Source organism: Onychostoma macrolepis, chromosome 02 (genome assembly GCF_012432095.1).
Source record: "Onychostoma macrolepis isolate SWU-2019 chromosome 02, ASM1243209v1, whole genome shotgun sequence".
Taxonomy (NCBI): domain Eukaryota; kingdom Metazoa; phylum Chordata; class Actinopteri; order Cypriniformes; family Cyprinidae; genus Onychostoma; species Onychostoma macrolepis.
In genome coordinates, this window is record NC_081156.1 from 17891363 (window position 1) to 17963451 (window position 72089).

Consider the following 72089-nt stretch of genomic DNA (forward strand, 5'->3'; position numbering starts at 1 on the left):
ATTAAATGTCAAATAATAATCTATGTCTGTAATATCCAATATGTCAAAATAAAAGAACAAAAATCATGCTTGAAGTTTTTAGATCCGTGAGAGAGCAGAGCATGCAAATACACCCTGGCTAGTGGTGAGGGTGCAGAAGCACAGGCCACAAACAAAACATTTGCATATATTTCTTATGATACACACTGCAGCTCATGTCTAAATGTTTGTTTTACTCTGTCCATACATTTTAATATGGTTCCAGGCCCTGGATTCTATCTTGTACTTGCCTCTTGTACTCTAAAATATATTGTACTTCTTTTGCAGTATTAATATTTTAACTGTATTGCTAAAAAAGTGTTTCTGACAAAAACTGGTTAGTTGGTATATTTCTTAAAGGTCAGTGAAAATAGTTCTAAAATAAGCCAAAGCAAACACACAGCAATGCATAGACCAAAGTCTGGTCAGGAGTATTTTATGTAAGTGGGGCGGTGAGACAGATTTTCCCTCTCTGCCCAAAGCGCCCTGTACCCTTGATCCACTCCATGTTTTCCAGTTACTCTCTGTAAGAGAAACCCTGGTCCGAGCGATCATGAGGCGATAGAAAAATCCAAAAGATTTAACTACCTGCTCCTCCTCGCTATAGGACAAAAATCTCCACTTTCACTGCAAGAGAGAAAACGCCAGCGCTCCAACTTTTGGAAAAGAAAAAAAATTGCTCCTTACTCCAGACAAATCCACTTCCTCTCAGCACCGCACACATTGAACAGTGACAAGCGGACTGATAAAAACAGTGAAACATCCCAGTGCTGCATCCGAAACTTAAGGCAGTTGCCTGGCTGTCCAGTCATTCACTTCCCAGGCAGTGTTTTGTGTATAAAGGCATCGCTTACGGAAAATGGTTTCAGACAGGCTTCCAAAGCACCTTGTAATAGTCAAAAACAAGTGAGCTGTAGAGAAACCCAAGGTAACATTTAGTAAGTACAGGACTTTTTCTAGGTATATGGCAGGTATAGATACACACACACATGCGCATTCACATAACACATAAATACACACTCAGGAATAAAGGTACAAAAGCTGTCACCTTTTTAAAAGGTACTAATATGTACACTGCACACACACACACACACACACACACACGTTTACTTATCTATCGAAATGGGGACATCCCATAGGCGTAATGGTTTTTATACTGTACTCACTGTATGTGCTATTGTCCTACACCAACCCTACACCTAAACCTACCCCTTACAGGAGACTGTCTGCATTTTTACAATTTCAAAAACCTTTGTTTACTTTATTTTTAAACCGGTTTTACAAATGAAGACGTCCCCAAAGCGAGGTTTTTGGAGATTTTGTCAGGTTTAGCTCACTTTTGGGTGCAAATTTGTCTCCAAAATATGGTTAAGTAGGTACACACACACACACACACTTGGAGTCTTATAACCAGTGAAATTATTTAATTCAATATATTCATTTTATGGTAACAATACTTTAATTCAATAAATTCATTTTATGGTAATAATGCTTTATTCTAAACCTTTGTCATCGGATCAAATCATTTCAAATCATAGATAAAGTTTAGTTTTGTCAACTTGTTTTTCTTAAATAGCTTGAAATATGTACGTTTTTGAACCCACGTCTCAAGAACACAGAATCATCTTGACGATATTTTAATTTGGTCCCTCTCTGCACGCTTTGGCCCCTCGATGGCCCCCCTAGAATCCTACAATCGCCGCGGCACCTTGGATACGCTGACTGACATCGGCACCTCCCCTCAGTGCAACGTTTCCCTGATGAGCGATGCTCCTGTAGCACACTAACAGAGACTTGTCCATTTTGTCAGCCACTTTCATTAGAGACAATAAGTTGCGCGTAACCACTGTTTTCCCAGAGTTTGTGGGGACTGAAGCTCCCGAGGCATGCTTCACGGATGGCCGACAGTGTTGTGGTCCCTTTGTGAGTCTCTCCACAGTGCTCTCCCCTGGCTGAGGTTCGCTGCAGCTGTGGCTTCTCAATAGGGCTTATTGTAGACGCGCGGAGTGTGAGCGAGCAGCGCAGTGATTGAGCGGAACGGAGGGAAAGACGCCTGTAGTGCAGGGATGCTCTTGAATATGTTTCCTTCACTCACTCGGGAAGAGCGCGTCTAGAGCGGCTGCGACGTTACGGAATCCTTCTGCATTTTCACAAGAACGTTCACAATTTATAAACACGCGAAGGACCAGGAGGAAAAGGTGAGTCTGATTTATGCAGTGCTTGCTGAGGTGCAATACCGTACGGACTGAGTGTAGGCTATTTGCGATGCACGTTTACACATTAGGAAGCTACAAAATCATATTATAGCAATCTAAAAGTTGAGAAATGGCAATACTATTGTGACATTATTTGTTATTATTTTTTCAGATTTTTCAGAAATTATCTAGGCTATTTAATATTACGTACTTGCGTTAAAGTATGGCATACGATACAAGGGAAAGAGAAATATGAAATAAAAGAAGAATAATACAATTTAATATAGCGTTAATAAATATATTCACGCGCTATGCACTTTCAAATATTATTGAACCGTGTGGTCAGCATTAAGATTTTTTAGCAGCCGCTCTGAAAGTTTTTCTCACTGCCTGTGATGTTTTAATATTCAGCGCTTTTCCCCTAGGAGCATCTGTGATGTTCAAAAGTTAAGGTCTGGCAGTCAGCATATTAATCGAGTCGCTACGAAGTACAATTTCTCAGTCCTAAGAGCAATACTTGGGACCTTGCCAGGGACTCGCATTTGTGATGCAAATATTGTCGTCTGTAGTGTGACTGTGAACGACTTTTTGATGTGAAAATACCTCAGTGAGAGTTAGAGGTTTTATTTTTTATTTTTGTGTGTAGTATTGTACCAAAACAAGTGCGGATATCACAAGTACGGAGGTGCAGATTTTCTTCACACCTCCGTATCGATATCAAATACCTCCCTGTCAGGACGCCACTGCAATGCCAACAACAGCACTGAGGCTCGTAGTAGAAACTTCGCTTGCAGTGTGAAGCCAGCGGCCGCTAGGTGGCGCTTTGAGTGAACTGTGAGGGCCAACTTGATGTGGCTTACGTCCAAAAATTAATTGTGGTTTTGGGTGTGTTTTTCATTTGTGAGAGTGATTTTCAGTATTGTAGAATATATTTAGTTGTTCTTGTGTTGTTGCCTAATTCTTACTATTCGTTATTTCCTGACTTTACATCTGGTTGGAGCCTATTTGCACTTTTGTAGCCATGCATAAACAGGGCTGTCGTCAGGGAGGGTCACCAAGAATGTTGTTCTGTAATATAGGGGTCCCAGTAAGATTTTATATGGTGAAGACTGTGGCTGTCTTGTTGTTTTTTGGGCCCCAAGGAAAGATATGAAAATAGGACCAACTGTTGTAAAAATAGTCATTTTAGATATGAGATTGATGTAGTTTTGCCAAGTCATGCTGTACACTGAAAAAACAACAAAAACAACAACAAAAAACAAAACAAGTAACACATTAAATTAAACATGAATTTTTGAAGTAGAAAGACTGAAACCGTATTCCTTGTAAAATGTAGGCTACTTCAGTAATCTTTGTTTTATTTACAACTTATATATAAAAAATATATAAAATATTCCATAAAAAATTACATATATGCCTATGTTGGAAATGTATAATATGCAAATTTTTCAAGGACCACCTCATGGGGTCGCCTACCCATAAACATTTTGTCCCAGGCCTTTCGAATTTAAGTGACAGCTTTGTGCATAAACAAATAACTTATTATAAAAATATTATATGAACAGGGTTTTTTTTGTGAAGCGTGTAATGAAACTAAAATAGTCTTTTAATATATTATAAATGTATTCTTTATTAGAATTTTTCATCTTGGATGCTCATAGGCAGTCATATCCAGCCCAGATCCTTGCGTAATCTTGTCGTAGTCACCCTCAAGAGTCTGCACAGCGAAGGGCAGCCATAATAAGAAGGCCATATGCTACCAGTCCGCACTGTGCTGTGTTTGATGTCCAGATGCCAGGAGCCTTGCTTTGCTCTGTGTTGGAGCATACTGTCCCTGGTGAGTGCCACAATCGCTCTTGCACTGTAGGGGGGCTATGACTAAAGAGTGTGCTGAGATGGGTTTTTGGAGCTGAATCGCTGGCTGTGGCTGTGGCTGTGGGCGCTTTCTCACAGGGCGGTCTGTGCTGAAGCCTCAGCTCCTCTCGTCAGATGGCATGGGGGGCTAATGAGACTTCATCATCCTGTCCCAGACCATTTGGGCGATCTGTGCTGAACACAAAGTCCGGGGCCTCAGCCAAGCCCGACAGCGAGCAGATTCGGGCGGGGAAAAAATGTTAGTGGGGGGCTGGAAAGAGAAGAAGAACAAATATAGTACACTGATAGCATGGCAGATAGTTACCATGTAATGTACAGTAAATCGGGTTTTATACATTATTTGATTACTCTAAAATAACTGGTGAAAAATCGAATGAAACCAAAAAGGGTTTGTGAAGGATCCCAATGCAAAACACACACAGATTTGAATGTTTAACAGTCAAATCACATTTTTTATATAGTGCCAATACAGATTGTTTCAAAACAGCTTCACATTAATAAACAGGACAATAACAGTGTTAATGTTGTAAAATTAATTAATTATGAAACAGATTTAGTTTTAGCTCTAAAGGAGCTCTACAGAAGATGACAGAGTACAACTGTCAGATTTCAGAAGTAAAAACCCCATTCATGATCTCCATAGGAAAACAGATTTTGAATCATAACCTTTGAAGACAGATCTTTGTGAGCTCCAAGGTTGTTAAAGCCGCATTCCATAACTTTTTTTTGGTTAATAATGATCCAAAATCAATTATAGAGCAAGTACATAAACGATCAGTGTTTAAAGCTATCTCCTTACCTTAGCCCAATTCACAACGGTAAGGTTGTAATAATGTTTTCTAATTTGAGTGGTTCAAGTCTTTCTTTCATTACGTCACGTTTCATTATGGAGTCCTGGCTAGTAGACTCTATGTGGATGTGTGTGCGTGGATGCTGCAGGTGGCGTATCATTTGTAGCCTCTTCTAGAATAATTACACTTGTCATTTTAGAACAAGTTCTAAGGAACATTTAATTGTTTTTAAGGTTAAAAGAACATTTACTTTTCAATGACATTCAAATGATACGACAATTAGAGATTAGACTGTACAGAAATTGAAATATACAGATAACCTTAATGCACACTAAATACACAGTCACGCAATGTTGATGTTGTTAACAACAACGATTTAAAAACAATTTATAAAAGTAACAATACTTTGCACGATTTGATGTGATCTGAGCTAACTTTGCGTTTTAATCACCATTGGTAGCATGATTTATTTATTTTAAACTTTTTTTTTTCTTTTTTTTTTTCAGTTGGTCAGAACAAAACTGGCAGACATGTTACTTGTTCAGATGACATTTTCTGGGGAAACTTCTTATTTTGGACATACTGCCAAGACGTAGTATCTGTAATTCCAAAGTACAGTGAATATCCACACTGGTGCATTGACTGACAGCCCAAAACATTCAGTTCATCCATGCTGAGGAGCTGTGCCGATGCGCAACTCATGTAAAGAAGATAATTCCACAAATAGCTGCAATTGCAGGTTTCAAACAGAGATGGTGACAAAGAGGCAAAACTTACGGACTGCTTTTGTGCAAACCATCTGTTTGAACTTTAACTTATTTTTAAATAATCATGTCCAACAGCAAAATTCATGGCAAAAAACTGCATTACCTATGATGCTGTACAGAAATGTCCACCAATCAGAGAGAGTTATTAAGGAAATTGTAGGGAACACCCACTGAATGAAGCACCATAAATGGCATAATTGAGTTGATTTGAGTTGTGTATTTATGCATATTTTGCAATAAACTTCAAATTTATTGTTTCTATAGATGTGATCAGCAACTTTAAATGAATAGTTTCTACATTCTTTTTAATTTGATTGTCATTCAAAGTGCTTCATAGGATTGTAGTTTTTCCCTCACGAAAGCTATTAAGCACATTTAAATTTATTTATTTTTAAATACTTTTTTGTGTCAAATAATAGTCTGTAATGTGATTCACCTCGTAGCTGGTTGGCGTGGTTAACAGACTCTATGGGAAAAATACAAACAGAAGAAACACTGCTGAAAAGTGGGCAGGCAGTAATACACTCTATAGTGCATTAGTTCATCAGTTATTAATTAAGTTCAATTCAGCTTTAAGCAACTCTACAGAAGGCAATAGTGTCATTATACAGCTCAAGTCAGTTCAATGTTGCTTCAATTCAGTTCACTAAATGTGTCATTGTTGCAAAAGGATCTAACTGAGACTGTGACATGCTGCCATTACAGTAATTTCTTAAACATCAGATGATATTTATTTGTGTGTTATGTTGTAACTTCCTATATTATTTTCCTTATAGTCTGGATCCTAAGCAATTTGGGCACATTTGAGAAATGCTATGTCATGCAATCTTGTCCTGAGATATTGCTTCAGACTCACCGCATTTAAAAAATCCCAGGGCTTGTTTCCTATGTCCTTGTTTGCCTGATTTAATGCAAGCTTGATAAATGATCCATATCACCTTCCAGCTCTCTTTATTAGCTTGCGCTACGCTATAAGCATTCCAGACTCAAAGCTCTTTTTATTTTGATTGTCATTCAAAGTGCTTCATAGGATTGTAGTTTTTCCTCACGAAAGCTATTAAGCACATTTAAATTTATTTATTTTTAAATACTTTTTGTGTCAAATAATAGTCTGTAATGTGATTCACCTCGTAGCTGGTTGGCGTGGTTAACAGACTCTATGGGAAAAATACAAACAGAAGAAACACTGCTGAAAAGTGGGCAGGCAGTAATACACTCTATAGTGCATTAGTTCATCAGTTATTAATTAAGTTCAATTCAGCTTTAAGCAACTCTACAGAAGGCAATAGTGTCATTATACAGCTCAAGTCAGTTCAATGTTGCTTCAATTCAGTTCACTAAATGTGTCATTGTTGCAAAAGGATCTAACTGAGACTGTGACATGCTGCCATTACAGTAATTTCTTAAACATCAGATGATATTTATTTGTGTGTTATGTTGTAACTTCCTATATTATTTTCCTTATAGTCTGGATCCTAAGCAATTTGGGCACATTTGAGAAATGCTATGTCATGCAATCTTGTCCTGAGATATTGCTTCAGACTCACCGCATTTAAAAAAATCCCAGGGCTTGTTTCCTATGTCCTTGTTTGCCTGATTTAATGCAAGCTTGATAAATGATCCATATCACCTTCCAGCTCTCTTTATTAGCTTGCGCTACGCTATAAGCATTCCAGACTCAAAGCTCTTTTTATTTTGCAGTGGTGTCATGTAGCACTTCAATGAAACTATTTCAGGTCAGAGATAATTGAGATGTGTAGTGGATTATTTTGCCATAACTGTGTTTTCTTGATACCCGTCAGCCATTTTTGAAAACTTTTGTTGAATCTACTCAGTCAAACGCGTAGAGATCTAATCAGTCTCTAAGCACTTGTAATTCCCCTATAAAGTGAAGCTTACGATAGAGATTACAGGCTTTAGATGAGACTTTTCCCCACTGAGGGGTCCTGGCACTGTGGTCTTCTGAAGCAAAGCGCAAGACATTCTGTTCTCCTCTAGCAGCGCTGGTGCTTTTGAGCTTGGAGGGAATACAAGGAGGGAATGGATTCCCTGAGGGATGCTTTGTGATTTACTCTTCTGTTCACCTTCAGAGCCTTAGCTTCGTGTATGCTATTATTTAGCACAGTTACAGCATCTGTCATATAGCTTTAATGTCTCAGATGTGTTTAACACCTTTTATTTAAACCCTATATTACCATCAACACTTTTTAAAAATGCTAATGCTTTAACACTTTCAAATAGCAGTATTGTTTGAAGCCCCTCTGAACCTGCATGAAATTTTATTATAAATCTAATGCACATGCTGTGATAATTGTGAGGTTTCAAATTGCCATGGACTCTAAACCCAATATGGGAGTTGTTCTGTCTGTAAAGCGTAGGTCAGATCTCATCTTTTCTCGGACAACGAGGGATTTCCGTGGAGATTTCGACATCCTCTTCAACATCAAAATAAGCTGTTGGGGCGTGAATCCTGCTGCTGTGGGTTTGAACTGCTGGAAGGACAGATTTCTCCAGAGAACGTATATGTGCTCTATCCAAATCCCTTTTGAACTATTTTTTCCAGACTTGTAAGTGTTTGACTTTAAAAGGATGTTAGAAACACCTAAAAGGCTCTCTCGGACCGAGAAGCTCCAGGGACCCCTTAGGAGAAATTTGTGCCTGGAATTTTGTCACTTCAACTTAGAGTGCACACTTTTAAATTGTAGTTCTCCATTGCAATTTGGAGCACGAGAGTTTTTTATACACTATAAAAATCCAGTGTCACTTACATAACACACTTTTACGGTGTGGTGAGGCATTGTAGTTCTTAGTAGCAGCTCTTAAGCTAGAGGTTGTAGGTTCAAACCCCAGATGGAGCAATTCACGAGCCACTGCCATTGTGCTCTTGAGCAAAGTGCTTAACCAACCAGTGTGAGTTTCAGACAGTACAAAAATGCCATAAATCAGATTGGATTGGAAAGTGACTGATAAATAACTACTACTAAAGAATAATTGTGATATACTCTATGATGATAAGCTGTGGGCCAATGACATGATACAATTTTTTTTTTTTCGTCTGAAACTATTAATTATTTTATTACAAAAACAAATTGTACAAATGCAGTTCATACGTACACACCTGATACACAACACCACTTCTATGAATTTCCAAATATATACATATGTGTGTGTGTGTGTGTATGTATGTATAATACAGCTGCCCTCATAACATAACAAAGAAAAAGGCTCATTAAAACAATGAGATTCTTGTAGCTTGGCATAAGCTTTTGTTATTATTTATTTAAAATGAAGAAAAATTCGTATCTGCTTATTAATATTTATTAAAATTTTTACGACAAGGCATGGATAATTTAAGGTATAAAATGGGATGTTAATTTATTACTTTTGTTTTTAAAAAAAGTCAACTTAATAATATATTGAAAGCTTTCATTTATTTATTATTATTATTATTTTATTTTTATTTATTTATTTTTTGTTGTTGTTGGGGGGGGGGGGGGGTCTCCTGAAAATGATTTAGATGTGTACACACGCATTCAAGAAATACAGAGATTTTTTTGTTTTTTATTGCATTTTACTTGATGGTTAGACCACAACATTATTAGTAATTAAAATTCTAAACATTTTTCAAAACCATATAAAACCAAAAATTAATACAAAGTACATGTGTTTTAAACTGGGTTTCTTTGGAAACTTTTACTTTACATTGACCCATATGCTGTCTTGCATAATGGACTACTCTTTCCTTTGTTGGAACTTAAGATGGTACATATTTGCTTTATTTCACCAAACCTTTGCATTGGAGCTCTACCCTTCTCCCTCTGTCTGTTTCCCCCTCCCTTCCCGCTTCCCTTCAGCCCTAAAGATTAATGTGCTCCACTTTCAGCAGCGCTGTCAAATACCCATCCAAAGGAAAGAGCCGCATGTCCGTTTTGCTCACCTGTAGCGCTCTACCTGCACCTGCATCTCAGACGGCAACCTCTGAAATGCCAAAAGTCATGTTGTCTTAATCTGGAGTTCAAATGTGAAGTGGTATAATAAAAATGACAGTAAATCAAGCCCGCATCTGTGCTGACAGACTCTCTTTTTGTTTATTTCTTTGACTCTTTTCGGTCTCTCTGATTTTCTTCAACCTCTCCCCCTGATGTCTGTTCTCACCACAGGTTTGAGAGCTTCAGCCACAATCATCGTTCATTCCTGTGGTCTTTCCCATCAATCACCGGTCAGACGCTCTGCTCTATTCCGATACCCACGCCAGGGCTGAGGGTGCTACGCAGTTTCCCAGGAGCCACCTCATAGCCTCAAGATCTTTGGTGCCTGTTCAATACGGAGGAGTGTATTTTTTTTATTTCCTTTGTTTTTTTTTTACTTTCATCCTCTAATCCAAATGATGCACATAGGCTCTGCAGTGTGGACTGGACTGACTGTAATGACTATGTTGCTGTTAGCCCAGTGGGACGTGGGCTGCTGGGGGATGACTCTGAACTCTATCCCGCTCCGCCCGGCTTCCCTCAGGCCCTTCAGAGCTAGTGTGGGTGCATCCCTTCAAAGACACAAGCGCAACTGGGTGTGGAACCAATTCTTCGTCCTGGAGGAGTACACAGGAGATGAACCTCTTTATGTTGGCAAGGTAAAGCGAAATTGCTCTACTATTTTATATGTATCAAGTGCACTGAGGTAATTTATTATGACAAATAGGGCTGAGCGAAAAAAAGGGAAACACATAAAGAAAAACATATAAATGTAGGAATTATCAAAAGGCTGAGAAATATACAGAAACATTGAGTTGAGTTCAACTCAATATTATAATGCTGTAATAGTTTTCTTCCTTTTGATGATGTTTGGTGATATATATATCTCACCCATACCAAATGACATGTACATTTTCTGTACTAAAACCTTGACTTGCTGTGCTTGTTGTCATGATGTGGTGTTAGATCCTGCTTATGATCCTATCACAAGTGTTCAGATGAGACACGCTGTAACTGATACTAAAACAACCAACCATTCAAAAGATTGTTTAATGTTTTTGAAAGACGTCTCTTATGCTCACCAAGGCTGCATTTATTTGATACAAAAATACAGTAAAAACAGCAATATTGTGAAATATTATCATAATGTAAAGTCTATTTTCTATTTTATTATATTTTAAGATGTAATTTATTCCTGTGATGGCAAAGCTGAATTTTCAGCAGCCATTTATGTAGTCTTCAGTGTCACATGATCCTTCAGAAATCATTCTAATATGCTGATTTGTTGCTCAAAAGAATTTATAATTATCAATCCTGACAACAGTTATGCTGCCTAAAATTTTTGTGGGAACCACAAGGCTTTAAAAAAAAAAAAAAAAAAAAGATTCTTTGATGAATAGAATATGATCAACATAATGCATCCTTTCTGAATAAAAGTATTAATTTCTTTAAGAAAAAACCTTACTATCCTTACACTTTTGAATGGTGGTGTCCATCTCATTTGACCACTTTTGATCAGATATAGTGTGGTCACATTTTCGATCACCTCTGAATGTAGGTAGGGTTGCAAAGGGGTGGAAAATTTCCGGAAACTTTCCAAAAATCCCAGGAAGATTCCAAAAAATCCCAGAAAGTTTCCAAAATTTACTGGAAATTTTCCAACTTTTTGCAACCCTAAGTTGAAGTGGCACAATCTTAAATATTTTCACTTGCATTTAGCGCTGTCCCGTTTCAAACAAATCACCTGAAATGAATCTTAATACCAGGTGTAAACGGGGTCTTAGATCTCATCCAGTGGTTGCCTGTTAACTGAGCTGACATGTTTATTCAGATAATGTACTTGGGGCGCCCAGAAGCCACTAGAGCTGTCCAGTCGCTCAGACTTATTTCTCTGGAGTGTCTGGCAAAGTCTTGTGCCTCAGCTGCACATGATGCCGTTTCTGTTAAACATGTGATGCTGATTAAACATGACTAGCTATTGTGCGTAGACTTGCCATACAGGGATCTTGCTAATAATTTTCACTTTAAAGAAGTCATATCATAAGGAATCCAATCATCCTTGATCTTTTGATATATGTGCTATGAAGATATGTGTACTCTAACAGAACTAAAACGCTTCTCTTCAGTCCATAAAAAATATTTATTGAAATTGGAAGAGTAGAAAAGCTGCAAAGGCGGCATGTTGAATGCATCGGCACATCAAAGTGAGCGAGAATACTTGCCATTAAAAATTGAAATATGATGTTATGAATATAAAGTTTAAACACTTTTGATTGTCACATTTACTGAACTGATGTTTTGAAATAGCAGCCAATTAGAACTTGTTCCTTTTTATTAATGCCAAGTGAAATCACAAAAAAAACCCTCACATGCACATCCCTAATGTTTCTGTCATGATGAATTTAGTGAAAATGTGTCAGTCAAGCTCTTAATGAAGTGCATGTGAAGAAGAGATGCTCTGCTTGCATATTTCCTACATGTGAATATTTGAAACAGTAATATAACATTACTCTCAGGCTATTTTAAAAGCTTTGTTTGATATTCATTTTCAGACACTTTAAATGAAAGCACTGGAGAATGGAGGTTGACGTATTCTGTCCAATCAGTCTGGGCTTTTAAAGTGTTTTAGCCATCAGTTCTCCTCTCATTAATGTCTGCGTGTAGATGAACATGCGTAGCTTGATGCATTGTTTGATCAAAATTGTTTGGCATGTGGATGATCATGTGTTTAATGAATATCACATGTAGCGTTTGATCAGACCTCTTTGATACAATGTGGATTTTATAGTCATCCTTTGAGCTACAGTAGATGAGCCACACAAAGAGAAGAAAAAAGTATTGTCACAATAGGAAGCATCTTTTCTTTTATGTATTGGCTCCAGTCTGCTAGCAATGTGATTGCTTCATACGCAAAGGCTTGTAAGTAGTTAGCTCGATGCTAAACGCAAAGACAGCCAAACACTTTCCCGTTTTAAAGATAATGAGCCAAATACTCCAGCATGCCACCTGCTCTACTATCCTTGGCTTTTACAATACATTATCTCTCAGCCACTACATCGCGCGCGCACACACACACACACACACACACACACCTTTCTCTACCATCACACACTCAAACCCTGACAGCCAGGTTGAACCTTATTAGATTTTGGCTCATCTCCAATTCACTCTAGCCGGAGGGATCCGGGCAAAAGAGAAGTGACTGAACACAAATGTTTCCCCCGCACTGAATGATGATCAGCGGAGTAATGTACAGTACGGGGTGGCCTATCTCTCTATCTTCCTATAGCAAAGAGAAGCCACAAATTAAATCTCTCAAAGTCTCTCAGATGTTTCTCCTGGATTGTAAAGAGATTTTTATTTTTCAGATTAATTTCAGAAAAAAACAACAACAACAACAACTTAATTTCATAGCTCTAAACTCCTGTTATGTCACCATCTAACAGCTTTGTGACTTCCTTTAATTCCTCTACATTTACGCATTTAGCAGACGCTTTTATCCAAAGCGATTTACATTGCATTCAAGTTACAGGTTTTTTTTTTTACATTTTATCAGCTCTTGCTTTCCCTGGGCATTGAACCCATGATCATGGCGTTGCTAGCACCATGCTCTGCTATTTGAGCTACAGGAAAGCTAATTCCTTTTTTTTTTAAAGAATTCTAGGAGAAACATCTGAGACAAAGTTAATTAGGCAGAACTGAGAACTCTATTAAGAACAACCTCTGAGCAATAACATTTTCCTCTTGGTTTCTCTTTTAAATTTCTTTATCTTCCGCGTCTCAAGTGCTGAATGTATTCAGTATGATGGTCATTGGCTGACTGCTTGTTCTTCTTTCTTGGCTTTTATGTGGACATCCATCCTTTGATCACTAGTGAGCATGAAAGATGGCCTTATTCATCAGGATAAGGGTAGCATAATACAGACATAAAAGACAGAGTCCTCACAAACAACTTACCATGAGATCTTATAGACCATTTTCATATTCTCTTTCTTTATATGCCTATGCCCCTTTTCTTGGTATCAACAGCAAAACAATAAAGATATGAGTAGTGGTTGACCGAGATGGATTTTTTCATTACTGATGCTGATATCCAGGGGGCAGAGAAGCTGATATGTTAATTTATATTTAGATATTTTGTTAATACATATTTTATTAATTGTAATTAAATTATGAGATGTACCCAAAGTTGAGCTGAAAAGCTGAATGAGCTCATATTTTAAAGAATTTTGAACTATTTTATATAACTTGAATGGGCAAAAATAATTAAAATCAATATTATTTTTGAAAATATACCCTACTAGACAAAATAATCAATTAGTTGCATCTCAAAAACTCATTTATTCAGCGAGGACTTGGCATTAAATTGACCAAAAGTAACGGTAAAGTAATTTCTAATATTACAAAAGATTTCTATTTCAAATAAATGCTCAAATAATCCTGCAAAAAGTATCACAGTTTCCACAAAAATGGTAAGCAGCACATCTTTTTTCAACATTGATAATAATAAGAAATGTTTCTTACCAAATCAGCATATCAGAATGATTTCTGAAGGATCATGTGACACTGAAGACAGGAGTAATGATGCTGAACAATCAGTCTTGTCATCACAGGAATAAATTACTTATTTTAAACAGTAACATTTTGCAATTTTAGAGGTGAGTAGAAGAGCAAGAGATGAAGTTTGGGAGCCAAAAGTTTATCTTCAATACACAGTTTCATGCATATTGCAAAAACATATCATGAGAATGTTACACACAAGGTAGATGTGCATACGGGTAGGCGTAAATTGTATGTGGATTATTCTGACCTTTTGAGACCCTGTCCTAACAGTGAGCAGAGACTAAACCCTGCCAGCAACAGTTGGCTTAATGATACCCTAGACTTCTAACAACCTCATTTTTATGTTCATGCCGAAAGTTAAAAGGAGAAACAAAAAGTTAAAAGTTAAAAAGAGGTGTGCTCTCATATACATGAGACAAACATATTTTCCAGGCAGAAATTTGAGACTCCAGGCTGATTGAAGAGGGACTTTGATGCTTCCAGAGAGTAAAAGAGAAGAACCTTTTGAAGCAATTTTCACATCACCGATCTCCATCATGCAGAATCTCGTCATTTACATCATTGTTTTTTTGGCTTCAAACACTCTATGCAGGAAACATAAGAAACCGTTAATTTCCGTCTCTAATCAACACTTGAAATAACATTTTCTGCTCTTGGTTTTTGCTTTATCGATTGTCTCTCACTTGCAATTCATGCTGGAAAATGCTTTTGTTACTCTGAACAAAGAGCAGAGAAGCGAACAGAGAGGCTTATTCTCAACCAAACATGCGGTCGAACATACCGAAGACCAATCTGCTCACCCGTTATTATCTGCAAAATTATACCAGAATGAATTTAATGAATATGTCTTTGCCATCTTGATATCGTACCATCAGCGACTGGGATTATTGCCCATGGTGACCTCTTTGCAGCCTGATGAATATGGATATGATAGGTCCAGCTTGAATAAAATGCTCAAACGAGAGGGATGTCAAAGAGAGCGCGATGAATAATGCATATCCGTGTCTCCGGGGTGAGTTCAGTAATATCAACAATTATTAGAAATGACCCCAGTGTCTCCACTGAAAGTACACATTCATTAAAGCACTTCCATGCGAGTTCACTTCGGAATAAGCGTAAACAAGTGTCCGATGTCGTTAATAGTTCCGTTGCACTAAGTTACCTGGACTTGTATCCCGCTACGCAATTAAAAATCTCGCCTCTAGTTCGGAATCACAGGAATGCATCTCTGATTATCCACCATACTGTATCAAGGCCTCTCAGCTGCTTGCTGTCCTCTCATTGCCGTATTTGAGCTTCATAAGATGTGCAGGGCCCGTCGGTTTGAATCCCTCAGCTGGGCGTTGAATGTCCGATCAGATTCTGCCTATATTCACTGAGTGTGCCAGAGAAAAAGGCTTTGAATTCAGCCTTAATTGGGGGGGATCCTTTGATGGTGCAGTCTGTGTAATAGCACAAGGGGGGGAGAGCATTCCCAGGCTGACTTCCGTCGCAGCCCATTTGCATTTCCTTTTTCCTAGCCTGCCAAAAACAACTCATAGCTCACCTTCTAAATGCGCACTTAATGAGAAGCAGACCAGGAGTGCCGCCGTAACCCCGCGGCGAGGATGAGAGATCCACACTTCTCTCCCCTTCTGGCCACCGGGAAGCTTTTCGTCAGCCAGGCCGAGCAGATTAAACGCGCCCTCTGTTGCGCCCGCCCTCCCACCACATCAATGATTTGCGCAAACTGAATTAAACAAAATGAAACAGAAGAGAAAGAGCTCTTTTCATGTTGCGGATCAACAAGCGTTCCCCAAATCCTCTTTGGAGTGATTTCTAACATATGCTGGGTAATTAAATGCAGCGCTGGAGAAGATGGGCCGCTTTTCATCTGCTTCCAGTCCGTACTGGTCCATGCCATGGCCATTTGTCATCAGTGCAGATGAAAGTCATTGGGTTGGCAGTCACGGCCCGGGCTCCAGTGCCAACCTTGTGAGTGTGCGTGTGCGTGTGTGCGCATATACGCTCGCTGAGTGCAGGTTTGCACCTGAACACCCACAAATGGAGATGGTGAAGAAAGTGAATCGTGTCTTTTCAGATAATTAAGGCTGAGGGCATTGAGGGTGTCTAGTCACAGAGGTGCTTTTTAATAGAATCCGGCTGAGTCTTTCTCATATGGAGAGTGATATGAGCTGACACCACTGAATCTAATGACAGGGAATAAGGAATCCTCCACAATAAGGCCGAGATGTGGCTCGCACTTCCTCGGCGAAAAGCAGCTCGGCAACACAATAAAATACCATTTGCATTTATATAGCACTCTGCAGGTGTTGATTCAGGTGAAATATTACAACAGGGGGAAGAATCCCACACCAAGAGAGCGTATTGAAAGGCACTGACAAATAGATCCAGTATGTAAAAAGCTATCAAGTACAAATGACTGCCTTTCCTCACAGATTCAGTCGTTTGCCTTTATTATTGAGCAGATTTTAGCCCGGCTCTTGATTACCCGGGGTGGTAAGATGGTTTTAAAAGCAAAGGAAAATGACATTGAAAGCGCTACATCACTTGAGCCTGGAACAGGGAAGACAATGGGTGTCCCGGCTCTGTCGTTAGCCATTAGAAGTCACAAACAAAAAGAATTGATGTACAAACGGCTCCAGAATGCCAAGCTGGGTTTCTTTCACCTTTAAACGGTGAGCCAAGGGTATCTCTAAGGCAATTGTCGTTTTAATGAGATCATGCGGGTCTATGCTTATGTGCTTACACAGCAATTAATGACAGCTGACAAACTTGTAACATGCCTCACTTCAGTCCTTTATGCTAGAGGTTTGTGTTATGAGCTTTTGGTGTGAACATAAATCAAAGTTTGGTTTAGTTGGTTGGCGTGAATGCTGTTTTCTTAATCTAAATTCGTTCCAATGATTTTTTGATTATTGATTGATGCAGACTATCATTTGCACCTGATTTTGTAGGGTCGGGGTAGGGACAAAAACAAATTATACTCACAATGTTAATATTTTATTTCAAACATAAGTGCAGATACTATTGATATTGCATAATATAAGAAATAATGCACATTTGACAGTGAAACACTGAAGTTTTTTTTTTTTTTTTAATTTGGAATGCAGGTCAATTTACTTATATATATGTAGAATAATATATATATAGCAACAGTAACATTTGTAAGAAATGTAAAAAAATAAAAAAACTATTTAATAATTAAATACTGCAATTATATTCCCTTACTTCAGTTATACATTTAATACAATATACATGACTGTTTCAATAATATAACAACATTAATTATGAATATAACATTATTATTATTCCCCCCCCCAAATTCCATGGTTATAGTTAGTGTTAGGTAAACAAATATTGGTGATTTATGTATTGAACAGCCTTCGAATTTGTTCATTCATGGCACAATGTTTCTCTTGTATTTCACGGAAATGCTAAGAATGTCAGCCTGGTTTCATCTAGACTTTTTTAAAATCACAGTTTAAATCACAAATACATTGAGACTTTTAACAAGGACATTTGCTCCAAACACTTCCAAATCTAAGCACTTCTCACTGGACATTTTAATAAACGGCACCACAGTTTAACAGTGATGTTGTGAGGTCGATCTGAAAATAAATATACTTGCTCTGAGCTTGCACTGCACTGTCTGTTGGCCCAAACTGATAAATGGTTCAGAAAGGTAGCGCTGTTTCGTTGTTTTTGAAGCGTGTGCCATTTTATTTTTCTCATACGCAACACAAATAGCAGTGCATAATCAAAGAAAGTCAGGCAACTTGCAAGCTCTAACAAAACTTGCAGAAAAGAGTCGCAAAATGAAACCATTTAGTCGCAGTATGGAGCCCTGTTAATGTATAATTTGCACATTCCTGTTCATGCTAATTATAGTATAAAACATCTCCCATCTCTGATTGTCTCAAGATAACAGCTCACATCGTTTGCGTGTCTTGCAATGCATTTATGGCAGACAAATGCAAGTGCTGTTTTCGGCACTTAAAGTTTTAGGGGTAAATCCAAGGTGAATAAAACAGAGGAGTGGCATCTTCCCTTCCTGAGATATAACCTAGCCTGCCTAGCACTCATGGTGGTATGTTGAAGACAATTTTTAGTATGATCTTTTTTCGTTCATAGACTACATGGAAATAAAGCCAGACTGGCATCAGACATTAAAAACTAAAAATGTATTCTTAATCTTTCCCAACAAAATGTTATGATACAAAATAGATAATGACATTTTAATGCGTCCAATCAGTTAGGCCTAAATCCCTTAGCTTTAGAATGGTGATGCTAATGAAGCACGAAAGCTAATTGCAATAATGCTAACCAGCAGCCATGTGGAAAACTCATAGATGATTCTTAAACAAACCAGATGCTGAGTCACTGTGCTAACCTTGATGTGGTGGGAGTTTCCCCTGTTCGTCAGCCTGCAACAGAGCGCAGTCATCCTCAAAGAGCAATGCTAATCATGCTATCACTGCAAAAATAGGTTACCCTCTCCTCCAGGAAATGACAGAAAGTATGAAGGTTGTTTGATCCAGTACTTGAAGCTAATACAACTAGAAACATGAACATGAAGTAGGCCTACTGTTGCCATTCAGAGTTATTTTATGATAATTTACCACAGGTCTTGCATAATATCTAACTGTGGTGTTTTTAAAAAGAGTGTAGAAGGTAGACACATTATATATATATATATATATATATATATATATATGTAGGCTAGGAAAAAGCTATGTTATTTCTTATGATAGGCCTAAGTAAGCATTGCTGTTTTGTGACTACTGGTAGCCTAAATGCAGTTAAAAGCTGTTTGCGAAATACAGTATACTTCCTTAATCAGTTTTTTTAGGTACGAGTCTATAACATGGCAAAGAGTAGCCTATGGTAAAACATATTAAATGTGCATTAGTCTCCATACAGTTCATACTGCTTATATATAATACCACTGAAAAGTTTAAGGTTGATAAGATTTTTTTTTTTAAAGTCTGCATTTATTTAATCAAAAAATACAGTAAAAATATTGAAATATTATTAGAATTTTTTAAACAGTGTTTCTATTTCATTGTGTTACAAAACATAATTTATTCTTGTTATGCATTTTCAGCAGCCATTACTCCAGTCTTCAGTGTCACATGATCCTTTAGAAATCACTCTGATATGATGATTTGGTGCTTAAGAAACATTTATTATCAGTGTGAAATGAAATGTTGCTGCTTAATATTTTGTATTATTATTTGTATATATTTGTAATTTCATAAAACTAGTAATATCTGCACAGCTATATGATGCAGCTTATTTTGCAGTGCTTAATTCACAGACAAGAGGCATGTTCATTGCTTTGATTGAGTAGATGTAGTTAATTAAGGGAGGCACCATCTGTAATATATCTTGCTGTGCAATTTTAGTCACAGCTTCTGAATCGCTATGAAGAAATTACACTAAATCAGAGAGAACGCCTCGCCAGTGCCGATCACTCAAGCAACGGCACTCATATCAATTGTGTTATTTATTACGAAGTTCATTTCAGTTTGAAAGTCACTCATTAGGTGGGATTGTGAGGAAAGTAATTGATGTGCGCTGGCAGGCAAGACACTTCTACGTTTGCCACATCCATAATCTTTCCGTATTTGGAGGGAGTGAGAGCGGGTAAGAGACAGAGCGTCATATTAAGGGCACCCCTGCAGGATCCAAGAAGGAGACAGATGAACATAAATTAGCTGTGTGTAAAACAGGCAGCGTTTGTAATCTCACAACGTAATTGGGCTCGCTGGTTTGCCAGAGACAGATGACAGGGATGTAATGACAGTCTTCATTTATCTTCTTTATTGTGGCGGAATGCGTTGGCAGCGTGAGACTGGTGCCGGTCCAGATGAAGGAAACCTTACGTTGTGCTATCACCCCCGTCAACAACAACCCACATTGCTGATTTACACACTCAGACATAGCATGACTCAGCCAGTTCGTTAGGGGCGGTAAGATTGCCAGCAGGTCTAACTAAAGGCTGAGAGAGAAAAGGTGAGCGCTCATCCCAAGACTTCACGGTCCTAACTGGCTTCCTCTAGTAGTTTCCTCCTCAGGCTCGGTTCCTCCTTCCTCTCGCTCCTGTTTTAGCCTGTTGTTCTTGTTCTCAGTAGCCCATTAACGTGCACCTTTTCGTCTCTCCTTCTCTCCACTTCTTATTTCTTTTTTATCTCTTTCTCTGAGCTGAAAAGAGCCAAAGGCCAAAAGATAGACGACTAAGTCTAGAGACAACCTCAGAGTTGCATTCCTGCATAGGAGAGTGATTCACATGTTTTCCTCGCATTCACATACGCACAAATGTACAATGAGCTGTGCTCAGAGAGCTGTCTGAGAACATGGATAATATTGATGTGAAATACTTGGCACAGACATTCCAATGTCATTTTGAGTTATAATCTTGTTTTCTTTCCTGTGTTGCAGTATTTCCTATTGAAACAACTTACTGAAGGGATTTGTGTTTTTTTTTTTTTTTTTAATCACCCAATCAAATCTCATAATAGAGAGATTTGATTGGACAAAAATCTGTGTAGTGCAGAATAGGTCATCAATTATTATTACATTTCTTTATATTTTTTGCTCAGATTTTCCAGAATTTCAAAGTTTGCATATGTGTTTGAAAGTCAGTTTTGTCAACTTGTTGGAGTACACTAACATATACACGGCTCCTTTTTTATTTTCTTATGCTCTTATTCTCACAAAAGGTGTATTTATTTGATTAAAAATACAGTAAAACAGTAATATTATGAAATATTATTGCTATTTAAAATAACCATTCTCTATATTTATAATTATTAAAAATGTAATTTATTCCTGTGATTGCAAAGCTGCATTTTCAGAATTCATTACTCCAGTGCTCAAGAATTATTATTATTATAGAATTATTTTTATTATTAATGTTGTGATGCTTAATATTGTGAAGGAAATATTTTTTTTCCAGGATTCACTGATGACTAGAAAACTCAAAAGAATGGCACTTGTTTAAAAATGGCATTATAAATGTTGTTAATTTGACAACTTTTTGAACTTTTGAGAATGGTAATAAGATGGTAATACGTTTGACAGCTTTATTCAGATGAAAAGATATAAATACACATACATATATATATATATATATATATATATATATATATATATATATCGTAATCATTTTAGATGAGTTTGCGAGCCGGAGCGGTATAGCTGAGCACACAGAATCTAATGATCTGCAGTCATCATCACGGTGAATTATGGTCAGAATAAACATTTGAAAAAATAAATGCAGAGCCGAGCCACACAACAGTCATCAGACCAGAGTTGGCCTTGGAGAATTGCCAGCACTGACATCCAAACACACATTTACTTTGATTAATTAGCCTCAAATGTCATTAGCACACTCGGTTCCTGCACTGAAACCATTGTAATTTTTGATTAACTGACATCATATGTGGAGCAGCGCTGTTTTATTGTCAAGTAAATGGCAACCTAAACCAGATGTGACTAGATGGGAGCTTTTTTTTTTTTCTTTTTGCAATCCTGTGGTGTGACAAATGAATTAAAAATACAATTCCATATAGAGAATGTGGTCATAAACTGCATGCGTAATATAAAATCATTAGAATAATGCTGTTTAAAATGGTTTTAGATGAATTATTGCATGTCACACCACAGGACTCTGCTTGCCATCTTCCCAAATTCAGTCGTAGGTTCACTTTGTCCCATGAAAGTAATACAGCTATGATGCACCAGCCAATCATTGTGAGTCTGTGAAAAACATCATCATAAAGACTTATGATATGACAGGACTGCTTAAATGAAGCAAACAAGTTGTCATTTCATACCGGCTAGATCCTGTACATGAAAGTATTGTTCCACAGTGAAAGACGGTCTCCTGAGAAATGTGGATTTGAAGACAAAAAATGTTAGATTTATATAAAGGAAAGAAAAGCAAAGGGAGGAAAGGCAGCTAAGGACTTGGCTTATAATCCCCCAGAGAGGGAAATAAAGTCTTTCAAGAAATAAACAAGTAAATAAAATCACTCACTGCTGGTGACGGAAATACCAAGTCAGTTGCCATAAAATGGTAATGGCATGAGAAAAGGGCTCATGATGAGGATTTCTGGACTGTGAATTAAATTGGCCAGTTTTTATGGTTTATTACAAATGTGCCTTTTTGGCACTATTTGAACACAATGGTTAATATAAAACAACAAACCATGTATAATTGTCAGGCTGCTCACAAAATAACTGTATCCCCTGCAAATCTGACTAAACATTCAGGACAGAACGACTGACCGTGAGATTTTTCCCACTGACGTTCATGGCTTTTTTTTCTTTTCTTTTTTTAGTTGGAAAAGTAACTCACAGCAACAGCACCTCAAGCCATATTCTGTATAAAAATGAAAGATGAATTTTTTTTTAATCCATCTGTGTTCTGAGATGTGTGAGGAAGAATAACTTGTAAATTTTGACATTTATTCAGTCCATTCCCTTTTGTTGACTTGCACAAATCTGCTGGAGATGGTTTATCCCCATTTATTATTTAAAACACTGCAGAAGTACTTTCTCATGAGTAAACACAATTACTGGGATTATTCATTACTATGCTAACTAGACAACTGTTACAATAATAATAGATATGAATGACTGTTTCCTCATTTCTTCTTTCCCTGTAGCTTCATTCCGATGTGGACAAAGGTGAGGGAAAAGTAAAATACGTCCTCAATGGTGAAGGTGCAACATCTATTTTCACCATCGATGAGAACACAGGCGACATACATGCCACAAAGCGCCTGGACCGGGAGGAACAGGCCTACTACACGCTGCGAGCTCAGGCCAGAGACCGGGCCACCAACCTGCCAGTAGAACCAGAGTCAGAATTTGTTATCAAAGTGCAAGATATCAATGACAATGAGCCCAAGTTCCTGGATGGCCCTTACAATGCTCAAGTACCCGAAATGTCTCCTGTTGGTAAGTGACTTTGATTTGTTCATACAAAACAATTAATCAAAGAGGGATGTTAGGAATATATAATATATCTGCACAATTTATAAACGATTCATTACACTCTAAAAAATGCTGGGTTAAATACATGGACGATATGGACGAACCCAGCGGTTGGGTTACTACCCAGAAGGTTGGGTTAAACATTTAACCCAACTGTTGGTTGAAAACAACCCAGCATGTGTTGTGTCCAATATTTACCCAGCACTGGGTTGTATTTAACCCAGCATTTTTTAGAGTATTGGTTGATTTTGGGCATTAAATTGTGCATGCTCATTTTCTTTAAGTGAGCTTTAAAAGCAAAGGCAATCTAAACATAAAATTAATGTTGAAAAAGTAAGTGCCTTAAAAAAAGGCACTACAAGCAAAAACCTTTTTTTTTTTTCTGGTCAATTTTGAGATTTTGTTTCATAGTAGTGGAAAGAAAACATTCAAAATACACTTTTAAGTGTTTATTTGATTGCACTTTGTCTATTTACTCCTGCATATTTAAATTACAATACATATTAAATTTTTTTTTTTTTTTTTTTTCTCATGCACTGAGCCAGAAATATCCACTTTAGTAGCACTTACATACACACAACTTTACAGGTTTATTCCTATCTGTATTCTGAAGGTTTTGACTGAGGGGTTTGTTCATATATCATATGCCTGGTTTTATACAACATTTTATTCCTTTATTCCTTTTTTTTTCTGGCTGTTGACAGAAACATTTTCGGTCCCACTTTATATTAGGTGGCCTTAACTACTATGTACTTACATTTAAATTAATCATTTGGTACAATGCACTTATTGTGTACATACATGCGTTTACATTGTGTTATTTTTAAATTACTGTAAATGGACAAAATAGTATAACATTCATCAGTAATTAGTTGAAAAGATCAAACAAATATCAGTTTATCATATCAGTCAGGTTATAAATATTGGTGCATCCATAACAGATGTTTTGACATTCAGTTTCATGATGATTATTGGTAATTGTGTCACATATTTGTTTAGATACTGAGGGTTTGCTGTGGATCAGCTAAGAACAGTGATATACATAATGAATGCCCTCGGTACGAGGCTCTTGTTTGTCAGTTCGACCATGCGGAGCGTAGTAGCTGACAATCATGTAAGCATTGACATGCTTTTTTATAAGAGCAATTAACATGCTGGCTGCCACTGTCTGTCCGACGGCGTGAACAAAGCCATTAGCCTCTGTGAATGCAAGCGACCCTTATCCTCAATGACTGCTTTATAGATCCATTTAAATTCATTAGCAGTCAACCGGTGATGAATGGATTTGATTAACGAGAAAATGATTAATTTAATTTGGTAATTAAGAAACAAGAGATTGTTTGCAAGTGTGAGGACCACAACCTAACCCAGACACCTCTCCCTCAAGCCAGACGTCAGCATGAGGCCGAATGGAAATTCACAACATATGCCTTATACTCCCATCCAATCATTTTCACACACTGCGGTTTCACTATGATGTGTATTTAAGGGCTGACCATATGCCGGTGTCCTTAACTGGCTATAAATGTACCCGCCTGTTGAATCTAAAGAGTCTGCAGAGGTACAAGGTTACCTATAAGAGATGAAATCACATCACACCATCAGATAAAGAGTAACACTCATTTGGCCTCGGTCCCTGCGGTGAGGTGTTGCCATGGTGCTGTGTTTTTGTACACTCAGCTGTGCCTCCAGATGCTTAGGTTACCAATATGACAACATCTGGGCCTGTCCCCAAATGTCTCCTTTACTTTTTTACAAGCAAACGCATTTAAGGATAATCTGCATTTCTGAGGAACACCGCAGTCAGGAGCGGTCTGTAAATTGCGCTCAAATGAAGGCCTGGCACTTTTCATTAGAAATTTTACAGTTTAAATCAAATCTGGGAAATATCAGTAAGCCAGTAAAGCAGAGCTAAACTTCCCTTCATGCTCCAGTTCTAAAGAATAAATGGTAAAGTACAGAATCTGCACTACCTTTTAGGTTTTTGAAAGAAATTATTACTTATATTTAGCTATGATGCATTGAAACAGACTTTTACAAGACTTTCACTTTTTTAAAAATAAAAATAATAATAATAACAACAAAATATAAACTGCTGTTTTTTCTATTCATCAAATAATCTTTAATGTATCACTTTTCCACAAAAATATCAAGCAGCACAACTGATATCAACTGTGATAATAAGAAATGTTCTTGAACACTAAATCATCAAAAGCATATTAAAATGATTTCTGAAGGATAATGTGACACTGAAGTCTTGAGTAACGGTACTGACAATTCTGCTTTGCACATTATATTTTAAAATATATTATAATATAAAACAGTTAATTGAAATTGTAATTATATTTTAGAATATCACTGTTTTACTGTGTTTTTGGTCAAATATTAAATAAACTTTGGTGAGCATAAGAGACTTCTTTCAAAAACAATAAAAATCTTACTGTCCCCAAAACTTTTTAACGATGGTATATGTGCTCCAGTTTCTATCACTGCGAAAAAAGCTATAAAAACAATAGAAAGTCAATATAAGATAAGGAAAAGCAAGTGCAGGCCACATACAGAATTGTGTTTAAAATGTGTGTTTGGCTTCCGATTAGATTTGTTTTGTCCTTCTGGGCTTTTTGCAAGGATGCATGGCTTAATGAGAACTGAGGCAACACCAGCTCTGTACTCTGTAATCAAGACAGGCACAAGAATACAAAATACTGCAGAAGCCAACACAAGATATGTTTCTATCATAGTTACGATGTTAATTTATGCGAAAAATGTCAAAAACAATCGTGAAAATAATTTACGGATAAAGCAGCGTTTCCATCCCATGTGTTCAAGAGAACATAATCGTACTTTCTGGGGAAATTGACGCACCATGGAAATGAAAGTTGTTGTCACTGGGGAAGCTACTGTGGCTCTTTTATTAAATGTAATTACTTACAAAACGCTCTAATGAACTTCATGTATGCTAGCGATCTGCGGCAGATGCCTCGTTTCTGCGACTGACAGCATGTCAGATTGTTCAGGGAGGCAAGAGAAGCCTCTTTTAATGCATATCACAGGAATAAATTGTATTTTATATACTATATTAAAAATTGACAATATTTATCTAAAGTTGTAGTAGTATTTCCATATTATTGTTTGTACCAAATTTTTGATCACATAAATACAGCCTTGGAGAGACTTCTTTAAAAAAAAAAAAAAAATCTGCTGGAACAGAACAATAGACGTCTACTTATGTGCATCCTAATGTTTCTTTATTGGTTTACTTGAGCCTGTTCATGTTTTCGTGATAGGCTACATCAGATTTCAGTTCTGTAATCAAGTGAGGCTCAATGCCAATACATGTCTGGTACCATTTGACCAAATTGCGTGGATAATTTGTTCCAGGCACATCTGTAGTTGAGGTTAAGGCGACTGACGCAGATGACCCCACATATGGAAACAGTGCCAGAGTCGTGTACAGCATCCTTGAAGGACAACCCTATTTCTCAGTGGAACCAAAGACAGGTACGCACAAATTACAAATGTTTATAACATTGCAGCAAAATATTTAAGCACTAAAATCTTATCCAGCAGCAAGATTTTGAGTCATTCTCTCCAATCAAGCTCTTTAGGTAAACAGTGTACAATATCTAATTCAGATTCATTTCTAAAAATGAAAAGCACCACACAATTTCTGTTGTCACTTGAGCGACAAGTCTTTTCAAAGCTATGACGTGGTAACCACCAATTCCTGTAATGGAAACATGCAAACGTCAAGAGACTGCTGTTTTGATTGACTCACTTAAAGAAAGAAAAAGTTGATGGGACTTGTGATGAAGTTGCTGGCGCACATTACCTCCTGATTACAGGGAATGAAATCCTTAATGTAATCAGCACTCTAGCTGTAACTGAGGTCATTTCCACATATGGACTCAATCAACAGGGTAAATTACAAACCTTGATTAAACTTTTTCTCCTTTTTCTTTTAAAATGTGCGACTAATTTTAGAGACGCCACCACAACATGTGGAGGAAAATGAAGCCAGATATAGCAAATAGCAGTGCTTATTGATTAGGATTTATCATAGCTTCCTGTGTGCAAAAGTGAAGTTGGTACTATTTAATCACTCTCGAATGTGCCAAGCAATGATAATTCCAAAACTAACAATGACTTGGAGAGGAAATTGATTTACAGTCATGCACTGGCTTCAGTGAATTTGACTCATCGATGAGAGATCCATTATGATATGGCCTAACAAATCTGGAAAAGGTCCTTGCTATTTAGATTACTAAATGGTAATCCTATTTTAATTGATGCACACTCCATCTCCCTATAATGCAGAGGGAAAGTGATCCATATTGTAATTTAGGTGCTTGTTCGCAGCTTTTACAGGCCAGGAGGATGTTATCATTACACAGTACATCTCATGCATCAACAACCCTCCATGTTTCTTACATTTTAATCAACACTACGTTTAGGAAAACAATTCAACTTTTTTTCTGTGCAGGCATTGTGAGGACGGCTCTGCCCAACATGGATAGAGAAGCACGGGACCAATATCTGCTGGTAATCCAGGCCAAAGACATGGTTGGTCAGATGGGAGGACTCTCAGGCACAACATCAGTGACGGTCATGCTGACGGATGTTAACGACAACCCACCCCGTTTTTCACGGAGTATGATTCTTCCACTGCTTATAAAACTAATGTGGACCCGATCCATCATTAATGCATGCTGCCTTCCCATTTCATTTGCATGCGAGTAATCTGAGATTTTTAATGGCTAAGGCTGATCTTGTATTATAGAGATCAAGCACTCGCTGTAGTTGCTGTGTAATTATCAGGTAGATGATCTTTTGAATAGAAATGAACAATCTTATTTTATAATAGAGGATTTTTTAGATCATTGTCATAGTTATTTCTGTCCCTATTTTTAGCTGCATGATACCATCATCGGCATCAGTATGTGTCCGGGAGTGTGTAGAGCTTAGTCTGTCCTCTTGCTTGCTATATCTATAGAGTGTCTTACCTGCTACGGAGCAGAGAGATACATTATTAGTTCAGACCTGGCCCTAACAGCTGGGTGATAAGGAAGGAAAAAAGAGAAATAGCATCATCAATAACCTCTGCGTGTGGGTGTGTGTGTTTGCCGGGCCTCTTTTGCAGAATCCTATCAGTTTGCCGTGCCTGAATCCCTGCCTGTGGCATCGGTGGTGGCCAAGATAAAAGCCTTGGATTCTGACATCGGACCAAATGCTGAGATGGACTACAGAATTATAGAGGGCGACGGCCTTGGGGTGTTCAGGGTCGCGCCAGACAAAGATACCCAGGAAGGAGTCATAACTCTACAGAAGGTAGGCCAGAGACAGTCCAAACCTTATATGTACTTTCGGCTCCATTGCTATGACAGGAAATAAGTGAAGGCGATAAATTTTTCATGCCTGTAAAGGGAGTGCGATAAGAAAATGTGCTAGATGTAAAAAGCATGTATCTTTAGATATCGTCAGAAGTTAATCTCAGGCTATGCGTATAGAAGATGCTAACAACCACTGGGATCATTTCTAATATAAGATCCCTTTGAGTTCCTGTCAGAGTCATTTACTCTGTGCCTGTGTGGCGAAAGAATGCTGAAGAACTCAACAGTAGCATGCATTAATGGCTAGCATCGTGTTGCTTTCACAGATATGGTAATGAAGTGCTGTTAATGGCTGGTCATGACCCAAGACCTCCAGCCCACCTACACTTGACTCCTGACATTTTGCTTATGGCAAAACTGTCCAGCATGAATAACATCTTAAAATTCATTATTTATTGACTTAAGTTTTTATTATTATTATTATTATTAATTTTTGGATATTTTTTGGCATGCTTTTTCTTCAAAAATAAACATCACAGCTGTTTGTTTGATTTTCTGACAAACAGACCTTGGGCAGCCAGTATCCATGACCAGACCTCCCAAATTGTCACCCTTACTACCGGTGTCCCCCAGGGCCATGTCCTCAGCCCTTTATTGTTCTTGCTGTTGACTCTCAGCCTGGTTGCCAGGCACCCCGGCAACCATATCATCAACTTTAGAGATGACATGGCAGTGCTAGGGCTCATCAACAACAATGATGAGATGGCATGCAGAGAGGAGATGAGAGACCTAGAAAAATGTTGAGGAGTCAACAACCATCTCTTAATGTCAACAAGACAAAAGAGATAATTGTTGACTTCAGGAAATCAACAGTGTTTGGAAACTGCTCTTCCTCTCACTGGAAGCCCCCACAGTGCAGGCCACTCAGCATGTTATTTCCCCCGAAGTAGTGTCTAAAGAAAGTCAGTAACAGAATGAAGGACAATACTTTGGCCTTCAGCTTTTTCTGCCTCTCTTCCTTCTGGGAGAAGCCTCAGGAGTATATACACTCCTGAACTACTGGACCTGAGAACAGTTTCTTCCCACAGGCTATCATGCTCCTCAACTGCTTTGACCCACCTTACTCCCACCCATCCCCCATGTTTATGTATCATATGTTATAGACATACAAATTCATACAGAGGAATTTCTTTCAGGTGTATTGCACATTTTGGGGCCTTTTATATTAATTTAGCTGTTTTAAATTAAAGCCAAATAGATTTTCCAACTATCCCCTGCATAATGTTTCATTTTTACTATTATAGTGTAATGTGTTTTGATTCTAGCATATGAATGTATGTATATATTTTTATATGTGTCAATGTGGCACTATTTTTTGTGCTCAAATCAATTTTAGATGATTTGCAGTTATCTTTATTATAATTGTGTTGTTAATTTCCAAATTAGAATGCATTTTGGTTGGGGTTTTTTTGGTGGAGCTTAAAGTAAAAAATGTGTAGGTGGTGTAGCTCTACAAGGCTGTAATGCTTGGGGAAAAACATTGGAGTTTGGAAAATTAATTTATTGTTGTTTCTTTAAAAATATGCATTAGTATGCATCAGTTCTGTTTCAAAATATTAATATTTAATAAAATGTAAAATATTGAAAATCTCCAAAATCCAAAGAAAACATAATGATTTAAAAACATAAATATTTTTTATATCTTGAAAAACATTCTTTTTAGTTAAAATAAAACAGCGTTTCGGAAATTCTGGAATAGATTTGTGCACTCAAGTGAATTCAAGCTATATGGAAAACATTTTATTACTTTTACTTGGTTACACCACTTGACATTTACACAGAGACATTTTCTAAAAAATATGCAATGAGCATGAAAACAAATATAATCTTTTTGAAAACTTACATTTTAAAATCTGTATATTGTATATACAGTACAGTGTTTTATATTTGCACTGTGGTTTCCAGGGAAACAATGTAGGATAGAGTTGACAATAAACTGACTGACTCTGACTTCTCATTTTAAAACTACAGCTAAACATTCACAAGTGCTGGATTTGGCTTTGTTGTACCCTCAGGGAAGTTATGTTTTGTCAGTGATATGAAGGAGGCTCGGAAGGTAGTTTTCAATGTGCTGCATATTACAGCAGACAGGGGTGATAAATGACTATATGAGAAAGTATTCCACAAGACATTTTCGGCATCATGTATCTCTGTCTTAAAATCAATGTACTGCTTTGACACTGTTCTTCTCTGTCCTGTCAATCGATAACAATACTTAAATGAAATATGAGAGCTAAAAGGAGTGGATCAAGGGTTCTTGGATGCATTATATACGTACACACATCACAGCTAGATTTCAAATGTGAACCCTGTTTATTACTTGCCTGGATGCTTACCACATATTCTCTGTCCTTGTTTATAATTTCAGAACTATTTCTAAACTTTTTCCTCTGCTCTCCCTCCCTCCTTTTGTGCTCTTTACCTCAGAATCTTGACTTTGAAACAAAGTCAAGCTACACTCTGAAAATTGAGGCATCCAACAGGAACATAGACCCACGGTTCTTGTCTCAAGGACCGTTCAGTGATACGGCGATGGTGAGGCTGACTGTGGAGAATGTAGATGAGCCTCCTATCTTCTCCTCTCCGCTCAGCAAAATGGTCGTCTCTGAAGCTGCTAAAGTGGGAACCATCATAGGGACAGTCTCTGCTCTGGACCCAGACTCCACCAATAGCCCCATTAGGTAGGACATGGCCTCATGGAATGACTTTACACAGCAGTGATACTGGTTTTATGAAGGCAAGATTAAATCTTGAGAAAGACTACAGCATTTTTAATTAAAGTTTTTAAACCTTAATAAAAAATAATACCCCATTTCGGTATCAAGATAATATCTAGTCAGACTTTAACTGAATTGCATTCTTCCCTCGCAGTGTAATATGTCTACGGATAGAAATCTGATCACAGTTATCTGTGCAAAATGGCTTGCTAAAAATCTCACATATACTACTGTTTAAAGGTTTGGGGTTGGTGACATTTCATGTTTTTGACTCTTATGCTCACCAACACTGCATTTATTTGATCAAAAATACATTAAAATTGGTAATACTGTGAAATATTGTTACAATTTAAAATACCTGTTTTCTATTTTAACAAAAAAAAAAAAAAAAAAACTACTGATCCTAAACTTTTGTACAGTAGTGAACATAATATTATTCACATAGTTACATGTGAATAAAGAAAATGCGTCACAGTGTGTCTCGAGTATATTTACACATTACATTACGCATTTAAGTGCTATCTGATTTCAAGTCAATCACATAAATGCATGTTAATGTAAAACAGGCCTAAGATAATACATATGCAATTCATTAGTGCTATTATTATTGCATTAAATTATTTTATTTGTTTACGTGGGAGTGGATGCAAATGTTGACTATAAATGAGTTGTGGGACTCTGTGTTCTGTGCTGAAAGACAAATGCTCATAATTAAGTAGTTCTGTGCCTAAGAGCCACTGAAAATAATGATTGCTGTTGGGGCTGTGACTTCAGGTCATATCTATAGAATTCATTTAAAAGTCAAAGCTTGAAATTCATTAAAACTTTTTTTCCCAGGTATTCAATAGACAGAAACACAGACTTGGAGCGATTTTTCAACATCGAGGCAACAACAGGAGTCATCAGCACGGCTAAGCCTTTAGACAGAGAAGCCAATGCTGTACACAACGTCACCATCCTGGCTATTGAAAGCTGTGAGTGACCTCAAATTATTGTTGAACTTGTTTATATGGTTGCTGTTATGGTTTGAAGGTCTTATGAAAATTTGTGAAGGTTACACTGACAATAATTATGTTTCTTGGCTGAGACAAAGAATTGAACACAAAATACGAAATGTGAAAGATGCCTGATTTATGTACAGTAGATGTGCTGTGGTGTTCTTTTTTATTGTCCAACAAGGTCTGTCACTTACAGAAACTGCTAATGCTTGATTTGTTCTTCATAAGTGAACCATTCAGAGGGATCTTTTATTGAAAGATTTTTTTTTGAACAGCTGCATTTCGTTGTTTGCAATCTCAAATTCAATTAGGATGAAATCCTTCATAAAATTTGATCCTTTAATTTCACAATGAATATAATTATCCCAAGGCAGCTGGGGATAATAGTTAGCGCTGCTCTGGGTGATCAATATTTCAAACCGTGTCGCTCGTGCATGACGTGTCTATCTATCTTGCCGCACGGCACATATAGCATAAGCTTTCAATCTGCGTGAGAGCTCTGGCCAGGCCGTGAACAGATGCTGTGCCGCCGAGGTGACCGCTGTCCACTGGCATCTCCAGAATCCGTGTAGCTTGATCGAGTCTTGTTCTGATTGTAGCCGATGGGCAGAACTGCAGCTTCCTCTCCCGCCTAACTTTTGATGCTGATTTTCACCATGACCTTCACTCAAGTGCATCTGTTCTCTCGATCCCCTGCAGTCTTCACACAGACAGCCATAACCATATTGACTTGAGTGATAGAGGGGAATAATATCCATCATGTGGTTATATTTTTAACCCATATCCATAAATGTGGACACACTTAACCAAAGTTTGCAGGTTCACCCTCATAGACAATCAGTCATTGTCAGAGGCATCCACAGTCTCTAAAATGGGTTTTGGCAGAGAAGATTGAAATGTCCTCTTCTATTTGTCTGTAAGAATGAGACAGAGGCTTGCTAGCTACCAAAAGGTAGCCTCAAAGTCATTTGTCTTTAGGTGATGTTAGGTAAGGTGTTAATGGCCCTGAAAATCATAAAGGAGGAAATCTCAATTTCTGAAAATGGATATTTTAGATTCTAAGGGCAACCATATTTGAAAGGCACATTCATAATAAAGTTGCTATGTGTGCCAGGATCTCTTCAGAAGCTTAAGAGAAATGACTATAAATGTGCCCACATAAACTATATTTATGTGCAATTTGCTATATTAGTAACTGTAAACAGCCTACAGTTAGGATAATTGACTATATTGACTAAGCACTGTTTATTAATTGTTCCTAGAGCTGCACAATATTGGAAAAACTTACATTGCAATGTTTTGTTTTTCTGTAATACATACTGCATTATGATTTTTTTTTCAGGAAATAATTAATTAGGGGGTGCATCTGCACAGAATATATTTATATATATAAAGCTGCCTTGGGACACATGAAGTTCTTAGCAATGCATATTACTAATCAAAAATTAAGTTTTGATATATTTACAATAGGAAATTTACTAAATATATTCATGGAACGTGATCTTTCCTTATTATCCTAACGATTTTTGGCATAGAAGAAAAATCAATGATTTTGACCCATACAATGCATTTTTGGCTATTGCTACAAATATACCCCAGAGACTTAAGACTGGTTTTGTGGTCCAGGGTCACACACAAATATATATATATATATATATATATATATATAGAGAGAGAGAGAGAGAGAGAGAGAGAGATCAGACAAAGAAAGAAAGAAAGAAAGAAAGAAAGAAAGAAAGAAAGAAATACTTGCATACATACATAAAGAGTTTAAAACATTTTTTTTTTTAAACTTGTCCACTTTTGGTATCATAGGCCATATTCTCACTGTTTTGACCATTTCGATATGACTAAAATAATAATCTAAAATAAATAATCATTATTATTAAAGACTATTAAAGACAATTATTAAAAAATAAATATATTGTAATAATACTGTTACTGTTACTCTAAAATAAAATAAAAATTAAATATATGTTGTGCACTGCAGCATTATTACTTACACCTTTAAATGTTTATTGAAGATTGGTCTTATTTAGCATAGCACTGTATTTATAAAAGCAACTTGCATTACCTTGACCAGACATTTAATATCCGTACATATTTACTGTTAGTCCACATCATTGCTTCCTGACAAATCTGAGTACCTGGAATGAGCCCAGTGACCTCTCTAAAATGATTTGTCTTTATCTAGTAATCACAAACGACTGGCAAGGTCTTGGAAAAGTCAAGGAAATTCATTGGTCAAAAAAGTGCGGCGCTATTACATTTGTGACTGCACTTAACATGGCGAATTATGAGCCAGTGCCCAGGGGCGTCAGTTGTGACATTATAGTCACCGCCACGACAATGTGCTTAACAGCCACTGTCCGTGCCATCGACGCTGAGGTAACTTATCACCCGTTTTATTGTTTAGAGCATTGTAAAGCAAGTTACGATACTCATCCAGCAATGGCAGTCTGCCTGAGTTTAATTCACGGTAGATCCCTCATCCTCTAAAAAGTCAAATTAATAGATGAATTAGCTCAAAGTGCACGCGGTTTCTCTCTCCCCGCCTGCAACTCAGCAGGTTTCCTGCAGGTGTGTACGGCACGGAGGCAGATGGGCTCTATATATCTTGGGCGGAAGATACTGGGAGGCGTGAGTCATATATTTACTAGTGCAGTTTTGTTGGGATATGCGTTTTCTCTAAACCAGAGCACCGTTTGGATTAGACAGTTAAGCTGAATTCTGCTAGCCATGTAAAGAGTCAAGCTTGTGTGGAACGTACAATAAATCACTGGGTTTTCGATGGAAATCAACTTCGAATGAGCCAGCATATTTCCAGCCCACTGCCGCTGCATGTTCACACCTGCAGAATAGATTTATTTTTGCTCTCCATCAACTCATTTGGCTGAAGACCATGACCGCATTTTGTCCTCCTCAATGCCCTCGATATCATCGCCGCTGCCAAAATTATAGAAAGCTCATAATGACAGGACAGCTTGCAAAAATTCATAGAGATTTTGCCGATTAGCATACAACTGAAATGCTCTTAATTGGTTTTGTAGTGCATTGTGAGCATGCACCAAATGTACTAGCAAACAGCAGTCATTCTACTCAAAGAATACTAGCAGCTGTGTCTGTTCTGGTTGACTAGAGGTATGCCCTCAACAGGTGTTTGCTGTTGGCTTGTGCTTAAGCGCCAATACCATTTGAAATATATACATTGCATTTACACAACAAAAATAACCTCACGCCCTTGTGCAGTCTGTTAATTTGTTGATTGCCAAGTGCAGCATGCCTAGTGGTTGAAAATATCACCTTATTTGCTAAAAGTAGAAAGAAAACACAAATCAAATGTGCGTTTAAAACGCTTATGTTATACCCGGGTCTTACCAGAAAGGCCCTTGCGTCTGCTGTTTTGGATCGGATTGCTGATAAATGGGATGATACTGCAATCGGCCTGTTTATTTTGACAGCTCAAATTTGATTCAAAGTCACATAAAACTCTATTGCGTGTATTGCAGCAGTAAATTTCCCGGAGTCTTTTTATGGTCCTCGGCACTCATGGCTGAACAGTGAGCAACACAAAAAAAACCCCAGCAGCTAATTCCTATTTCAGTTTCCTGTATTGCATCAATCGTCTTGACTTTCATTTCTAAGATTTACTCCTCACTGTGGCTCTGTTCTTTTATGCATACAAAGGGTCAAATTGTTAATGTAACTCCAGCTTCTGAACAATTGTCAGATATAAATGATTTCTGATTTATTTCTCTGGATAAAATGAGCCGAGTGAACAAAGTTTAGGGAGCCGCAGTAAGAGACGAACATTTGCAATCACTTGTAAGAACATCAATGGGAATATTTAAGTTGAGCTCTAAAGTTCAGGAGGAGCATGTTCATCTAATCCTGTCAGTCTCAATACAAGTGTAGCTAAACGGCTACTTAGCTCATTTTTGTGACAACTGCTTCAGCACCCCCCCATCTCTACCTTTATTATACATAGACACATAATGTATGTACTTCATTGTAATGTTTATGTGAAATATTTTTAACTGATTCAGATCAACTTTTTGTTTTGTTTTGTGAAGTAAAATCTTTTCATAATACAAATAATTTCAATTCAGAATTACAGAAAATGATGATTTAATGCTCCCAGTGAGGAAGCCAACAGTGGCCGGAACGATGGCAAGGCACATATTTAAATAAATGCAACCTATTAAATAATGTAACACATTTAAATAAATAAAACATATTGAAATAAATGTGTTGGTGCCCTCATGTTTTTTTCATCTATTAGCCTGTTCATGCATGCATATTTTGTTCTCTGTGATTTCAGTGGATCCGTCGCAGGTTGGAAAAGGAGTGGCTCTGATCACAGTGATGGACATTAATGACAACGCGCCAGTCTTTGCCATAGAGTATGAGACCTTCCTGTGTGAAAGCGTTGTACCAGGACAGGTATTGTGGCTCTTGATTCTTCATCAGAAAGGCTTTCATATCAACTGTGATTTCAAACCTGAATAGTCCAATAAACAGAAATATTATTCTTATCACAACATTTCTGATACTGGATGAAATTAATTGTGTGGTTTTACTGTTGGAAGCACCTAATAAATGAGAATAGATCTCATTTTCAGATTATGTACTGCAGTGTGCAGCTTGTTGATTTGAACCAAGGTTAATACTGCGTTTTATTTTTTTAGTTATTTATCTATTTATTTATTTCATTAGTTTATATGAATATCTTTCGCTGTCCTTCATCAGAAGCTCAGCTAGAAAGATTCTGTACCTGGATCCATAGCCAGTAAAGAGCAGCGAGAGCCACAGATGGACAAAATGATAACAACAGGATTCTGGTGGCTTTCTGCTGCAGATCACTCTAATCAGGGGATCAAAACATTGTGCGCTCATGCAGAAAAAGCTTTACACCGATGCAAATGAGACAGAGGTGACTGTGGCATGAAATTGGTTTGTTGGGGAGCGTGGCATTGTGTCAAGTAGCCAAATGTGAAGTCCTTCAGCAGGCAATTGCAGAACACACACACAAGCAGACCAATGGGTTCCTCATTTTCGAGTCAGCAACATACCCTGATTCAAACACATTCTCTGTCGCATTCATATTCCAATGTTTGTCAGAACGTCATTACTAAGATGAATGAGGTATAAAGGGCATTACGAATGCCACATACTAAACACTTGCTATGAGTGCGTGGAGGAAACAGTCTGGACCTTTGTTCAGTCCTAATGGGAATGATAAAAGCCACTGACAAATTCTGTGACATGATGCACCATTGATCTTGAAAGCGCTGGGTAATGTCAGAGGACCAACACCAGTGGTGAAAACATGACTGATTTTACTCAACTAGAGGTGCCTTTCCTTTTGAGCGCATCTGCTGCATTACCACTGTTATTCTATAAAAGCTACATGGAAAGAAGTTCATTTTTACGTTCTAATACTCTAATTTATTCTTGTAACTTATATTTCACATATATCTTATATCCGACTTCATATCTCATAACTGCACATTTGTTTCTCTTAATTTGCAACTTCATATCTCCCAGTATTTTGCACATTTCAGATGTTATCACTATTGTGACTCCATATCTCACAGTTGTGACTATTTCTCATACAGTAATTCCAAATTTATCTCAAAGTTGCAACTTAATATCTCACAGTTGTTACTATTTCTCATAATTCTGACTTTATCTCACAATTGCATGTCTCATCATAGTTGTGAATATTTCTCATAATTCCAGCTTTCTCACAATTGCAACTTAATATCTCACTATTTTTCATACAATAATTCCGACTTTATCTCACAATTAACTAAATATCTCACAAGTGTGACTATTTCCCATAATTCTGACTTTATCTCACAATTACGATTTCATATCTCACAGTTGTGACTATTTCTCGTACAGAAATTCTGAATTTCTCAGTTACGACTTAATATCTCAGTTGTGACAATTTCTTATAATTCTGACTTTATCTCACACTTGCGACTTAATATCTCACAGTTGTGACTCTCATAATTCTGACTTTATCTCACAATTGTGACTTCATATCACAGAGTTGTGAATATTTCTCACAATTGCGACTTAATATATCACAGTTGCGTCTGTCTCATAATTCTGACTTTATCTCACACTTGCGACTTAATATCTCATAGTTGTGACTGTCTCATAATTCTGACTTTATCTCACAATTGCGACTTAATATCCCACAGTTGTGACTACTTCTCATAATTTTGATTTTCATAATTTCTGACTTCATCTCACTTACCATTTCTCGTAATTCCGACTTAATATCTTGCAACTAAAAATTAAATTTTTGTAATCTGTAATTTATTGGTTATGGCTTATTTGTAAATGCCACTGTCTCAAGACTTCAGGTTTACAGTATGTAATTGTGATTATTTCTTGTATTTGTGACTATATTTCGCAATGTGAGTTTATTTTAAACTGTATCATCAGAAACAGAGTAAGAAACAAGCTTCCATAGAAACCCTACTTAGTAACTGTAATTGTTTCATTAGATCTTTGACAGACGGTGTTTGTTTAGAGGAGAGTTAATAGTCAAGCATTTGTTTGTATTAGTGTATCAGAAATTGACTTGATCTGATCATTTCTTTTGGGAGCAGTGAAAGAATACTGAAGGATGTTTTTCTTTTTCTTAAGAAAAATAATCCCTCCCACAAGAGCTCTCAAAACAAAGAGAGAACAGAACAAGGCTACAGGGTTTACTGAGCATGAGATACAATCCCCTGTAGTGGCATGATTGTCTGGGCCATAACAATTAGTCCTGGCCTGCCTGTGTCCCGGAGTCACAGGGAACCGTGTTTGTTTTGCCTAAGTGAAAAGGTGCTGGTGGGCTCTTTTCACAAATGCTATCTCAGCCTTGAAACACATTACCATAGTCCCTCAAGAACACTCTCTATGTGTTTTGGACACCCCAGACTTCCATCACTTCTAACTTTCAGAGCTCTCTCTCATATTAGAGGCTAAATTACTTTCCCGCCTCTCCGAGGAACAGTAGAGCGGTCTCTCTTTCTCTGAATAGAGATGAAAGCGCCTGTATGTTTTCATAATGATTTAGTTTCCCCTGTGATTCATGTTCACTTCCATATCTTCTGCCATGGGAGCACTTGAGCGATGCTGCAGTGATAGTCAAATGCTGTCTCAATAGCGCAGATCTCTCTTGTGATTCTTAGCACGATGAGTCTGTCCTTATAACGGCCCTTAAACCGTTGTACCTGCAAAACAGAGGCTCTCAGACATTCTGGAGTGCTTTTGGAGACCGAATCTGAAAGTCAAAGCTTTTGAGTGAGGCGTTCTGGAGCTGTTAGACAAAGAATTTTGATCAGACAGAATGTTTGCCGTGAGGCACAATATCATCAACAAACAGTGATGGCACTTTTACGTTCTTTGTCACTTCAGTGCCTTGCAAAATAGTCGCAAATGCTGTTTGCCTATTTGCGTCTGAGGCGAAATAGGCTCTTTTTCAGCCAGCCTTCGTGCCTGTTGTTACACTGTTATCTACGGGTGTATCTCCACTTCGTTGTTTTCATACGGCTCATCTGCACATTTGTATATTTAGAGCTTCACACCTGCTCCATCAAGAAGCCAGACGCTCTGAAAGAGACTGTATGGAGCTCTTGAATTTGAATGAACTCTTCAGAATTGCCTGGAGGAAGAATGAATCGTTGCATATAGTTGCATGGAAAACTTGTTGCCAGGTTTTGAGAGAAAATTAAACCAATTTTTAAGTGCAAATTAAATTTTTTTCACTTCTTTCCTACACAGAGAGAGCAAAAACTACATCATTTCAAAGAAGGGGTTGCATCAATAACTAGTCGACAAATCGATCAAATAGTTTTGTGTTCACTTGATCCCAATCAGCCATGTGTTCTTGCATTAAAAAGCAATTAGCGCAATGTAACGAACCAGAATGCAGGGGTCTCAATATGCTTTTTTTTTTTTGCTTTTTGCTTTTTTTAATTGGTCTATTTTTAACTTGGTACAATGTCATAAAAATGCAAGACACTAAAAAAATAATGAAAAATAAAATAAAAAAAAAATAATCGAATTTAGTATTTTTTAAATGGAAAGTTTGATTTGATTACTTATGACTAGATTATTTAAATCATATTAATCAAATTATTTCTATTTGAAAACATTGTTAGTGCATTGTTAATATCTTATTTTCATTATCAGTATTGTTTAATTAGTGCATTTTTGTCTTCGCTATTGTTGATGATTACTTAGCATTTAAAGAATGGCCTCTAAAATTCTGAAAACTCTAAAAATATCTAGATGAAGTCAGTTGTTGGATGACTAGGCGATCATAATCACCCATCCCCAATGTACATGAGACGAGAGGGAATATTCCCCATCATTGCATCCAAGTCTAAAACAGATGGCTTGTTGAAAAAGGTCCCCAGATCCCCATCCAACAAGTGCCTGTAATGGGGTCACAGGCACCAAACGTATGTCTTCACCTTCGTTTCCCAGCGCAAAGCTCTTTTCTCTGTGCCCTTGGTTTCTCTTTTGTTCCTAATATGACTTTTTGAATTTAATAGAACCTTAATATGAATTGAAGCTGCGGTCTCTAAATGAGCCAGGTGATTTGTTACAGGTGATTTAGCAGATTAGATTATGAGGAGTGAGTGTTTTCCCAGGGGTTTTTTATCTCTTTAAGGTCGTCTATATTCTGTCTTGTTTCTTTATGCCTCAGAGACATGGTCAGCAGTGGCAGGCTGAAAGACTGGTGTTTTAAAGCACTCGTGACTGCTAACTCTCCACGGGCAGTCTCACGGTGAAGATTTTCCCCTCTGTAAAATCAGGTGGCACAGGAGACATTCCTTGCCCTCCAGCCATTTTTACATGTACTGCAAAAAGGCTTAAATCACCCATATTTTTCCATATAATGTGCTTCTTGGCTGCAAAAGAGCCATTTTGTGTTTTTACACTATTATTCTAAAAACGATTTACTTTTCCACGTCTCCCAGGTTGGTAAATGCGGAATCAGGTTTGGTTTAAGACGCTTTGCCTTGGCAAGATGTTCTTATTCATTTTAAATGAACCCATTGCCTCAATGATTTTATCAATACACTTTGCATTCGCCTTAATGGACTATCTGTAATTAATTTTGTCACAGTTTACTGTAATCAGTGCTCGGTGCTGAGGGAACATCCTGCTCTGCTTGTGTCATTTATGCAGGTTTTTAATAGCGCAACGTTTTACGATTTCAAAAATATTTACAGATAAATGATAAATCCGTCAGAGTTCCCATTGCCAAATACTCACTTAGCGTAAATGGAGGGTGGTGTTAAATAAAAATAACTGAGTGGAGAATTAAAGCGCTGAAAAGCTTTTGGTGAGTACAAGGTCATATTCCTCGGACGAATGAGGAAATGATACAGGAGTGTCCGTTAGCCACCGCTCCGCTGCATTTATCCTGTGCGTAAGGTTTTAGGAGATTTTTCAAGCAGATTGAGTTTGTGCTGACTGCAAGGGAAGAGCTGTGCACACAGTATTTAACCCAGCCAAAGCCCACAGATTAGGCCACAACAGTGTGTCAGGAGAATCTTCTTAGTGTACCACCTGATGGGTCACCCTGATATTCATCTCTAAAGCGCAGCACTTTGCCCAGCTTTGGGGGTTTCGGTCCAGATTTAGACTGGGATGGCCCTCTACTTTGCTAAATCCCTGGATACCGTATGTGCGTCGTCTCACACTGATAGCTTCCTGGGCTTGGTCTATCCTCCTAATGTTGTTTTCAGCATGATTTAAACTTGTGAATCGTGTATTTTTTCCTCCAAGTTCACCACCTTGAATTCGGCTGATGGTTGAATTTTTTTATGTGTTAAAACATCAATTGAACATGTTAAATTAGTTCATTACTACACTCTTAAAAATAAAGGTTCTTTATTGGAATTAATGGAAACATCCATGGAACCTTTCAAATGCAGAAAAGGTTCTTTACAGTCAAAAAAGTTCTTTAGATTTGAGGTCAATTTTTAAAAGATAGTTTTTTAATTGTCTCGCTGTCTTTAAATGTGGCTCTCATGGCGGAAGATGCTAAAAAGCCAGCGAGACACAACACAACCACCAAAGATGTTTGTCCGATGTATGTGTACATTAACCTATAAATAAAAAAATTGCAAAACGGGTTGTTGTGGACGGTAAAAATAATCTAGAACTATTCAGCAGCATCTAAATAATTAAATCAAGTTTGCCCACTGACAAAGAAATGATCAGTCTATAATTGTAATGGTAGGTTTATTTTAACAGTGTAACAACAAAAAATCAGAATAATAACAAAAAATCCAGAAAAACACATTTCAAAAAAGTTGTAAATTGATTTGCATTTTAATGAGTCAAATAAGTATTTGACCCCTTCGCAAAACATGACTTAGTATTTGGTGGCAAAACCCTTGTTGGCAATCACAGAGGTCAGACATTTCTTGTAGTTGGCCACCAGGTTTGCACACATCTCAGGAGGGATTTTGTCCCACTCCTCTTTGCAGATCCTCTCCAAGTCATTAAGGTTTTACGGCTGACGTTTGGCAACTCGAACCTTCAGCTCCCTCCACAGATTTTCTATGGGATTAAGGTCTGGAGACTGGCTAGGCCACTCCAGGACCTTAATGTGCTTCTTCTTGAGCCACTCTTTTGTTGCCTTGGCCGTGTGTTTTGGGTTATTGTCATGTTGGAATACCCATCCACGACCCATTTTCAATGCCCTGGCCCTGATGGTACACTTTCACCCAGTTCTCCTCTGAATCATTGGCAAACTTTAGACAGGCCTGTACATGTGCTTTCTTGAGCATGGGGACCTTGCGGGCGGTGCAGGACTTCAGTCCTTCACGACACAGTGTGTTACCAATTGTTTTCTTGGTGACTATGGTCCCAGCTGCCTTGAGATCATTGACAAGTTCCTCCCGTGTAGTTCTGGGCTGATATCTCACCGTTCTCATGATCATTGAACTCATGATCCCTCCCAGTCCCAGGGAGATATACAGTTATTTTGTGTTTCTTCCATTTGCGAATAATCGCACCAACTGTTGTCACCTTCTCACCAAGCTGCTTGGAGATGGTCTTGTAGCCCATTTCAGCCTTGTGTAGGTCTACAATCTTGTCCCTGACATCCTTGGACAGCTCTTTGGTCTTGGTCATGATGGAGAGTTTGGAATCTGATTGATTGATTGCTTCTGTGGACAGGTTGTCTTTTATACAGGGAACAAACTGAGATTAGGAGCACTCACTTTAAGAGAGTGCTCCCAATCTCAGCTCCTTACCTGTACAAAAGACACCTGGGAGCCGGAAATCTTGCTGATTGATAGGGGATCAAATACTTATTTGACTCATTAAAATGCAAATGAATTTATAACTTTTTTGAAATGCGTTTTTCTGGATTTTTTTCTTTTTTTTTTTTTTTGGTTATTCTGTCTCTCACTGTTCAAATAAACCTACCATTAAAATTATAGACTGGTAATTTCTTTGTCAGTGGACAAACGTGCAAAATAAGAAGGGGATCAAAGAATTTCCCCCCACTTTATATGCCATTAATTTATTTTATTTATTTTTTCTTTACTAATTAATAAACATATCAAGTAATTAATTCCAGTCATGAAATACTGAGATTTACCTATAATCTTGAACATTCATTATTATGGCAAGACTGCAGTGTTTTGAGTGAGAGAACTATGGATTATTTTGTTTGGAGCGAGCCAATAACAGCAGTATTCATCTTCCTGTTTTTTACTCCCTCTTTGACACTGTCTTAGGTCATTGAAACCATAAGTGCAGTGGATAAAGATGAACCGCCCAGCGGACATCGCTTCTTCTTCTCCCTCACCGCAGAGACAGCTGGGAACATGAACTTCACCCTCCGAGACAATAAAGGTACGTGATTTCATTAAGACAGTTTAAAGCGAATCCTTGAAACTCAGTTCTTATTCCTAATAAGACCAAAAAGACTTCATTTTATCTATTCGTATAAGTCATTTTTTCACTTTTCACATATCTTTCTCTTTCTCTCTGCAGACAATACCGCTTCTATTCTAACTAAGAGGGGTGGTTTTCAGAGGAGGGAACAGTCTATGTATCGACTGCCGGTGTTGATAGTGGACAGCGGGACCCCTGCTCTCAGCAGCACTAACACGCTGTCTATTAGAGTGTGTGACTGTGACCCTGATGGGACGCCCCAGTCATGTGGCACAGAGGCCTTCACGCTGTCAGCTGGACTCAGCACTGGAGCTCTCGTCGCCATCCTGGCCTGCATCATCACTTTACTTGGTAGGAAATACATTTAACCATTTTGAAGCAATGGTTAAAGGGATAGTTCACCCAAAAATGACAATTCTGTCATCATTTATTAACCCTCATGTTGTTCCAAATCTGTATGAGTTTCTTTCCTCTGCTGAACACAAAAGAAGATATTTTGAATAATGTAACCAAACAGTTGATGGTAGACACTGACTTCCATAGTATGCGAAAAAACCCCCCAAAAAAACTTTGGAAATCAATGGCTACCGTCACCTGTTTGGTTACTCAGATTCTTCAATGATGACAGAATTTTCGCTGACAGAACTATCCCTTTAATAAGCTTGTTTAAGGAAATGAACAGAATTTGACAAAGTGCTGCATTTCTTGGTTTTCTTGCCAGACATTTCCTCTGTCTGGCATAGATGTGAAAAATAGATAGTCCAACCTCAAAATCACACCATTGGTTGAACCAACGATGCTTTGTCCTGCTGGTCAAGATGAACAAATCAACTTGCAAATGGCTTTTAATAAAACAGCATTTAGCTTTTGTAATGTGAATTGTTTTAGAGTAAAAACTGAATATTCTGCAAGAAAGGGTGTAGTTAAGTGTGTACTTGATGTGTTCATCAGGGTTTGATTTAATTGAAGAAAAGGGCTGAAACGTTACATTTTGATAAACATAATGAAAATACTTTTTCAAAATGCACTACTGTTCAAATGTTTGGGGACAGTACTTTTATTCAGCAAGTATGCATTAAACTGATCCAAAATGACAGTAAAGACTTTTACATCCTTACAAAAGAAGATTTCTAATTTAAATAAAACGGATTTTAACATATCATGTATTATTTATGATAATATTATGTTTCTTGAGCCTCAAATCAGCGTATTTTAATGATTTCTGAAGGATCATATGATACCAAAAACTGCTGCTGAAATTTCAACTTTGCCATCACAGGAATAAACTACATTTTGAAGTAACAGTTATTTTAATTTGTCGTTATATTTCACAATATTACATTTTTTAAAATTTATTTATCTTTAAATTAATGCAACTTAATGCAGAGATTTATTTCAAAACAAGCAAAAAAGACCCCAAACCTTTGAACAGTAGTGTATTTTTATTCATTTATTTTTATTTTTTTGAAATAATGTGATAAATCATGCACAGCAGGACATTTATTAATAAAGCATATAGGGTTTATTTTGATATCACTGTGCTTTCTGAATGCAGCTTGCAATCAAAGCATATTTGTCCAATTTTTATTATTGTTTTCCAAACCATTTTTTAAGAACTTTATTGCATTTCCACCTCCCCCGTACTGACATTTAGCGCACAGTCGGGCTGCCATTACTTTAGAAGCGTTGGCACGACAGCTCCAACAGTTGGGACGCGGCGTGCGCCGAGAGGTCTGCTTGGCCACAATTGACTTGTTTACCCTCTCCAGGGAGGCTGCTGGTCTGTATGATTACTTATTATTTGGAGCCTTATTAGCTGATTGTTTGATGAGTGACCTCTACCCAATATGTACCATTCACTTGGTCTGATTGGTTGACTGGCGTGTCTTTGTGTTGATTTGCTGACCTGAAGACTGCACAGAGGGAGTGAATGCAGTCCTGATGGTTTGATTGATTTCTTGATTATACCATTGATAGGTTGTCTCTCTGGCTGTGCTGGCGGTGTGGAGATCTGTCCACGGACACAACCACAAGTCTATTTGCTGACAGATGTTGTCTCTTTCTTTGAAAAAGAGTGCTGTTATTGTGGCAAGACGGGAATTTGTGTGCACAAACACATCATGAACCGAGCCTCAGTAATTTCCATTGTTTGATTACTCTCATTTTTTTTTTCTTTTCCTGACTGCACAGATGACGATAAGTAACAAAGGAAGCTCTTACTGCTTCCTTGGTGCCATTTCATCTATGTATGAACAAGTTAATTTCTATCTCCATAGAGACGTTACAACTAAATGGTAGATCTGAAATAATACACCGCAGTGAAGCCGAGTGCAATATGCTTGAATTTGACGTTCCTTAAAAACTCTGCTGTTCTCACACATGACTTGGAGCACCATATATAACATCACTTCAAATAATTTTCTTCTCCAGTAAAAATCAAAAAGAGGAGCAACATTGCACAAGACATTAAGACTTGATTTCAGAGTTGATTTTTCTTACTCCACTGGCAAGTAGCTTTTTTTTTAGCATGTTTTTAGCATAAATATACTGAAGAAAAACAACTTAATAAATGGGTTAAAAAATAAATTTACACTGCATTTTAAAACTTTGGCATCTGTAAGATTTTGAAGACACGCACCAAGGCTGCATTTATTTGATCAGAAATACAATAAAACAGTAGCATTTTAAATATTAGTAAAATTTAAAATAACCCTTTTCTATTTGAATATAATTTTAAATGTAATTTATTCCTGTGATGGCAAAGCTGAATTTTCAGCAGCTATTACTCCAGTCTTCAGCGTCACATGATCCTTCAGAAATCTCTCACAATTTCTTGTTATTTTTTATTTATTTATTTATTCATTGTGAACTGTGATTTGTGTTTTTTTTTCTGGATTCTTTTATACATATAAAATTCTAAAGTACACCGTTTATTTGAAATAGAAATCTTTCCTAACATTTAAATGTCTTTACTGTCACTTTTGTGATCAATTGATGTGTCCTTGCTGAATGAAAATATTGAAAAATTTTGAACAGTCATTCAAGAGAAATTCTCTGAACATAAAAAAAAACCTCGTTAATATCTAGCACAGCTTTGCTTCTTAATTCGTACATTTTGTCATTTTGAAAGACATATTGGATGTTTTTACTTGACAACACAAAAAATAGTCATTAAGAAGTGTTTTTAGAACTGATTCTTGCGTTGTGGTCCTTCCTCATGTTCAACAGGAACCTGTGAGAAATGCCATCTAAACTAAAGAGCACAGCTTGTGGGCCACAGTAACAGAATCCATCCTTGTGTTGATTGATCGTTGTCTTTAAGCGTTTATCATCCGAATGTGAGCTCAACTAACAGCTGTAACTGATGTGAAATATTCATTCCTGTGGTTTGCCGTCTCATGTGAACGTAGGGTTCTCCACTGCCACCCCTACCCCCTCTCTCTCCCAAACTACATGAGTTGGATTAGACCACTGCGCTGCTTGATCTGAGCAATGCAGTTATTTTTGGCAAAGAGAGTCCGGCCCCAGGGGCTCGAGACTGCTCACTCATGGTTGAGGGGAGGAGGAGACGGAGGAGGATGGCTTCAGAGGAGGAGAGCTGCGGAGGGAAAAAGAATCTTCTTTTTCTTCTTTTATCTTTTTTCGGGGTAATGAATCAACAAGCTTTTTGCCTGCTGTTGCTTTAGTTATCAAAGCAGCGCACAACTAAAACCATGCCAGGGAATGAATGATACACAAGGACATGTCAACTTTGAGTCTTTTGTCTTTTTTTATCTAACAACATACAAACGACTTTCTCCATTAAAGGAATTGTTCGCCCAGAAATGAAAATACTGTCATTATTTACTCAGCTTCATGTTATTTCACCCCGCATGACTGTTTTTCTTTCATTGAACATTAAAGATGTTTAAAAGAATGTTCATGCTGCATATACACTTTTAAAGATAAAAGTTCTTAGTTGGAGTCAGAACTAACATTTTGCGAAGAACCTTTACTGTCCATTTTAACCTTTCCATTGCACAAAGGATTCTTTATAGCGGAAAAAGGTTCTTTAGAATATTTTAGAATCGAATTCAAATGTTCTTCACACTGTTCACCGAAAGGTTTTTAGGGAACCCAAAATGGTTCTCCTGTGGCATCAATGTGAAAAAAACCCATTTAGAACCTTTATTTTTAATGAAAGTAGATGGTGACTAGAGGACATCAAAAACGTCATAAAAATAGTCCATGACTTATACGTTATATATTCCAAGGCTTCTGAAGCATGATACCTTTGTGTTAGGAAACAGTCATTATCCTTCGAAAATCCTACCTTGACAGTTGGTCACCACTTTAATTCACTTTCTTGTTCTGCTATAAATAATTCTTCTAGAATCCCACGGGGAAAAAAAGAAACTTGTATACGTTTAGAACAACATGGGGCGAGTAAATGATGACAGATTTTCAGACAAACTCTCTATTGCATGCTTGCCTAGTGTCGTTACAACATCTCAGTTGCATTGTTAAGCCCAAACATTGATATTGGTACATAAAATATTTGATAGGAAGAAAACAAAGTTCAAAAGGAGGGATCCAACCAAACTGCTGTGGTAAACGCATTGCTGTTTATCAGTGTTTGCATGAAGTAATCTAAAGGATTCTAGAAGCGCATATCACATGATGACAGCCGCTGCGTCGCTCTAGTTGTTCTGAGGGAAACCTTGTGCTCATTATTTCAGGCTTAGGTGGAGGAACACAGAGAGGTCAGGTAAGCCCGAGGCACTCTGTTACATTCATGTCCATGGGTCATCCTCGCAACGGTGACATCACCTTTTCAATCTCTGCTTGACCGATTGCAGGGCATCTTGTGTTCCAGGCGTGCTTCTCCTATGGCCTCTGACAGTGCAAGTGGACGGCAGTCAGTAATACTTATGAGGGCCCTTAAGGCGATGTAGTGTGCTCTTGCATCACCCATAATAAATCATATTTTATTTCACAGATAATGTCGCCACTGTGAAAACCCAGGGACAGACAGGTGTCATAAAGCACAAACACCTTGTGTTGGGCAGCGGCATAAATGTCAACAGCCAGATAGATCCGCATATCGCCAGTATATCTTGATTAGTCTTCACTGCCCTGGGCTATTGGCAGTAGTTGAGATATGTGAAGGGAACGCATGAGAGCGAGAGAAAGAGAGGGAGGGAGCGAAAGAGAGAATGAAGGGCAGTGCATAATCTAGTAGTTGCTGCCTCATTTTTAAGAGGTCGATGAGAACGAGGCCCCCACAAAATATCCCACTTGTTGTTTAATTGATTCTGGATGACGGATTGTTTTCTCAATCCAATTACTGCAAATTGAGGATAATGTTAAATTGATCTGCTGCTCCCGATGAACATCCATCTTGTGTCAAAACTGCAGAGAGGGTAAATCAAGCCTTAAAGTGGGCGCAGTTTGTAACAGTTAAGACTTAAGACTGCATTAGATCTATATAAGTCCTTGTAATCACATAACAGTGGCTCAAAAAAAAAATCTGAAAAAAATGTTTCCCTTTAGGGATACAACAGCTCGTCATGGGAGCAGTGCACTTAGAGAGACTTCTTTGTACCTTATTTACCCTAAAAAGTACATAGTAGTACCCTGAGGGTACATATTACTACTCAAATGTACTAATATGCACATTTTAGGGGTAAATAAGGTTGTTTTGAATAAAACAAGGCTTTTCACAGAATTAGATTTCAGCAAATTAGAAGTTTTTGCTTTAAACTGAGTTGTTCTGAATTTAAAAGAGAAATGTTTTTATGTTGAAAACATATTTTGTTTTTGTCCTAGAAAATATTCACACAACTGCATAAATATAGGATATGCATGTGTACATTATTAATGGATGGTTCACCCAAAAATGCCAGTTGTCATGATTTACTCACTGTCATGTTGTTCTGAACTCGTATGACTTTCTTTCATTTGTGGAACACAAAAGATATTTTTGTATAATGCTCAAGCTGCTCTTTTTCCATATGGATGATTGAATATTTTATTTAAAGCATTTCACATTTAAAAAAAGAAAACAAACAAACAATAATACTTACACAAACAATTTATCAAAAAAGTTATAAAACATAATACAATATTTCAGTATCAAGTAGATTATAGTATATTATTCAGTTAAGAAAGGTGTATTCCTTACTGCACATCATTTCATGTTTTATATTCTATGTTACACCCTAGAAATCATATCCAAAGTAACCTGAGCTTTTTTACTGAAACCAATGATCACATTCAAGATTTCTAAAAACTGATTCCCAGATCTGGAAAAATCCCAGAAATGTAATTCATAATTTAAATTTACTCAATACAACTGAACTCTGATAGCCATGCCTCAAACTTTGGTCCAAACTCTTTGTTCCATATTTTCAAGATTTCTCTGCTATTGTCATATCATATAGAATCATACATTCTGAAATATGAAAGTGCTTTATGGCATTTATGGTTCTATGAAGAACTTTTAACATCCATGAAACTACTTCAGTTAAAATCTGTCAAACTTCAAAAAGGACAAAAACACACCAGAAAAGTATTTCAAGTGAGTTGTTTTTCTAGACACTGCGATAGCTTTATGTGAGGAGAAGACTAAAATTGAGATTTTATTTACTGAAAATCTTTCTTTGAAGCCATGGTCACCCTTCACTTTCATTGTATGGCAAAGAGCAGTTTGGACATTCTGCATAAAATATCCTTTTGTGTTCCACAGAAGAAGAAGAAAAGACATGACAGATTTTTCATTTTTCTATTTCTTTACCTTCAGTTTTATAGCGTTTTCTTTGTTTCCACCTTGTAAGACTGTTGCTCTTGAATTTAAGGTCGATATTGGCTTTGCTTTTGTTTATATCATCCCCTGTGTGTGTGTGTGTGTGTGTGTGTGTACTGTGATTATGACTGCACACGTGCAGCCGCTGCCTCACCAGCCCACTCGCCCAGCTTGTCTGCCCCTGCAAAACGACACTAGGCCTGAGGATGAAGTATGAGACTTTGGCACCATATTTCACACTCGCTGTGGCAGGCCTGAAGGATGGATCATTAGACGTTTGCCTCCCTTTTCCCTCCACTCTATCTTTCTCTCTCTCACTTCAGCCTGCTCCCACTTACACCTCCTCTTTCTCTCTCCCTACTTTATCTGCTCCCTTCCCTCCCCCTCGAGCTCGGTATTGGCAGCCAAATACACATATGCGCTATCTACATTGAGAGAGAGAGATATAGACTCCCGTGGGAGGACTGTGTTGTGGCTGTACTGTAAGATCCCTCGCATTCATGGGTCTGAGAGCGGCAACACGGAGGATTGGTTTTTGCATTCCACACACCACAAAAAATGGATTTATTTCACTTTTTTGTGCATGTGTCTTGTTATGTTAGTTATTTCTCGCTATGCGCTTCCCCTTTTCTTTTTTCTGTATTGACAGAATTTCTCCGTCTCTTTCACGCCATCTTTTTCTGTGCATTATTTGATCCCCGGTTTGAATCGCCGAGACACACATCTTTTGTGCCGCGGTGCAGCCTTGCCTCTCGTTGATAGTTTTGATGTGCTTGTATACGGGGTCTGTGCTTTCAGGGCAGGGTGATATTTTCTGACTGACATATAATCCAGTCTTATTTTACACGTACAGTAGGCATATGCCACACTCATTAAAAGGATTTAATGCTGGCCTTTTCCGAATAAGCAGCTTGTGTATGAGCGGGAAGGAAGCAAGTGGCCATTAAAGCCCCATATTTACAGTGCACATCCTGCTCTAAATCTCGCTCTTCATGCATCTATGTGTTCATCTCTGTCTGTTTGCTTATGTTCACACATGACAGAGCTAAAAGTGAGAAGACAAAAGTGCTAGCATGTGTTTAATTCTCAGCCGTGCATGTGTTTTATGCTCGGATAAGGGTCTGTACAGTTAATAACCGTTGTAAACAAACATGCAGGATGAGATTAGATCGGACTGTAACTCCTTTAACACTTCCTGCTCCCAGGAGCACCTCCCATGATGAAACACCTCCTGCTTGGGATTTGTCAGCAGCATTATTAAAATCACTACAACCCAATCTGATGAACTCATTGATAAAACTAATGTACCAGATCTGCCCTAATTGAACTGTAGAGATAATTCAGCTTATCTTTCATGTCGTAGCTTAAAGTGTCAGGCCTTGAGGCACGATCGTTCTATAGAGTGTAAAACAATGAGAAAGTTATATTTTGGTCTTGTGTCATAAATATTGTTGAGATATGGTCATGGTCGAGTGCTATCTGATTCTACACCTTTTATGTCTTTGCTTATCTTGAATGGAGGGCAAATGGACTGCTTGAGAGGTGTGTGTGTGTGTGTGTGTGTGTGTGTGTGTTTTAAAGCTTTGGTGCCTCTAAATCTTACCTGATGCCTGATATTTCATGGAATTGTTGTTTACGGTGGCAAGGGCATGAATCTGTAATGAAGCAATTTATTAAACACTCTACTCCCATATAAAAGGTTCATATTGTTAGCAAATTGTTTAATCGTAATGACTATTTGCACGAGGTGTAAACAGCACTGTGCAGCTATTTGCACCCCAATAGTCTGGTGGAAACCAACAGAACTAGGAATAAATGCACCGTCAGAAAAGTGGCCTTGAATTCCTTCTTTTTTCCTCTGTGACACAAGTTCAAATCTGACTAGTAATTCCACATACCAACTTATCCATCCAGTATCCACTCTTTCTGTCTCTATTATTAAAGGGGTGGTTTACTGCTTTTTTTCTTTGCTTGATTGTGTTAATGGGGTGCAATATAACATGTCTTTGTGTTTCGTTTGTTAAAAAACACCTTATTTTTCATATATTTTACCTTTATTGTAAGCCGCTTTCTCCTCTGTCATTTGAACGACCGGTTGACTTCCTGATTCTATGAAACCACTCCCTCAGAAACAGACAATGGGCTCAGATTGGTTAGTTGGGCCGGTGTGTTGTGATTGGCTAAACTGCGTACTGCACATTGTCCAGAAACTTCACGCCCATTACCTTCACTGGGCGACAGCTGCATGTGCTCCGGTCAAATGTAAATAATGGTGTCAATATTGCCTTATCAGTTTGAGCCAGAATCAGACCCAGAAAGCGGTAATGAAGAGAGTCAAGCAGAACTTCCGCAAGCACGGCTCTTACAAAATGTTTCTGAATGGAAGTTTGCTGTTATGATTACATATAATTTTTTGAAGTTCGTACACGTTTGTCTTATACACACAAAATAGCATCGAACTAACTGGCCACTAACCAAACAGCGTTAGCTTGTGTTTACGTTCTTGATCAAATCGAAAAATTACATCATAAAGTATACATAGAAAATACATTTACAAAATTAGTACATAATTACAAATTCGGGTCCAAAATATTTGTATGCGTTTGTCATAGACACACGAAATAGCATTTAACTAACTGGCTACTAAAGCCAGCGTTGGCATTTGTTTACGTCCTTGATAAAACTAAAACATTACGTCTGAAATTATACATGCAAATACATTTAAAATTATGAAATCTTACTTACAGGTTGTGGCCCAACAACTGCTGCCTCTGTTTTTAAAGTTGGAACTGCTCCATGTTTTAGTAATAGTTTCTGTGTGTATCCGGCATTGAACTCTGAACTCTCTTGATTCTGGAAGATGTCTTCTGTAAAATGCGCAGCACAGAGAGCTAAATTAGGATTGTAATTGTCAGGAACATAATCAAACATAAATTTTAACCATTGTTGACGAACTACAGTATCCGTAGGAAGCCCGAACACAGAAGACCTGACAGCTGGGTGAAAATAACACCGTTTCGACGACATGGCTACAACTCTCCACTATAACTCTTCCTCTTCGACAAAGCCGCAGAACATGGCCTTGCCCCCTTTTTTGCATGTTCCGGAGGGAGGGGTTGATGCAAATTTATGGGTTTGTTACGTATGCAACCCGGGAAGTATCTCGTTGTAGTCCCATATGAGTCGTTTTTGTAGGCATTAAACTTCCTGATTTTTAAAAGACGATATCTCCGCTTACATTGAACTTTCAGTGCAGCAACTTTGCAGATACTGTTCATGCACCAACAGCAACATTACACACTATTTAAAATGAAAAAAGTGAAATCACAGTAAACCACCCCTTTAAAAAGAAAAATAAACAAATGAATGAATAGTAAAATAAACAGTCAAGTAACACATTGAATTAAACACGAAATTTTGAAGCAAACTAAAATAGTATTTTTTTTTGTAAAATACTATTTGAAAATAATTTTTTTTTGTTTGTTTTATTTACAACTTAAAAAAAATCTGACAGTTACAGTGTGTATATACATTTTTATAATACTAATAATAAAATCAAACTATTTAAACTATTAGTAATTGTACTATATGCAATATGCGTGTTATTATATTACATAAGACTATGTTATTATAAAGCATATAATATTATGGTAGACACACACACACACACACACACACACACACACTATTTTACTATATATACTATTATAAAAAAAAAAGAGTATACAGTAAATAGTAGGTTATGCATATGTAAGGTAATATGTACATTGCCGTTCAAATGTTTGGGGTCCGCTTTCTACTCAGAAAGGCTGTATTATGAAACATTATTACAAGTTAAATTAGCTGTTTTCAATTTTGATATATTATATAATAAAATATTTTTATGACAAAATATATGTATATGAATATATGTAAATTATTGCATATAATTGATTTTCAGCAGAAATCATTGTAATATGCTGATTTAGTGTTTGAAAAACATTTCTTATTATTATCAGTGTTGAAAACTGCTGCGCTGGTTAATATTCTTGTGGAAATCATGATATTTATTTCCAGGATACTTTGATGAATAGAAAGTTCAAAGGAACAGCATTTTTATTTGAAATACAAATCTTTTTTTAACATTATAAATGTCTTTACTATCACTTTTGACGAATTTAATATATCCTTGCTTAATAAAAGTATTAATTTCTTTAAACAAAAAACTTTTGAACAATAGCGTAATGCTTATGTCGTGTCACTGATGGTAGCTCTGGTTTGCTCACTAACAGCATTCTTTTGTCTTTGCAGTGCTGGTGCTGCTGATTGTGACAATGAGGAGGAGGAAGAAGGAGCCTCTGATCTTGGATGAAGACCGAGACGTGCGGGAGAACATTGTGCGCTACGACGATGAAGGTGGAGGCGAAGAAGACACAGAGGCCTTCGACATGGTGGCGTTGCGAAACCTCAACGTAGTGAGAGACAGCAAAGCCCGCCGAGACGTCACCCCGGAGGTGCCCACCCTTTATTGCTCCCGCCCTCCCCCTTACAAAATCACCCCAGACAATGGGATCTTCCGGGAGTTTATATGGGACCGCCTGAAGGACGCCGATGTCGATCCTTCCGCACCTCCCTACGACTCCCTGCAGACATACGCTTTCGAGGGCAGCGGCTCGGTGGCCGAATCCCTCAGCTCCCTAGACTCCCTGAGCACAGACTCGGAGCAGAACTATGACTATCTTAGTGACTGGGGACCTCGCTTCAGGAAGCTAGCCGACCTGTACGGCCATGCCGACAGCAGCAATATATTCTCCTCCTAGCCGGGATTAAAATTCCTGCCAAGGTCTGCTCAATCAAGGGCATAATGGAAATGAACAATGATCAAGAGAATACCACTGACTCATTGATGCTTGACAGAAGAGGGGAGCAAAAAAGGGGAACATTCATTGCGCAGGGGGGAGTTATATCTGCAGAGAGCAGCGGTTTTGATAACCAATAGACGGTTGAGATTCGAGTCGGAAGCACTTCTATTTAAATTGCAGTTAGATGCCAAGACTGGACTCGGGGTGTGGTTGCAAGCGCCCAAAGAGTGATCTTCAGGCCCAAGAGAATAATGGACAGTAGACCGCAGGGCCATGTGAGCTGGTCCAGGAATACCAATTGTTTCGAAGAGACATTTGAAGTGCTCTCCCCATGGTTATAAATGAGAACAGTGCCATCCAGCTAGCCATACAGCAGCAATGCTCGAAAGATCAATGTTTCTGTTCTATCACATGTTTCTGTGACTCATAGGTTCTTTGAAAAAAATCAATATGAATTCAGCAACCGCTATCCTTTCCGAACGCATTGCCTAGCGAGGAACCGCAACTGTTGCTTTGTAAAATATCCTTTATGCATAGCTTCACGTCTGTTATCAGGCCTTAGTTCCACGCCAAAATTTGGGTCGAGGCGCATCGCTATCACAACCTCTGAAGTATCCTGCAGTTACGCCGACCAAAATACAAGTCAAACTCGTAGTGAATAGACTTTGATGTATCGAGCAGGACAGGCCGGAGTGGATTTAATCATTGAAAATGTATAGTACTTGCCTTTCAGTTGAGGCTGTCAACCTGAGTTATTTTGAGATGTTATTTTGTAAGTTTGTAGAGAGAACCCTTATGACAGCGAGCGTTTGAAGGGGAGTCTTTTGTATTAAGCCTATTCCTTTCTCGAAAACCTCAGTCTCAGTGGAGAAACTCAAAGAGGCGAAATGTTTTTGTAGTGCTCTATGCTGTCCCGTGTACAGTTTTTTTTTTTTTTTTTTCGCAGTGGTTCTTGCTGAATATCTTGTGAGAGCTGTTTGTTTTAAAGCAGGCCTGTTGTCGATATGAGTGGCAAACTGTAAGGGAAAAAAGAATGTAAAGACATTATCCTAAATAATATCTGGCAACGTGTGAAATGGTGTATAACATACGGACAACACAGACCTTACTACTACTACAGTATATTCAATGTTTAGCTGTTGTCCGACAGGTTATTATCATGATTTCGAATTGTAACGATATGAAATGACAGTAACACATGCTCAGTCCTAAAGCTGGGAAGACATTTTGTACAGATTTTTGTAATAAAGCACACAAATTGCAGCACACGGTGTGGCCATTTCCGTTAATTCAATTCATTCATTAATTTATTCATTTGGACAGCCAGACGATGGTGCATATTTTGATGTGGAGATCTCACTGCTAAATTGGCAGCTTTTGTTTGTGGAACAGGGTGGTTTGCTCACAGACATGATGTGTAATCAAGGCTAGACGAGGGAGCCAACGGAGCCTTGAGTTTGATGAATGACACAAGGCTTGTCAGAGCATTTAAAAGGCCTCAGCTAAATTAGCCTCAGAGAGAGGAGATTGATGATTCAGTTAGTGAACGCAAGCACACATCCAGAAATACGATCGCGTGTCTAAAAGCGGGAAGACTGGGTGTGCGACAACACGGTCAGACATGAAGCTTAGCCTATAAATTGTCTCACCCAGGCTAGTTAGATCCCTCCAATGAGCGCGTTCAAACTGAGCCTAGTCTCGCTGTTGGACTCATACACAGCTTGACGTGTTAAGATGGCAGTTTTTCCATGAATGCCTGTTGCAGCCTGGCCTCCGCTATCGCAGTGTGAGATAGCTGTGATCTTGTCTGAGTCATGAAACATGTTCCATTTTGATTTCTTCCCCAACAAATTCTGGCATTCGGATAGATGCTGTAAACTGTTTTTCAGATGGCATAAGCATTTGGAGATTGAATCTCTGTGTCCAAACAATACACGCTTTCAATTTGTCACTTTGTTCACACGCTCAGTATCAACTGTTGTTGTGCCCATCAAAGCCGGAGATATAAATTCGTTTTGAATTCAATAGGATATATTGTCTTATGTCCAGTCCGGATGATTATAAAGTGATAATTTTATGCCGTCGATAATGGATTTGGCTTTCAACGCAAGCGATAACTTGTCATTTAGTTTGTTTATCTGACTAAGGGTAATAAAGACTGAGAATACTGTCTGTGATCATTAGAGGGAAGCTGCTATCAGAAAGCAAATGTAATTATTTGTTAACTGGCTCGCTAAATGAAAACTAAAAGGGCAATTGAAATCTCGTTTGACTTGGCACTAAGTAATAATAAATACAGTTTTAATTAAGCAAGTCACTGCAGCGAGCAGATAATGCAAACAAAGGAGGATAGGGTCACCCCATCATTGTTCTCTTTACAGACATGAGAGTCTATAACACATATATCAAAGGGACTGAAAATCAATGTTGCCTTTTTCTTTTCATGAGTTTGATTCTGTTTACTTTTCCGAACTGGTCGCTTTGATTCGGGATTGCGGTCATTATTTGGAAATGATCTCATAAGCCACAAGAGAGGAATGCTGGGCTTGTTACAAGTGGCTGGCGAATGCAATGGAGCTTAATAAAACATACTGAAAAGAAAAATCATTCATTCACTGTTTCGAGATCTCAAGCAGACATTCATAATTTATTCAGAATAATTATAAGAACAGCTCTGAATAGAAAGCCTGCTCATCCTGTCCTCTGTTTCTTTTTTATTTACTTCACATTGAGTTATGTCTTTTCTTAATGGCTTCATATATTTTTTTAATTAAGTAATGTGAACTCAGTGTCAGGCTAAGAGTGAATGCCTGGATGTCTAAGTGGTCTGTCCTGTCGGAACAGAGGAGAAGGCTTATCTTTATTGTGGCAGACAATCAATGCCCTGATATTCAACAGCTTCTTCTCAAAGACGATGTACAGAGGGACATGCTCGAGTTTGTAAAGGAAACCTCTTCAATTTGTATGTATAAGTTTTAATAAAATAATTGATATTGTTTCAATGAGAGTACAGCGCGAGGTCATTTCAGCTGCTCAGATGCTGAGTGATTTAAAAGTGTGATAATGATAACTCCAGTCCAGTTGCTGATTACTTGGAATTAATATGACTTATAAAATAAGTTTAACACCATAGAAGTAGTCCTTACTTTAGTTGATTAGCATGATTTAACAAGTAGTTTTGAAATGGCACTTATACCATTAAATATCTTGACAAGCACAGTGATATTTTTTTATATGAAACAGAAAGGGGGGGATATTGCCAGACATGGAAGCGTTTTTCCCATAGGGATTTTAAAAAAGTGTTTAAGAGTCATATGACATGAACTAAAAACAACTAGAAGGTTAATAACAACATTGCAAACTTTGATTTGAAGCAAACAAAGTATTTGAAATTGAACAAAAAGACAAGTCTGTCCTTAATGGTGGTTTTAATGAGGGAAGGAAATACTACAACCTCATAAAGCGCTGTGAATGACAAAATCAAATTAAAAACAATGGAGAAATAAAACTGTTGAACATGCTGATTGTATAGAGAAACAATATATTTTATGTTTATTGTAAATCAGGACAATGTGGGGAAAATCTTCATCATTTGCAGTGCTTGTAGGTGCTAAATTGTTCTTATGCTGTGATTTCTTTTTTTGCAGTTGTCTGATTAATGGAGATTTCTTGGGTAATGTGGTATTTCGCCAGGAATTTCTCTGTTGAATATGAAATAATGTGGACTGATGGCTTCAACAAAAGAATGTACCATCGATTAACCATCTTGTAGCTCACAGCAGGTCTGTTTTTAATGATTTAAGTTAACTTTCAAAATCAATTCTCCTATTGATAAAATGAATGGGATTTTTACTTCTAGAACCTGACTGCTGCACTCTATGGGCTTTAGCTATGTCAGCCATGAACCATATCAGTGTCCACATACTGTCAGAATATGTAGCCTACAGCATTTTTTGGAAAGAAAGTCATGTACAGGTATCAGAGACTAAGTCACTGATCCATAATCTTTAAAACATGCTTTGGGCAGTGCTACTGGTGCGGTCGCACTGGGCCCCGTGCTTTGAGGGGGCCCTGTTGTGAGTGGACCAAGGGCCCCCTAAAATTTGTCATAATTTTCGCAAACTTACATCACTCTTTTAAAAGGTGCCTGCACTCAGTTGAACTTGGAGCTGAAAGAGCACAGCTAGCAGCATGTCATCTTCACACAGCGCTTGTGAGGTGTTTGCATCTGTGAGTCAAACCACCTCAGCTTTCCAACTCACTGCCCTCACAGATTTTAAATTAGTTTGACAGACACAAATGTCAGAGACGGAGCTCAGCAATATTGATTGGAAATGTCCGTTCTTGTTTGACTAAAATATGACAGCTTCAGGCTTTCCATGAAAAATTGCGGTCCATTTAGAAAATTAACAACATTAATAAAGTCTCCCTAACACAACAGAATACCCGATTCTTGCTTATACGGTTCCCATGAAACACTTATAAAGCTCACGCTTTGGATTTACAGCTTTCATTACAGTAACGAGATGTTAGTGTGCGTGTTAATATATTGCCTCCTTCTCTTCAGCGGTGCTCGTTGTATGTCCACAACGGCACGAGCGCTGCCAACGACACTCACTTCGCCATCGATTTCCTCTCTAAATTAAATATACGATTTTATGCATTTAACAAGATTGCTCCAAGAAAAATCCAATTACCGCTTCAAGCCAGTGGAAAACTCATTAAAACAGCCAGGATAATTATGCAAGCAATGGCTGTTTTAAACCAAGCAAAAGGCTAACGAAGAATTCGCAAATGTTATGAAAACATCCGGGATTCAGGCTGAGATTGAATACCACATAATGTTATTTTTAAAACGAGGTTATAATAACAAAATAATAAGAGAGCTATGCAAAGCAAAGCCTTTAAGGGCTCTTCTAATGGCGTTCTGATCGATAATTTTAAAGAGCACGTCTTAGATCTGTATTCACAATCAGGCACATCCAGCGCTGGCCAAATGCAGAGCTGTCTGGTGCAGACCTCTGTTTTCAAGTCGTCTATTGACATTCTCGGGGGTTTGACCTCTAAAGCTGAGCCCTGGGTTGAGTGTTGACTCTGTGGCTTGTGTATGTTTAATGTAGTATGCTGTAGTTCCATGCACATATCTTCACATTGCTGAGTGTGCCTTTTATTTGCTTTGAACTGACCTTAGGATGACTGTGATGCTTCGCTTTGAAGTGTTGATTCTGTCATATATACACATACATAAAAACCTCTCCTTTGTGTTGCTCCTTCTCTTGTTTGCTTTCTGTCTATATACAGTGCTTTGTCTTCAGTATATACAGTATGAATTGCAACATTGTTTATTGTAAAAAGAAACAACTTTGAAGGAACTTTGCTGTTTAATATTTTATAAAAAGCACATTTAAAAAATACTTTTGCAGCAGTTGACAGCTGTGCGCACAGTTCAAGTGATATTTCAGCCTTTCTTACGGCCAGATTTGCTTGTTCAAATTGGTTGGATGATGCTTGTGCTCTGCAATTTTCAAGTAGCGTGACAGATTCTCAATTGGAGTGAGATCAAGGCTTTGACTGGCCCATTTCAGCATTGAATTTTTTTGTTCTTTAGCCACTCCAATGTTAATTTTGCCTTTTTTTGTCATGCTGAAAAATGCTCTCATGAATTTTAGCAGGCTGAAATACGTATCTGTATTTTTCTGCATTTTGCACCATCTATTGTTCTCTTCAGTTTAACAAGATGCCCAGTCCTGCTGATAAAAATCAGTCTCACAGCGTGGTGCACCGTCACCAGCACACTTCTCTGAAGGTATTTGGAGGTGTGGGCAGTGTTATATTAGCACCACATGCATGGCTTTGAATTTTGGCTGGAAAGCTCTATCTTGGTGTGATCTAACCATGAAATCTTTTTACACTTTGCAATGGAGTCTCTATTATGCTTTGTGACAATCTTCAGACGTGCCTGTAATGGTGCCTTTTATGCCACTTTCCTATATACAGGTCAGCGTTCTGCAGAATTCAGTATGTGATTGAGTGGTGCACCTTGACTCCATTCAGAGCTGCTAAATGCTGTAGATCATTCACAGTGGTTGGCCTTTTCATGTTTTCTAACATAACACAATATATATTGCATATTGGAATGATTTCTGAAGGATATTATAGCAGTGAAGACTGGAGTATTCGCTCCTGAAAAATATATCTTTCTCATATTCAATAGTGTTTTATATATGTATGTATATTTACAATTTTTCTTCACTCTAAAGCTGAGACAATATGCTGTTATTGACAGAATTATCTGTTTTCCAATGTGCAGCTGGCAATCTTACTGCATACATTTGCATCCTTTTGATGAATAAATAAGATATCATACATCTCTGGAAATGTTTTAAAAGTTATTGACTGTTTTTATTTATTTATTTTTACATTAAATATATTTGATAGTGTGAATCTAACCAAAACAGTCCCAGAGCTGCTCTCTGTGCCTGTTATTAAGGCTACAGATACATTTGCACATTTCACAAGAACACAGTACAGCACAGAGCTGGGAGAAGTTCAAATTCTCGCATTTGCTTTAAAAATAGCAGATCATTAACACACACATCAATTGCAGGTTTACTTGAGGAAAAAAGAAACAGCTACCGGTGTTTGCCTTGTGGTTGCATTCTATTTTTTTATTTTTTTTCTTCTCAGTCAATTGTTATGATCAAAATAGGGTGCTTGAACAGCGACAGAGGGAAAAAAAACTTTAAAAACTAGCCAATCAAGAGCAGGGGAATGTAACTTGGGGGAGGGCAGCTTCCCTCGGGGAAACCGAGAGCAATCAGACACACATAGAGCTATCAGAACCTCAATCTGCAGATTAGGACAGACAGGCCTCAGGCTGCACAACTTTAGGATAAGACAGACCCTCTATGCCTTTCTTAAGTGTCCGCAAATCAACTGTAAATTGCCACTCAGAAAATGAGTTCTCTACACCGCCAGAGCAAGACTAGTTTTCGAATCTCGTAAACTCTTTCAATTATCTTTGGAGATAGGCCGCCAAGCTGTGTGTCACAGTTGCAGAGTTTTGTGTTGGCTGGCAGAAAACTTTTATGAGGGGCAGCAGGCGGGAATGTCATATCTAGATCATGGCTCATCTGATGAGAGCTGTAAGAGGCTCTCAGTTAGAGTTGAGTCTTAAGTGCTCTATCTGCTTTGATACTCTGTCATCATTCTTCAGCCAGATCTCTTCGCTTTCCTTCTGTTAAATGCTGCCACTTCATATCAAAAGCATGTCATTATACGATACATCTCCTTGCATCTTCAAAAGAGATGTTAAAAAAGTGAAGTGCCATCCCACAAAATGGACCATTCTTTTGTGAAGAATATTGTCGGCAAGCCACAAGAGAATGTGAACATTGTCATACCACTTCACGTCCTATGCAGACTCTGAGCTCCTACTGATTCTGTTTCCTGGAATTAAAACACAGCCCGCAAGCACCACGTCTAATTTGTTTAAAACCAATCAGTTGGGGAAGAAACTTCTACCTGCAGTCTACAGCAAATTTTTGGGGCAATTGTGATCGCTGAGTTCCGCCCACAAGCAATGATGTCATATACGAACGCTTCAACTTAGAAGTGATCAATCAGGTCTAATGTAACAGGTGTAAAAGTACTGCTGATGGAGACAGTGATGTTATTTAGTGCAATACTATTTTTAAACATGTCATTTTAAGTTCAAAAGTTTGTGCTTAATAAAATTTTATATTAATATATTTAGTCTCTTATACACTCACCAAGAGCAAAGGTGCAGTAAAAACAGTAATATTGTGAAAAATTATAACTTAAATGAAAAGCAGCCACTATCCCAGTCTTCAGTGTCACATGAGCCTTCTCTAATCATTCTATGCTGATTTGGTGAAACATTTCTTATTATCCTTGTTGAAAACAGTTGTGTTGCTTAATATTTTTGTGAAAAACCTGCTACAAAAGTTCAAAAGAACAGCATTTATTTAAAAGATAAATCTTTTGGAATTATTGTAAGGGAAACAGGTGTCACGCCCCTGGACTGTTTTGTTGTGTTTTCGCTCCCCATGTGTTCCCGGTGACCCAGTTTTTCCCCTGTCTTGATTGTTAATTTGATTCCAGGTGTGTCCCCTTAGTTCCCTCGTTATCCTGTCATTATAAGCCCCAGTCCATTCAGTTCATGTTTGTCGGTCTTTGAGTGTCTACCCTGCCTGTGATCTGTGTTCCCATTTGAATATTAAACTCCCGTGTTGTGATATTCTTCGTCTCCTTGTTTCTGGTTCACGTGCGTCCCTTGAAGTGTCACAGAAAGACCGACCCAAACAGTAACCTCCGTGTTTTCCCTCTGTTTTGTTTCCTCGTTTTTACACAGTGTTTTTTCTTTCCGTTGTGTCCTTATGGATCCCCTTGTCCGGTCCGAATTCCTCCTCCTCCTGCTGGAGCAGGGGGAACGATCTCTCGAGGACCATACTAGACTGTTCCTGTTACCAGCAAATGCCACCAGCTACCCGGACGACGCGCTCTGCTCTTTCTACAACGCAAGCTTGAACACCGCATGCAGAGCGCTGTCGTCCGAGGATGGTCCTTGAGAGGATTTCGGCGCCTTCGTGGAGTGGACTCTGGCGAGAAACGGATCACCCCTCACAGTCTCTACCGAGGATGATCTCGCCAGATCCACTCCAGACCCAGAGCCTAGCCCTCCAGCGGTGTGGAGCATCAGCCCGAGCCCACCGATGACGGAGAGCCATTTCCCGCCGCAATCTGCGAGCCAGCGCGAAGCCGAGCGACTGAGTGGAAGATCGTCCCGGAAGTTGAGCCCAACCCGTCAGATCAGGTGCGAGAGCCAGCAACAGTGCCCACCACGAGGGAGCCAGCCGTTGACGGCGTGAGCGAGGAGTGGAGCTCCGCCCCCTGCACCGTGGCTGAGGGTGAGCTGATTATCCATCTGGGGCTGCTGGACATGTAGGAGGATTTGATTGACTGGGAAACTGAACTGGAATTCGAATTGCCCCCTCTCCTCTCTCCGTCATGCCCGCTGGCTCCGTCCGGCCCTCCTTCGTCCTTGGGTCCCTTGTTCAGCCCTGAGGGGGCTTCAGATCCTCCAGTGCCCGCTCCTCGAAACTGCCCTCCTGTGCCCACTCCTCAAATGCCCACCCTCGCACCCGCTCCTGCCTCCTCCACCGCTGTCGTCTGGCAGCCCCTTTGCTCGCCCTCAGCCCACCATCGATGCGGTGCGAGCCCCACGGGACTGCCAACCTCCAGCGTCGCCGGGGCTGGAGTATCCCTCACCTCCGCCTCCAGCCTCCTCAGCCCGGACTCCGCCTAGGCCCATTGACCCAGCGGCTCCACCTCGGCTCCTAGCTCTCTCGCCTCCACCGTCACCCATCGATCCTCCAGCTCCACTGGGCTCCCTCGTCCCTCCGGCTCCGCCTTGGTCGGGCGTCGACCCGCCATTGCCTCAGGATTCCACTCCTCCGGCTGCACCTCGTCGCTCCATCCCACCGGCTCAGTTGGGCTCCTTCCTCCTGCCAGCTCCACCTTGGTTCTCAGTCGCTCCGGCTCCGCCGCAGATCTCCGGAGCTCCGCCTTCGCCTTGGTCGCCAGAGCATTCGGCTCCACCTTGGCCCCCCGGATCCTTGGCATCCCCCTGGCTCGTCGGCTAATAAATCAATTCAATGCACACAGACTGAAGTAGTTTAAGTCTTTGGTTCTTGTAATTGTGATGATTTAGGCTCACATTTAACAAAAACCCACCATCTCAACAAATCAGAATACTTCATAAGACCAATAAAAAAAACATTTTTAGTGAATTGTTGGCCTTCTGGAAAGTATGTTCATTTACTGTATATGTACTCAATACTTGGTAGGGCTCCTTTTGCTTTAATTACTGCCTCAATTCGGCGTGGCATGGAGATGATCCGTTTGTGGCACTGCTGAGGTGGTATGGAAGCCCAGGTTTCTTTGACAGTGGCCTTCTGCTCATCTGCATTGTTGGGTCTGGTGTCTCTCATCTTCCTCTTGACAATACCCCATAGATTCTCTATGGGGTTCAGGTCTGGTGAGTTTGCTGGCCAGTCAAGTACACCAACACCATGGTAATTGAACCAGCTTTTGGTACCTTTGGCAGTGTGGGAAGGTGCCAAGTCCTGCTGGAAAATTAAATCAGCCTCTCCATAAAGCTCGTCAGCAGAAGGAAGCATGAAGTGCTCTAAAATTTCCTGGTAGATGGCTGCGTTGACTGTGGACTTCAGAAAACACAGTGGACCAACACCAGCAGATGACATGGCAGCCCAAATCATCACAGACTGTGGAAACTTCACATTGGACTTCAAGCAACATGGATTCTGTGCCTCTCTACTCTTCCTCCAGACTCTGGGACCTTGATTTCCAAATTAAATGCAAAATTTACTTTCATCTGAAAAGAGGACTTTGGACCACTGAGCAACAGTCCAATTTATTTTCTCCACAGCCCAGGTAAGACGCTTCTGACGTTGTTTCTGGTTCAGAAGTGGCTTGGTAGCCCTTTTCCTGAAGACGTCTGAGCATGGTGACACTTGATGCACTGACTCCAGCTTCAGTTCACTCCTTGTGAAGCTCTCACAAGTGTTTGAATCAGCTTTGCTAGACAGTATTCTCAAGCTTGCAGTCATCCCTGTTGCTTGTGCACCTTTTCCTACCCAAATTCTTCCTTCCAGTCAACTTTGCATTTAATATGCTTTGATACAGCACTCTGTAAACAGCCACACCTTTCAGTAATGACCCTCTGTGACTTACCATCCTTGTGGAGGGCGTCAATGTTTGTCTTCTGGATCATTGCCAAGTCAGGAGTCTTCTCTATTATTGTGGTTTCAAAGAACAAGAGATACCCGGAATTAATACTTTAGGGATGGTCATTCATTGAAACCCAAATGTAAATATAATATTTTGAGATACTGATTTTTGACTTTCATGAGCTGTAAACTCTAATCATCAAAATTAAAACAAAAAAAAAAAACTTTTGAAATGTTTTACTTTACATGCAATGAATCTAAAATATATGAAAGTTTCACTTTTTGAAATAACTTACAAGAAAAATGTTTTCACGACATTCTAATTGATTGAGATGCACCTGTATTTATTGGTGTTATGTGCCAATAAATTGAATTTGCCCATATGTGACCCTGGACCACAAAACCAGTCATAAGTCGCACGTTATATTTGTAGCAATAGCTATCAATACATTGTATGGGTCAAAATGATCGATTTTTCTTTTATGCCAAAAATCATTAGTATATTATGCAAAGATCATGTTTCATGAAGATATTTTGCAAATGTACTACTGTAAATATCTCAAAACTTAATTTTTAATTAGTGATATGCATTGCTAAGGACATTTGGACGACTTTAAAGGCAATTTTGTCAATACTTTTTTGCACCCTCAGATTCCAGATATTCAAATAGTTGTATCTTGGCTAAATATTATCCTATTCTAACAAACCATACATCAATGAAAAGTTTATTTATTCAGCTTTCAGATGATGTATAATAAATTGACCCTTATTACTGGTGTTGTGGTCCATTGTCACATGTGCACCATGCGCAAATGTGTAGTACCATAATCAAATGCCAGAATTTGAATGATCCAGGGGGCGTTCTGCTGAATTCTGCATCTTCATCCACAGGGACAACATCTCAAGGGCACAAGATATTTGGTAAACTATGCTTGTAGCCAGGCGTTTGAATGCCGTACTGGAGGCTGGAACATTTCATGTAAATGAAGTTTGGAAAGAGATTGACCTGCATCCTTGATCACTGCGGCATCATTCATTCTGATTAGGGCACAGATCCACACGACTCATCTAGGCTGGTCTGATGGATTAGCTGGCCAGATTGAAGCCTCCTACAGGAATTCAAAAACCCTTAGAGTTTAATCACCCTCAAAACTGGTGGATGACAATATTTAAAAATGGGCATAACAACGTGATGTTACTATTTCTTATTTTTGTTGGATAAAATGCATAAGTGAGAAACAGAATCCTCTCATCTGTGATGCCATTTATGTCTCCTAAATCCAAATCTTATCTGCAGAGCGAATGACATTGTAGAGAAAAAGACCCTCCGCAAAGTCACTTTGATTGGATCGCTACAGAAAAAAAGGTGAACGGCCCTTCATTAGCCCTCGGTGAGAATGAATATTGACTTTAATATACACTGTCAGTTTTTTTCAGCTCTTCTTAGTGCCTGTCATACTCAAGGGCTTTCTCACTGCTAATGCTGAGTAGCACCAATCACCACCCTATTGTCTGCGAATGGGCTCCTGCTGTCGAATGACGGCAGCTCTGTTTATCATCCCAGAGCGGTTATGTCCTCCTAACCCACCATACAGGATTATCACGGATGTAGAATAGCCATAATCAGGTTAATCTGTGCATGGGGAGCCGGTCTTAAGGCACGCGTGACTGTGCAGGGTGAAATACAGCTGTGGTAACATGTTCAGACACAAGCAACATAAGTTCTGCCACATTAGTTGTCCTCTGTATGGAGCGCTGCATCACATCAGTGTACTCGATGAGCCATCGTCCCCACAATCAACATTCATATGGAACATTGTTGCCGTTAGATGTAGGACAAGGAACTCTTGCTGACATGGTGAATGAATTCCATATCAGTTTCAGTGGTATGAATAAAAGGTGCAGAGACAGCAAAGACTGATTCTGCACTTTGTGTGTGTGGTGTAAGTCCTGAAGGATCTAAGAATCTGAGTTCCTTAAAAGCAACTCAGTGTGTGTGTGTGTGTGTATTATAGGGACTGAGGACATGAATCAGTGTTGTACTTCACAGAAAGGATGCCTTCATTTTTAATATTACAGAAATATTTCTATTTTAAGTAAAAGCTTTTTTTAAATTTCTATTCTGATAGAATCCTGAAAATTGCTATGGTTATCGTGAAAATATAAAACAGCACAACAGATTTCAACACTGATGATAATAAGAAATGTTTCTTGAGAAATCAGCATATTATAATGATTTCGGAACGATAACATGACGCTGAAGACTGCAGCTTTGCCATCACAGGAATAAATGACATTTTAAAAGATACTAAACTATTTACAGTTATTTAAATACTTTAAATAGTTATTTAAATAGTTAAAAAAAAAAACAGACCTTTGAATGGCAAACATGGTAAAAAAAAAATTGCCAAAGCCTCAACACATTCAAAAAGCAGTGAGAAGAGAAGAGAAGAGAAGAGAAGAGAAGAGAAGAGAAGAGAAGAGAAGAGAAGAGAATCAGTAACAGTATTAAATCATAAAAAAAATAAGATGACAGTAATAAAAATAAATAAACATTCCCCGGTCCACAAGACCTTAATGAACATATACAAATAGCAAAAAATCATCCTTACAGTTCTATGCGATTTCTTTTACATTATTTTCTTGTCCCTATATATTTAATGTTTTGGATATTAATTCTATATATTTATTTTTATATTTATTTTATCTTGCACTGCAATTGCTGTTTTGCTATTGATATCTAACTACAGGTATATGCTGTGTACTGTACTGTCTTCTCAACTTGAAAGGAGTTGTGTCCATCACATTTGTTTCTGGTCAGACTAATCTGTGGTAGAGGTAACTAAAATTATTGGATGACTCTAAATATCAGACAAAAACTTGTATTACCTAATGGAGTGAGAAATCTGATAAAATAAACTGAATTTCAACATGAATCAAGCAGACTTTTCCTCTGTGTGACACACCATTCTAAGAGATGAGACACAAAATAAGGCGATTAGATCAATGAATACAATTGCTCATAGGGTTGGAGTGACTGAGTTGGGTCAGCTTACAGTTTCTGCTTAAAACCCTTTGAAGATCCAGAGCGGTTACATAATAAACTTCAATGTATCCCTCATAGATCTTGTGGGCTTGTGAGAGGAGAGCATCAGCTAAGGCTGAGCACCTAAACATAAAAAGTAAACCTTGGAAGTGAATTCCACTGTACTCTGTGGATTTTCCTTGGGCAGAGTCCAAAATCACACTGAGGTTGCATCTTTCCTTTTATCAAATGGATCCAAAGCAAGCTGACAGAAGGAATTTTAGGGGCAAAGCACTTGCTTAAACTGGCAGGCTGAAACATTCACGCTTTAAAGGTGTGGACAGGGAATTATAGTTTTTTAACCTGTGTAGTCGCACCTGACACAGTGAGTTGAGTCATGATATTGGTCATTTTGTACGTCAGTAAATATATAGCGGCTCTGACCATCACAACATACGACTCTTGGCATTTTAATCTCTTTAGTGGCCAGGCTGATACGCAGCTCGAAAGCTCTCCGGAGAAACGTCTGCTGCAATCTCAGTGCCATCCTCCTCTGTACCTGTGGCTTCACACATCTCACACCTAACCGGCTCTCACAAGCTGATCCCATCACCCTCACCTTGTACAGGTGTGAATGGAAGCATTCGGATCGTGTTCGGGCTCTGCTGGACTTGAGAAAAACAGCTGGATTAATATTTATACAGTGGCCAGTCAATGTACGGTGTGATATTGTATCCCTTCTGCAATCCTCTTGCATCACACAAAGCCATGGCAGAATTTCACATTTTTTGAAGCTTGAGGTTATATTCAACAGCGGGAAGTTATTTAAATTTTGCCAGGTGGGTCTCAGAGTGAAGCATTGCTTCACATTTTACATAGATATGCATACTGACATTTTGTGCTCCATTTAGAACAGTCTAAATATATTACCTATATGGGAAGCTGATATGAGATGTCTTAAATTATGTTGCTCTCACCAAGAAAGCTTCACTATGCATGAGTTATAAAGACTAAAGACTTGTCAAGGTACTTTATTACGATACTTTTACACATTAAAAGAATATTATGGATCCATTGCAAGTTAAGATCAGTTAACTGCATATGTGGAGTTATGTTGAATACCAAAAAAAAATGATTGACTGATTGACTCCATTAACTTCCGTTGTAAGTGCCTCACTGTAACCCAGCGTTTTTTTTTTTTTTTTTTATGATAGAGAGCAATTAGTCATAATTTATAGTGAACCCAGAATATTCCTTAAAAGAGTCTGAAATGGTCTAAATTGTAAAGATATTTTAATACAATAGGCCATTTGAGAAAACATTTTTTTACTTTGAAGCCATGAATATTTAAACAACAGTTTCGAGATTTCCCCCACCATTGTAGTGTTTTTTTCAAACCAGATTTTAACAGTTTGTCAAACTCCAAAGCCTCACATTATTCAGCGCAATCTCTCTGTCACATGCATAGCAGCTACAGTGCAAGTGCATACAGTACATCACCTCTCATTAGCTGCTTCTCTCTGTGTCTGACTTGTTTACCTACTCCTCTCTGCCTCCTGGCAGTTGAGTCACATCCTGTGGTGTTCCAGGCTTGCCGTCGGGAGCCAGCAAACATGCAGATGATCTGTGCAGAGTATCCTGTCCCAATTGAGATTGACAGGCTGGGGCTGCAGTGGACCATGCCAGCCGCTCTACCCCGGGAAGCATTCATGCAGGTACATCTATCCCTGTGGCAGGCGGTGAGGGGGTTGGGTGCCTAAGGCTGGATCTCTGCATCCTGGGGCTCACCACACAGTTGGCTCTAAGTGGGCTGAGGTAAGTATGGTTAAACACTGAGACTCTATGGGGTGAGGGAAAGGTTAGTTTTGCAGCCGCATAAGGGAGAATGGGTTTGATATTGTTACATTATTCAAACAGGAGTTTTGTAACGCATTTTGTTTTGAAGTCTGTAACTCAGTGTTTTTTTGTGCTATGCGTCTTTGATATAATATTCCAATATTTGTCTGTTACAAGCTAAAAAAACTGCATAAAGTAAACAGTGTTTATATGTCATAACCAACCCCAGGAGTTGTTATACTAACAGAAATCATGTGCATTTTACTTTACTTTACTTTTTTTACATGAATTTACTGTGATAATTACTGTAAATTCATTTGTTCAAAATAACAACTTTATAACAGTGTTGTTATCGTCAACTAAAACTAAAACCATCACAAATTATATTTGTCATTATAATTTTAAAAAAATTTGTACAATTTTTTTACGACTTTAAAAAGTAAAATGACCAAATACTAAATACTACAGTCATTATTATATAAAATAAAAGTTATTAAAACTAAAACTGAAATAATAACAAAAGCTAAATATAAAATAAAATAAGCTAAAATAAAAACTATATTTAATTTAAAATATAAATTAGTATATCATTTAAAATATAAAAATGAA

At 38.2% G+C, this 72089-nt stretch overlaps 1 protein-coding gene across 1 annotated transcript; it reads left to right on the forward strand.

Annotated features, from left to right (window-relative positions):
• Positions 1-1820: 1820 nt before the first annotated feature.
• On the forward strand, positions 1821-58479 carry cdh7a (cadherin 7a). Its single transcript, XM_058761528.1, has 12 exons — positions 1821-2216; positions 9807-10273; positions 22853-23147; positions 26565-26684; positions 27667-27834; positions 28324-28511; positions 31001-31254; positions 32128-32264; positions 36610-36731; positions 44063-44180; positions 44322-44573; positions 55297-58479. The coding sequence occupies exons 2-12, from the start codon at positions 10031-10033 to the stop codon at positions 55803-55805; spliced, it is 2406 nt and encodes an 801-aa protein (XP_058617511.1). The 5' UTR covers positions 1821-2216; positions 9807-10030; the 3' UTR covers positions 55806-58479.
• Positions 58480-72089: the final 13610 nt, after the last annotated feature.

What these genes read in the sequence shown, in the direction of transcription:
- cdh7a (XM_058761528.1), top strand. Translation starts at nt 10,031, where the DNA reads ATGATGCACATAGGCTCTGCAGTGTGGACTGGACTGACTGTAATGACT. An exon ending in CATCCTGGCTATTGAAAGCT is followed by an intron (nt 32,265 to 36,609) that starts GTGAGTGACCTC and finishes CTGTGATTTCAG; the next exon opens with TGGATCCGTCGCAGGTTGGA. An exon ending in CACCCTCCGAGACAATAAAG is followed by an intron (nt 44,181 to 44,321) that starts GTACGTGATTTC and finishes TTCTCTCTGCAG; the next exon opens with ACAATACCGCTTCTATTCTA.